Here is a 72,089-nt window from a genome sequence, read left to right as displayed (position 1 = left end):
GCAGAAGCAAACTTAAGTGCTAGCCCCGACGTGGGCCAGTTGGATGCATTTTTCCCTAAGAGAGGTAGCCGACAATGTTATTTTTAGTGTGTCCTTGTATTGCTTGGGGATTCTACAGTCATACAGGCAGAGACATGGCCAGCCCACCCAAACTGAATTTTATAGAGCGTGGCCTCCATACCGTTGAGCCGAGCAAAATGGAGAACCTTGCTTTTTATGTTTTTTTTTGTCCTGCTATCAAATTTTTATGCTGGATCCCCGTTGTCTGGCGGAAGCACATGCGATGAAGCACCAGATATAACCTCTAACGGCACCAGTGTCAAGGTGGTAGAACAATTTTCTTACCGTTAGTAGTGTCCTCTCTATGGATGACACTATTGAGGATATCAGTGCACAAATCCAGAAAAGAAGTTCTGCCAACGGCCCACTTCATGATCGTGTCTGGAAGCAGAGTGACATTAAACTGGAGACTAAAATCAACTCGACCGGACCATTATCCTTACCAACCTGCTGTATGGCACAGGATCCTGTCTCTGCTGTCAGCACCCCAGCAAAGCCCTGGAAGGCTAGGATGCAATCAATGGTTCAAGTAAATTCAGTCCCATCAGAATTAATTTTTCTCCTTTGGTACCAGATTAAAAGTGCATATTTTGATGTTGTCAGCTTTTGGATAATATATTCGTTCATTTCCGTCTTTCAATTATTTTACTAAATATGGTGTAATAATATCTGCACATTCCTACAGCAAAGTGGATTGTCCATCATAATCCATATGGTTTAAATATTGCAATAAGTTTTATCCGATCATTAGTGTCTAGATTGTATGTGTAGCAGAATGTGTTGTTTGAAGCCAATTATATTATTCACTCCACAATTGCCTGAGTGAAGAATTTGCCCTTCTTTTAATCTCCCCCTCCCCCACCAACCCTCGCTTTGTTAAAAGAGCAGACAATGGAATGCCCTACAGCCATGAAGCAGATTTTCCTTTTCAGCGCCAGAGTATCAGAGCTTGGCTCACAAAGCACCCAAGGGCAAATTCAAGCGCCTGTTGCCCATGACTCAATTCTAGTTAAGGGACAGAAAACGGTAGCAGCATCGCCTGGATTTATAATAGGTGCTCCCAGTGAGTGATGCCCTCACTTCTGGCTGCAATTCTGAATAATAAGCTATTAATCTGGTCGTCTCGGCAGCTGTAATTTCAGAAATTATATCTGTCACCGGAAGTCAAAATGCATTCATTAAAATGAATCGCTCATGGTGTTGCTCACAGTACATCAGGTGATGTGCTTTTTAAAAAAATATTCGTTCATGGGATGTGGGCATCACTGGCCAGGCTAGCATTTATTGCCCAACCCTAATTACCCTTGTAAAGGGGGTGGTGTGGTGCATTCTTGGACCGCTGCAGTACGTGTCAGAACATGCACAATGCTGTTAGGGAGTTCCAGGATTTTGACCCAGAGACAGTGAATGAACAACGTTTTGGTTCCAAGTCAGGATGGTTTTAGAAGGACAACATGTATTCTGTTGCTGAGATTAAGTTCTCAGACCACAAAATATTAATACCAAATGTCCTGGAAGTGATACAAGCAGCTAAAGTTGAGAACCAAAAATTTCTAGTGATTGTCACGTAAACAAGATGGCTCTAATGAGAATAAATTAATTTTCCTAATGATGTGTGTGTTGTAACAGAGTCAAAGAATATAAATTCTAACATGCATTTATTTTAATTGCCTTGAATATATTATAGTGAGTCTATCAACAAATGTGCAAATTAGAACTGCAGTTCATGTACTTAGATGATGATGATATTTATTGCAGGCAAAGAATGTGAACCAACCGAGCCAGTAGCCAGTCTACAAACAAATATAATTGTTGCTATGGTGGGGACATTCTTTCTCTTTGTTGTACTTTACATCACATGTAAGTATTGATGATGCAGTGATGGGTTGTTTCAAAACTGTTGTAATGGATACAAAGTGTTATGGGAAGGAATTGTGACTAACTAGAATTTTTCACTTCACTCACTACTTGGGACCACCGGGTGTGCATATTGGGATATTTTGTACTCTCGCCCATAACTATGCAACCATCATTTTTTACTGAGTTAAAAATCAATATGAGTTTGAAGTGTGGAATTTACTGTTGCCAGGTTTGTGTCAGGAGCACTGAAGTGGGAGGTCCTGGTCAAAATTCTTCATTCCAGTGCCTGTCATTGGGATTTTGCTAAATGAGTAAAAGGACTCTATTTTATAGCTTGACAGGGACATGCATATGAACATAAGAATTAGGAGGAGGAGTAGACCATTCGGCCCCTCAAGCCTATCTGCCATTCGATAAGATCATAGCTGATCTGATTGTGATCTCAGCTCCACTTCCTGGCTTCACTGATACCCTTTGACTCCCTTGTTAGTTAAGAACCTATGTATCTCTGCATTAAAAATATTCAATGACCCAGGCTCCACTGCTCTCTGGGGAAGAGAATTCCACAGACTCACAACCCTCACAGGAAAAATATTCTCCTCATTTTTTTCTCAAGTGGGAGACCCCCTTATTTTTAAACAGTATCCCCTAGATCTAGTCTCTCCCACAAGGGGAAACATCCTCTCAGCATCCACTCTGTCATTTCCCCCTCAAGATCTTTATGTTTCAGTAAGATCACCTCTCGTTCTTCTAAACTCCAATGGATACAGGCCCAACCTGTCCAACCTTTTTCATCTGAATAACATTGTTCCCCTTGTTCCAGGAATCAGTTGAGTGAATCTTCTCTGAACTGCTTCCAGTGCAATTGTGTCCTTTGTTAAATTAAGAAGACCAAAACTGTACACAGTACTCCAGATGTGATTTTACCAGAGCCCTGTACAACTGCAGCAAAACATTCCTACTTATATAATTCATTTGCCTTGCAATTAACGACAACATTCCAATTGCCTTCCTAATCATTTGCTGTACCTGCATACGAACTTTTTGTGATTCATGTACCAGGACTTTATACTGCAGGATCCTGCAGTCTCTTTCCAATTAAATTATATGTTGCTTTTCTATTCTGCCAAAGTGGACAAGTTCACATTTTCCCACATTATACTCCTGTTAATTGTTCTATTATTTTTAATGGCAAGGAAAACCTATCCATTTAAACTTATTGTTAGCTTAAAACCTCAACCAAGAGAAACTTCAGATCATTAAAGGAACTTAGCCTATGAGCTATAAACTGGGTCCTGAAATGAAATATCCTCCCTCCTAAGTGTTTTCAAACCAACAAAATTATCTCAGGGTAGAATATATCTACATTATAGCAGAATAAACTCTTATTAAGCTTACCAATATCAGCACTTCATATCCTAAAATTCTAAGTTAGGATTCTGTTATTTATATGTGGGCTTGTGATGATATCATTAAGAGACTACAAATCTTTTATACTTGTTTATGAATATTTATTGTAAGAGCCAATTATAGATTATAGTAATGAAGACTATATCACAGAATAAATGGTAATTAAAGCTACTTATAACATGACAGTTCTACTTAAAATAACATACAATTTTGAATCCTCCTTAATAATCAATTTGGATATGCAAACAAATATTAATTTAAGGAAAACTATATTTGCAGCCCAGTATAATATTTAATAGTTTGAAGTGTCTTTGCCTCAAACCTTTAGGGAAATTCTAATTTAGAACTCGACTCTTTGTGTCCTAAGATGGCTGACTTATGTCCCTCTAAGCTGTGATGGATTTTTTGAGAACATTTTAGCTGTTACTAGACAGAATTGAATGACAGGAAAACAATTTTTTAAATAATTCTTCCAAACTTAAAAATCTTTGAGGGCTCTTTCATTTGTTTACTTGTCTGAAGTTTGCTGGTGGCTGAATGGTTGGCTGGCCTCCAAGCAATCCAAGACCCTTGTCTGAATTCCTGCACTTTTGCCAAAAAGCTAGTCAATGCAATGAATCAACTGCTGTACAATGTACTTTAATTCCTTAATCCAATTAACCCCTCAATTTCTTCATTAAATGTGTGACATTACAATCCATCTGCCAAATATTTGACCACTCACTTAACCTATCCATTCCCCTTGCAGACTCTTTTCATGTCCTCCTCACAGGTTACTCTTGTACCTATCTATGTGTCACCAGCAAATTTAGCAACATTTGATCCCTTCATCCAGGTCATTGGTGTAGATTGTAAATAGTTGAGCCCCCAGCATTGATTCCTATGGCACTCCACTCATTACACCTTGCTAACCTGAAAATGACCCATTGTGCCCAGGGCTAGAATAGCCTTCTCTCTGGTTGGCTCTTAAATGTGCTGCTCTAAGAAATTGTCCAGAAAACACTATGAACTCACTTCCAGGCTACCTTTGCCAATCTGCTTCGTACAATCTATATGTAGATTGAAATTACCCATAGTTATCGCATTACCTTCCTCACAAGCTTCATTATTTCTTCTACATCCTGTCTTACAGTGTGGCTACTGTAGGAAGCATATACACCATTCCCACAAGTGACTTCTTAGCATTACTATTTCCTACCTCAAGGCAAACTGTTTCTACGTCTTGATCTTCATAATTAAAGTCACCTCTCTCTCTCTCTCATACCAATGTCATTCTTAATTAGCAGAGCTACCCCTCTACCTTTTCCTAGAATCTTGTCCTTCCAAAATGTCATGTGCTCTTGAATATTCAGGTCCCAGCCATTGTCATCTTGCAGCCATGCCTCTGTAATGGCCATCAGGTCATACATATTTATTTCTATTTAAGATATCAGTTCATCATTTTGTTATGAATGCTACGTGCATTCACATACAGAACCTTTTGTTCTGTATTTAAAAAATTTTTGCAACCTCTAGCCTTATCTACTGGCGCATGAAGTTTTTATGCTCTGTGGCAGGAAGGGACAATCTGGTTATCATTTCCCTTATTGCTACCTTGCTTTCTTGTCTTCACCTCTCTTTTTACCACATCTCTCCTCCCTTGATCCCTCACCCCATCTATTTTAAAGCCCTCTCTACTGTACTCTACTTATTAAACTCTAATTATATGACTCGGTAGAACACTGGTCCCAGCACGGTTCAGGTGAAGACCGTCCCAACGGTACAGCTCCCACTTTCCCCAGTACCGGTGTCAATGTCCATTGAATCCAAACCCATTTCTACACCAATTTGCTTGTGGTTCAAGTAATAATCCAGATGGTAAGATATTATTGTCTTTTTGAGTTTCTGTTTTCTAATTTAGCCCCTAGCTGCTCATACTCCCTTAGCAGAACTTCTTTGGTAGTCCATGTCGTTGCAGCTACGTGGACGACAATAACTGTTTCCTCCCCCTCTCACTGCAAGTTCCCCTCCAGCCCAGAACAGATGCCTGGAACCCTGGCACCGAGTGGGCAGCACAGCCTTCTGGACCCTCTCTTTTAGTTGTAGAGGACAATGCCTATCCGTTGGCTATATTGTTCTGTACTAACATAACATCCCTGTTAACCACCCCACCACCCCCACCCCCGTCACTTGAATGGCATCCTGTACCATGGTGTGCCGTGGCCTGTTCACTGATCCCCCTGCTATCATCCATACAGACTGCAAGAACCTGGAACCTGTTGGACAGTTGCAGAGGCTCCTCCACCTCGACCTTCTCAATCCTCAAACCTGCCTCACTAGCAATCACACCCTTTTGTCCCTGCCTACAGGCCAAATCTGATGTCCCGACCCTCCAACAGTGAGATTGTCTCCTGCAGCAAAGTGTCCGGATACCTTTCCCTGATGCATCACAGTGTCTGCAGCTCAGCCTCCAGCTCAATGATTCTGAGCTGAATTTCTTCCAGCTGCAGACGTGTTTGCCTTGGATCATGCTGGTCTCCAGGATCTGCCACATTCTGCAGCTGTCACACGTCACATGCCCTGCCATCTTTATAACATTTAAGTCTCTATTCGTGCCTGTGCTCATGTTACTTTTATTTCAATAAATGTTCTGCTTACCCTGATTGAAATTCCCTAGCTAAGAAAAATAGAAACTACTCAGAAGCCAATCTAATAAACTTTCCTATTATTAGTAAACTGTCTACTAACTGATAAAACCTTTACACTAAGTAAAATTACTGGAGCTTGAAAAGATAAATGAGAAAAAATACTCGCCAACCAATCAACTACCTGTTTTCCTGTGATGTCACATTTGATTTTCCCACAGCTTGGCTGGTCCCCTCTGGAGCCATGGATTGGCTCGGCTCGTTTAACCGGCCTGCCCCCGCTCTCTGTCTTGGCTCGTTTAACCGGCCTGCCCCCGCTCTCTGTCTCGGCTCGTTTAACCGGCCTGCCCCCACTCCCTGTCTCGGCTCGTTTAACCGGCCTGCCACCACTCTCTGGCTCGGCTCGTTTAACCGGCCTGCTCCCGCTCTCTGTCTCGGCTCGTTTAACCGGCCTGCCACCACTCTCTGGCTCGGCTCGTTTAACCGGCCTGCTCCCGCTCTCTGTCTCAGCTCGTTTAACCGGCCTGCCCCCACTCTCTGTATCGGCTCGTTTAACCGGCCTGCCCCCGCACTCTGTCTCGGCTCGTTTAACCAGCCTGCCCTCGCACTCTGGCTCGGCTCGTTTAACCGGCCTGCCCCCGCTTTCTGCAGGTGTTCCCTTTGCTGCTTTTGTATTTGTCTAGGAAAAACCATGTCAATAAACCTAGCCTGATCAAAATTATTTTATAAACACTATTATTCTTGGTGTGTGGACATCATTGGCGAGGCCAGCATTTATAGCCCATTCCCAGTGCCCTTGAAGATGGTGTTGAACTGCTGCATTCTATGTGGTGAAGGTGCTCCTACAATGAAGTACGTCAGGTGTAGGGACCCCCGGCATGTTTGCCCACTTGAGTTAGCGGCGAGTCTACCGGCTCTGTCATGTGAGCCAAATGGATGACAGCCACATCCCCAAAAACGTGCTTTATGGCGAGCTTGCTTTCAGCATGAGACACACTGATAGTCCACGACTGCTATGTCAGGATGTCTACAAGCGAGATCTCAGGTTGACTGGGATAAGAGTAGATACATGGGAAATCCTTGCTGTTGACTGGAGTGCCTGGAGATGAGCAGTCAGGAAAGGTGTAGAAAAAACCAAGGATGGAAATGATCAGAGTGTGGAAAAGAGAGATCACCGGAAGGAAAAAAAACAGCAGCCTGCCACGAGCCAATGCTATTCATCGGTGCAGAAGGAATTGCCACTCTCAAACTGGCCTCTACAGCCACAAGGGATTATGTTCAATCCTGAAGTGACCTATACCCATGGTGCAATCCATCATCTCTCAGGATGGATGGACACTAAGAATGCCAATGAAAGTCATTGCAAGATGGTTAGATATTCTCTTGTTGAAGGTACTCATTTTCTAGCCCTTGTGCAGAATGAATATCACTTGTCACTGATCAATCCAAACCTGAATATTGCCCAGGTCTTGCTGCATGCAGAATCGGACTGCTTTGTCATCTAAGGAGTTGCGATTCTGAACTGAACACTCTGCTATCATCGGCGATCAACCATACTTCTGACCTAATAATGGAGAGAAGGTCATTGATGAAGCAGATGAAAGTGATTGGGCCTGAAACACTGGTCTGCACCAATGGGATGCGATGATCGGCCTCTGACAACTGAAACCTCATTATGTATGCTCGGCTGAGAGCCCAGACATCTATTTGAATAACAGAACACATACTTCCCAGTGTAGGCATTGCTTGATAGGCATCCTCCTCTCTGCAGTGAATTTTCCAATGTTTATTGGCACAAATTAAGTGGATTCAAGAGCTTGTGGTTTGTCATTTTTGAAACTTCAAAGAGCCTGAATAATTGACACTTTTGATTAGCTTTCACTCCAGACCTTTTTTTCTGAATAGGAGAAATTTATCAATGGAGTTGATTTTTTTTTTACTCGAGGATTATTTTTACACATCCAATTTACACAGTGATGTTCATTGGTTCTAGAAAGTATACAGTGTCAGTGGTTCTGGAGGGGCCAGAGGGAGTGGATTGGAGAGCAGAGCCTGGCATAGGGGGCGGGAGTGGACATAGCAGGTGAAAGGTCAGAACCTAGCATAGGGGGGCCTGAGGCGGTTGTTGTGGGGCATGAGGTGGCATGCCTGGGCATGGGAGTGTTTGGGAGTTGGAGGGGTTTGAGGGGTGAGGGCTGGAGGGCTGGAGGGCCTTTGTGTTGTTTTTTGCCCAGTGGAACAAAGTTCCAAGGCAACAGGCCAGCCTTTTAAACAGCCCACCTCGACACCCGGTAGCCACTGTGGCTGCCTCCACACTTCTTCCCAGGTCAGGTGGCCTGACTTCATCTCGCAACCCTTGCCCCCAGCAATGAGGACCCCGCTTTTGAGGGCACTTCCACCCGATTCGGGTGGGCTGAGGTGGGAATTTTCCTGACTATCCAAGCATGTGTGTGTGTGTGTGCGTGTGCGTTTCTGGCTCACTCTCAGTTTCAGGGTGCTCACCCACCCTCAAGTTCATACCCTCTCAGGCAGTGGGTGAGGTTGACTGGGTGAGCAGCCTGAGACTGGGAATGAGTTGGACATACACACACTCAACCTCTCACTCACCCTTTCACACTCTAATGGCCGTCTTTATTCATGACCCATGTTTTAAAAATATATAACTTTGCTGCTTTGATATTTTTCCTCAATCAGCAAGTTTTTCTTGTCTTTTTTTTCACACCTCAACTTTATTTTTGAAATTCATGTTTAACTTTCCGAAATTTTCTCATCGGCCTCTTGAGTGAAGGACAAGAAATGAAATGTGGCCTGTCAGACAAAGGGACACTCGAGTCTAACAAAACTGAGAGATTCCTTTCTTTAGCAGAGGCAGTAAAATGAGCTGATCAATAATATAGATGGGGGAATTTCACATGAGCTGTTCAACTTTGGTAGACTGTACGGTAACATTTGATGGAGAAAATGTTTTTGGGAGAAAAACATTGCAGACTGATATTCTAATCACCTATTTAATGAAAACTTTAGTCAGTTCATTTTTGCATCAATGTAATTCATTGTAAGTTTACATCAACCAACGCAGATAAATGCAGTCAAACGCATAACAGGAACTATGTGCATAGTCCAGTGTAAAGGATCATGATGAAATTTAATGTATTGTAAGTATTGTGATCAAATACAACTGATAAGTTGGAAATACAGCTATTTTAGCCAGAATGGAAATTTTGCTTTATTTTGTTGTTTGAGAGTAATTACTGTAAGAATGGGAAGTGCTCCAATATCTACTGAGCAATGCATGCATATCATGATGGTGTACAGCAAGCTGAGGTGTTTGATCTTAGACAGTTAAAGGTGATTATTTCTCCTAAGCTCGGTTCAATACCTAAAAATGAAATTAAGTAAAACCAACTCTCGCCTTGTAAGCAAATCATATAGGATTAAATATTCAAGGGTTTAACACCAGAAAGTTGAAAATTTATAACTAAGTTTGTCCTTATCAAACTGCAATAAATCTCTTGAAAAGAGCCTAAGCTTAAGAAAATAGGGGAGATACTGAAAGTGCTGCATGTGTGGAGATAATTTAAGGCACTTTAAACACTAGTCCATGAAAAAGACACATGACTAGTTGGGGTGATAACACAGTTTACAAAAACACCTTGGCTATAAGCTTTTTCATTTCTGTAACGGGGGAAAAAAAACTTTATTTGAAAGCATAATTTAAAGAGACAAGTCAAATACACATCACAAATTTGTTTTTCCTCATCTTTGTTATATGGAGAAAAGAATCAACCTTTTTTCAGCTGTTTGCAGACATTTTAATTCCCTTTGTCTTTATCCTGTGTGAGCTGAAAGAACCATTTCCTAAATCCAGGAGCATTGTTCCCTTAAATGCCTTAATTTGGGAGTATGACCACAATTGAGGAACTACCTTAAATTGTGACTTTGAGTACCTGTGTTCGATGAGCTCCCAACATCTTTAGCCGTTAATTTTAAATGCTGAAGGACAGATCTATGTTGATCGATAGTTGCACAACATACAGATATACCTTCCAATTCTTCCTTCACTGTCACAATTGATGAAGCTGGCTGTCAGAGAGGTTATGACGCAGGATCATGCAGATGTTTCCAACCAGCTGTAAATGTGCTATGCTGTTGGTAAGTTTGTCTAGGCTATGAAAGCCGTGGTTGGAGAGAAAGCTACTACTGCTGATGACCTCCTGTTTCTGGAATGTCTCCCGGAATTTGAGAACTTAATTGCTCATGGAGTTTATGAAAACCCCGCTGTGTATGAGACTCTGAACAGCAGCTGTCAGTTATTGTGTAACTTTCCCAAAGAGATGTTAAAACAAACACCACTGAGTATTCTGGCCGAGTTCTATCCAAGGGTCTCTGGCACAGAGCGATAACTCGTCATTGTCTGCATTTATGTTTTCTTTATTTTGTCATTTGACCTATTTATTTATTTTGACCTATTTGTTTAAACTTTTGAAAATAACAGGGTGTAGATACGCAATTGGGTGTTCTCAAAGAAAGCAAGACGTGAATTACATTCCCCCCGACCCTGCCCCCAAGGGCTACTTTTTCATTCTCATCAACTCCGTTATAGTTGATGCAGTCACCCAGTAACATTACCTTCTGTTTGTGTTAATATTTTTAGGATTTCTTAAAGATAGAACAAATGCCATATATTTATGTATGAGATTTTAGGACTGAGGGCCATATATTTATATACTTAAATGTGAAATTTTAAATGTGAGAGATTTAGCTATCTGTGAGAAACCAAGTGAGGAGGAGTGAAATGATACCCCATTCTCCCACTCCGGATCTGACAGTAACAGGGTTTTTTTTTGTGAATTTAAGGAGGATGTGCTTTGCCAATCTTGCAGCAATCCAACGACTTACACTTTCAGATTGTAAAGAATTAGTCAGACAGGTTTTCTTGGGTTAAACCAAAAACAAGATAAGTTTATTTTTTCCTGAATGAAAAAGATTAGGTCAACCACAATGACCATTCATACATGACACATGTTTGCCTAGGCCCACACACACACACTAGTGCAAATGGGAGAATAGGAGGATAAGCGCAAGGATATTTTACAGATTGTAAGAAGATAAAACAAAGGAGTGTACAGTTAGCTGTGCTTTTGGCTGGTTTCAATACAGTGATTCCACATTACAGCCGTTTAGTTCATTTGTCTTCCTGGGTGTAGTTGTGCAGAGCAGGTTTCCACACTTTATTTCTAAAATTAACATTCAATGGGCAGTGGTTGGTACAACTTTAGCAGTTTTCAGGTGTGCAGAGCAGAGGTAATGTGAAATCAAAAGACAGCTGCAAGCCTCCAATTCTCTCCACAGGAACCAAAGTGAAAAGAACCTCATTTTGAATTTGTAAGGTGAAAATGCTTTGCCTGGAGTTTGGTTAAGTCTGTGGGTTGCTGTTGCCTTAATGGAGATTAGATTGGGAATTTGTTAAAAGTGATTATAGTAATTTGATTCCAAGTGTGTATATATATTTTAACCTGTGTAAATTAATAAAATGTTTCATTTCGTTTAATGTAAAGCCTTGAGAACTGGTGGTCTGATTCCTGAATTTAGAATCACATCTCAAACATAACACATAAAATTATAGGTTATGACAGTTGTTTAAAGTTTCCCTCTGGGGATTTTAAATAACTCAGCTTTTCCAATTGCATCGGTAATAACAACTGGGGGTTGTGATGGGATATATTATATTTCTAATTCCTTGATTGGTTAGGAATTGGTGAATCTTAAGCTTACAAGTAAGAGAGCCACTTTGAATTCGGGATTGGGTGAGGTATTTTAGAACTGGTGAGACTGCAAGATGGCTTTGGCAATTGCAAAGAGTTGCCTGGGGGTAGAAGAGATAACTCTGATTGGGTTGGAGAAAATAACCAAACGTAATTTAACAGAGTTGGCAGATAAGTTAAAATTGGGGTTACCTGAGGGTGCTAGGAAATCAGATACAGTTGAAAGTATAGCACAGCATGTACAGTTGGAAGTGAAACCTGACACTAGTGAGTCACAGCTGGACGTAGTGAGACTTTGGTTACAAATGAAGATGCTAGAATCTGAACAAGCAAAGGAACTGAAAAAGTTTGACTTTGAAGCAAAAGACAGAGAAATGGCTTTTAAAAGAGAATTAGAAATTGTGACGATAGAGAAGGAGGAAAGAGAAAAAGAGTGAGAGAGAATTCCGACTGCAAATGATGGCAGTTAAAAAAGAGCTGTCAGTAGGTGAGGAAGGATTTATCTCTAGAGTATAAGCCAGTGGGGATAAGTTTAAATTTGTACAAGCTCTTCCCAAGTTTGAGGAAAGATATTGAAGCATTCTTTATTTCATTTGAGAAGCTAGCTAAGCAGTTGAAATGGCCACAGGAGAACTGGACATGATTATTACAGTCTAAGTTGTTAGGTAGGGTACATGAGGTATATGCTTTGCTTTCAGAAGCAATGTTGGTGAATTATGATGTGATGAAAAAGCTATTTTGAGTCCATACGAGTTGGTTCCTGAAGCATACAGGAAGAAATTTAGGAATATGAGAAAACAGCCTGCGCAAACTTACATTGAGTTTGAAAGGGTAAAAGAAAACAATTTTGACCAGTGTATACAGGCGTTAAAAATAGAGACAACCAATGCAGCTCTTAGGGAAGTCATTCTTCTGGAACAATTTAAAGATTCAATCCCTTCAATAATAAGAACTCATGTGGAGGAACAGAGGGTTGCTTCTATAAGACAAGCAGCAGAGATAGCTGATGATTATGAGTTAGTTCATAAAGCTAAACCTTTTTTCTGTCACCCTTTCAAATTGGAAAAGGATAAAAAGTGGGATGGTAAAAGGAAGGCAGGTAGTCAGGGAAGAGAAGGGTTAGCTAGAAGTTCCCAGAAAGTTTTTTTCTCAGATCAAAAAGGAAGGTGCTGAAGGTAGAAGGGACATTCAAAAATTGAGGTGTTTTCATTGTAATAAAGTGGGGCATACAAGGTCAGTATGTTGGAGGTTGCAAGGAAAATCTGCAGGAATTATTGGGATACAGAAAAGCTCTGGAAGTAAAAGTACTGTGGGTTCTGAGGTTTCAGGCACAGGAGAAACCAGTGGCTTGTGTACAGGTGAAAGAGGGAGAATCAGTGAAAGGTAAAGAAGTAGAGGAGACCGCATTTGGAGCAGTGAATGCAGCAGACTAAATTGAGGGAACTGCAAGTGAAGTGCTGCTTCACTTGAAAGCAACGTTTAGGCTCTTGGACGGTGAGGAGGAAGGAAGTAAAGGGGCAGGCATTGCACCTTCTGCGGTTGCATGGGAAGGTGCCGTGGGAGCGGGTTGAGGTGTAGAGGGTGAAGGAGGAGTGGACCAGGGGTGAAAATTGGAAGCAAACCCCCCCCTCCCCACAACTCTTTCTCCGGTGCATCGATGATTACTTCAGTGCTGCTTCATGCTCTCGTCTGAACCTGGAAAAATTTATTAATTTTGCTTCCAATTTCCATCATTTTCACATGGTCCATCTTTGACACTTCCCTTCCCTTCCTTGACCTCTCTGTCTCAATTTCTGGTGATAGACTGTCCACCAATATCCATTACAAGCCTACCGACTCCCACAGCTACCTCGACTACAGCTCCTCACACCCCGCTTCCTGTAAGGACTTCATCCCATTCTCTCAGTTCCTTCGCCTCTGTTGCATCTGTTCTGATGATGCCACTTTCAAAAACAGTTCCTCTGACATGTCTTCCTTCTTCCTTAACTGAGCTTTTCCACCCACGGTGGTTGACAGGGCCCTCAACTGTGTCCGGCCCATCTCCCGTGCATCCGCGCTCACACCTTCCTCTCTCTCCCAGAAACATGATAGGGTCCCCCTTGTCCTCACTTATCACCCCACCAGCCTCCGCATTCAAAGGATCATCCTCCGCTATTTCCGCCAACTCCAGCATGATGCCACCACCAAACACATCTTCCCTTCAAACACCCCTGGCGGCATTCCACAGGGATTGTTCCCTCCGGGAAACCCTGGTCCACTCCTCCATCACCCCCTACACCTCAACCCCCTCCCACAGCACCTTCCCATGCAACCGCAGAAGGTGCAACACCTGCCCCTTTACTTCTCCACTCCTCACCGTCCAAGAGCCCAAACACTCCTTTCAAGTGAAGCAGCATTTCACTTGCACTTCCCTCAATTTAGTCTACTGCATTCGTTGCTCCCAATGCGGTTTCCTCTACATTGGAGAGACCAAACGCAGACTGGGTGACTGCTTTGCAGAACACCTTCGGTGTGTCTGCAAGTATTACCCAGAACTTGCCATTTCAACACTCCACCCTGCTCTCATGCCTACATGTCCGTCCTTGGCCTGCTGCATTGTTCCAGTGAAGCTCAACGCAAACTGCTGGAACAGCACCTCATCTTCCGACTAGGCACTTTACAGCCTTCCAGACTGAATATTGAGTTCAACAATTTTAGATCATGAACTCTCTCCTCCATCCCCACCCCCTTTCCGATCCCCCTTTTTTTTCCAATAATTTATATAGATTTTTCTTTTCCCACCTATTTCCATTATTTTAAAATGTATTTCCATCCATTGTTTTATCTCTACCTTTCAGCCTATTTCGATCCCTTACCTTCACCCCACCCCCACTAGGGCTATCTGTACCTTGCTCGTCCTGCTTTCTACCCTTAATTATCACATTCCTTAGATAATATCACCACCTTCAACACCTCTTTGCCCTTTTGTCAGTGACATCTTTTGGTTATCTCCACCTTTCACTGGCCCTCTATCCAGCTCTACCTGTCCCACCACCCCCTTAAACCAGCTTATATTTCACCTCTTTTCTATTTTTCCTTAGTTCTGTTGAAGGGTCAGACGGACTCGAAACGTTAACTGTGTTCCTCTCCGCAGATGCTGCCAGACCTGCTGAGTTTTTCCAGCTATTTTTGCTTCAGATACACGCTCCGCCCTTATCAGACGTGATGCCTTTTGCTGAACACGAGCCGCAAGTTATTTTTTGCCGCATTAGCCCCGCCCTTTATGCAAATCCGATTTTCCAGCTCCGGCGCTTCATGGTCGAAATGTTCGCCGGAGTCAAACACTTGCAGAAGGGGGGCAGATGGAGGGGAGCTCTCCGCCGCTGCTCCTCCACCTCCGTGAATGAACCGGGAGACGGGGGCTCGGAGCCGGGAGCCGGATTTGAAGAAGCTGAAAGCGTGTCCGCTTTGACTTTTGGGGGAACAAACGGATCAATTTGGATCCTGTCGACATGTTGCTCCCCGGCCCCCTCCTCCTTTTCCTCCTGCACCTCGGGATCGGTTCACTCGATACAGGAGGTAAGGACCTGGAATGGAGAAAGGGTTTAAAGAGATCGACAGCAGAGAGTCCGGGGCGGTTGTTTTTTTTTGCTGAAGGAGTTGGAGATATTGTTAAAAAAAAATGGCGCTTTGTCTGAGCTGAAGCTCCGAGTTTCCTTTCTACTCTTGTTCTGTTTATTGCCTTTTTGCCCCAGAGTCTGGGCGGTGGCCCAGAGTTTATTACATCCCCAGAGGGGCAACAGAGCAAATGGTGTTCAAACTGGAGGGGATTCCTGCAGCTTTTAGGTCTGATCATGTGCCATTTGAAAATGTTACTGTATTTACCTTGGGATTGGTTTTCCCCCCTCCCTCACTGTTCAGTATTTTTTTTATCTCTGGTCCCCCCCCTCCCTCATTGTTCAGTATTTTTAAAAAATATCTCTGGCTTCGTGTCAACATCTGTTTGTGGAGGAGCTTCCACCAAGTGGGGAAATCAAGGGTGGGGTAGAGAGGAATCCAAAGGCCGGGAGAGCAATTTATGGGATTCGGGATCAGGAGGAACTTCAATTCCACCAGTAACCTGTAATTCATTTGAAATGAGGCTGGTAAGGAATAGTATTCCTGCTAAACTGGTAACCCCAGAGGCGCAGGGTAATGCTATGGGGACCGGAGTTAGAATCCCACCACTGCAGATGGTGAAATTTGATTTTTTTAAAAAATCTGGAATTTAAAGTCTGATGATGATCATGAAACCATTGCCGATTTTGGTAAAAAACCACCTGGTTCACTAATGTCCTTCGGTGAAGGAAATCTGCTGTCCTTACCTGGCCTGGCCTACATGTGACTCCAGATCTACAGCAAAGCGGTTGACTCTTAAAAATGCCCTCTCAACAAGAGCCGTGAGACATCATGGGTTCCAGAGTCGATGTTCAGGACTCTAGGGCAACTCCCTCCTGACTGTATACCACTTCCCTCCCAACTGTATACCACTGTGCCACCATCTCTGCTGGGTCTGTGCGACCGGTGGGACAGGACATACCCAGGGATGGTGATGCTGGTGTCTGGGAGGTGTCTGTAAGTAATGATTCTCTGAGAGTGACTATGTTAGGCTGTTGCTTGACTAGTCTGTGAGGCAGTTCTCCCAAATTTGGCACAAGCCCCCAGATGTTAGTAAGGAGGACTTTGCAGGGCTGACAGGGCTGAGTTTGCAGTTTCCGGTGCTTAGGTTAATGCCGGGTGGTCCGTCTGGTTTCATTCCTTTGAGACTTATTAGTAATTCAATATAACTTGCTAGGCCATTTCAGAGGGCGTTTTAAGAGTCAGCCACATTACTGTGGGTCTGGAGTCACATAAGGATAGCAGATTTTCTTCCCTAAAGGCGCGTTAGTGAACCTGATGGGTTTATACCACCATCGGCAATGGTTTTGTGGTCATCACTAGAGAGTGTGGTGGTAGTAGATTCAATTGTCGTTTTCATATGGATAAGCATGTGAAGCGAGGGACAAAAACAATGAGAAAGGAAGAGGACAGAGGAGTGGGACTAGAGGAGTGGCACTTGCAGAGAGCAAAAGCCGACCAAGCAGCCTGAATGGCTTTCTCCTGTGCTGTAAACATTGAGGATCCTAGTCATTGAGCCTCAATGCTGTCCACCAGCTTCAATCAATCCACACAAACTGAGCTCCTTCAGCCATGGGACCATTCTTATAACTCATTCCTGCAAAGCCCTCTAAAGCCGTCAACTGAGGAGTGGAGCTCAAAAACGGGACACACTGCTCCGCTTGTGGTCGAACCAGCGGTTTATGAAAGTTGCCCGCGATGTGCGACTCAAGTCGACAGCACCCAGCATCATTATTGTACCGCCCCAGCTTTCCGTTTTGAATATAGTCACAGTCCAGGGACTGCCCTGTTTCTTACAGTCAGTGAATCCCGATCGCTTCAGCTGCGAAACAGGTCGGGGTGGGGGTGGTTTCTGTGTCGATGCTGCTGATTTGTAGATGAGCTGGGACCGAGAGTCAGATTTGAACAATCTCATGGGTGGGGGGTGGAGGGAGAGAGTTCATGATCTGAAGTTGTTGAACTCAATGTTAAGTCCAGAAGGCTGTAAAGTGCCTAATCGGAAGATGAGGTGCTGTTTCTCCAGTTTGCGTTAAGCTTCACTGGAACAATGCAGCAGGCCAAGGACGGAAATGTGGGCATGAGAGCAGGGTGATGCATTGAAATGGCAAGCGACAGGGAGTTCTGGGTCATGCTTGCGGACAGACCAAAGGTGTTCCGCTAAGCGGTCACCCAGTCTGCGTTTGGGCTCTCCAAGAATAGACGTGGGAAAAAGCCTAAGAATTGTGGAAATGTAAGAATAATGCGCCAAATCTTCCGATCCCCTCACCCCAGGGACAAAATTTAGAGAATCTTCGCTTGTCCTGTCTCCAATGTAGTATATCCTTCCAGAAATGTGGAGACCAAAAATCAAATCATTGCACTGATGTTAATTAGTGTCACTTTTTTTTTGATAAAATTGGAATCTGATGTGGCCAAATAACATTTGAGTTTTCCCGAGGGTAGAATGTGAGAGAGCAGCCTGGATTGCATTGGAATTGTGAAGTCTCAAGGTAATGAAGGTCTGAATGAGGGTTTCGGCAGCAGAGGAGGTGGTGAGACTGGGGTGAAGAGTGATATGATGGAGGTGGAGATAGGCAGTCTTCATGATGGCACAAATGTGAGGTTGGAAGCTCCTCTCGGGGCCAAATGTGACGTCAAGGCTGCACATTAACTGGCTTAATCTTGGAGACTTTTGCCAGGAGAGGGATAGGGTCAGTATTTAAGGAATGGGATTTGAATCATGGCTCAAAAACAAGCTTCAGTTTTCTCTATTTAATTGAATTTAATACAATTTCATTGCACTTCCAATTCACCCATTCAGGGTAGCAGTGCAACATCAGGGGAGGTCGATGGCCTACGCTCAGTGAAGTGCATCTGTGTGGAGTTGTGTTCGAATACTTATCCCGTTGTTCCAATTCCAAATTCAGTCCACAATACAAATGGGATGAATGCAAAACAAGGGCACCTCTATCATATTGCAAAAGTAATGTATGTAGAGTTGTAAAGGTAGAGGCAGGACATCATTTTGCTTCTGATTAATTTATTTTACAAAGGAGAATAACCAAAAAGCTAAACCCAATATGGGCAGAATTTTGATGCCAGCTTTCTGTGGAAATGAGACAGTAGCACCCTAAACATCAGGCTGGATCCTTTGCGACTCCTTTTTATGATTGGTGTATCTATTGTTTCCTTTCATCTTTTTTTTCATCCAGCCCTGACCATGCATTACAATAAAACTCTAATTGTTGATGATCTGGGTATATCTCAGGCTATTTCTATTCAAGTTCCTCCATCTCCTTTGAGGGAGTTGTTGCCCATCTCATTGAGAATAACTGCCAAACACAACCCCAAAACCCCCAACCGTCACTGGGGTTGATTACAAATTATATAGGGACTCATTTCAGCTCAGTTCATCCTGTCCACCAGCATTCCTTCATCACCGCTCTCTTTCTCTTTCTCACTCCCTTTCCCTTTCATTCCCTTTCCCATGCTTCCTTCCTCCTGTTCCAACTCTCACTCTGTCTCGGGAAAGATGGTGGCGTCGTGGTAATGTCACTGGATTAGTAATCCAGAGATCCAGGCGAATGGTCTGGGGACATGGGTTCAAATGGAATTTAAACTGAATAAATAAAAATCTGGAATATAAAGCTGCTCTCAGTAATGGTTACCATAGAACTATCATTGATTGCCATAGAAACCTATCTGGTTCACTAAATGCCCTTTCGGGAAGGAAACCTGCCGTCTTTACCTGGTCTCTGTATTCATGTGACTCCAGACCTGCAATAATGTGTGAGTCATATGAATTAGCTTAGCACGCCGCTCAGTTCAAGGGTAATTAAGGATGTGCAGCAAATGCTGACCTTGCCAGCGACTTCCACATCCCATGAAAAAATAAGTGTCTCAACCTTTCAACCTCTCACTCTTCTGCCCATCACCCCTTTCCAACTCTCTCACTGTCCTCCCTTTCCCACTGTCTGTATCACTTCCCCCATTTCCCACCCTGTCTACTCATCCTCCCCCTTTTTGCACTCTGTCCTCGCTCTCTCTCCCCTTTCCCACTCTTGTTTCTCTCTCAGTCTTTCCCCCCCCCCCCCCTCCTTTCTCTCTCTGCCTCCCTCTCCTTTTCCCACTCTCTCACTACAATTTCCCCGCAAAGTGTTCAAATATTACACTTTGTGTATGCTGAACTGCGTTGAAACTGCCTTCACACCAGCACATCCATGTAGGTTCCTGGTTAGTCACTCGGCACATGCTGACAGAATGGGTAATCAGGGCACTGAAAGGTGTAAAGCTGTCCCATTGAGCAAATTTGCGAGTGCAGAGGCTCCTTAATCATATTGTGCAGGCCACAAACCCTGAATAAAAATCTATGGGTCCCTTGTTTGTACCAACTGGGTGGGGTGGGTTCATCCAGTGACGAGCCATGTTCACTGCTGCCATCTTGATAGGGATTATGTAAAGCAGGGCGCAGGCAACAAGTGCAACAGGGTCCATACGCACCCATCTTTATAAGGGGCAATGTGCAGCAGGGTGTAATTAATCTGGGCCATGAGGTAGGAGGAGAGAGGACTCCTCTAAGACTGCTATCACGTCAGACATGCAAAGACAATTAGTACTGGGCACACCACCGTAGTGATGCAGCAAATCCTCGAACTCTTCTGAGCTGGGCTGGGTGGGGTCCAGGTTCACTATGCCGCATGGAGTGTGGGGGAATATTGTCCAGTTTTTAGGTAGTTGGATTTGAGATACTCTACCGGTAACAACACATTTCCAACGTACTCTTAAGACACAGATATTTATGTCTGATTTATAACATGTGAATTTTAATGATGTTCTGAATGCTGCTTTATTGCTGTTTTGTTTTTAATGCCACCTGGGGTCATGTTAAGTTTCAAGTGTTAAACTTGGTTCACATGGGAAAATAGTTTGAGAAGTACTGTGCTCACAGTAAGGATGGAAAGGGGTAATTGTTGGAGGCTTCATGCATGATTAGGTGCCATTTGTTGCCTTGGGTTGACTACTCTGTAGCTAAGTATCTTTGTTGCTGGCTTAGAGCCAGCATCTGTTATGGACGAATGTTTTAGAAAAAGGGGAAGGCAAAGCCACCTGTCACAGGTTGAAGAGGAGAAACCAAAGGCAGAGTATGGGCTAGATGGAAAACCAAAGGCCAGGAGTGATTTGTATTCGTTTGCAAAGAGCAGTCACAAGCTGAGAGGAACTTCAATTCCACCAATAACCAGTGTTAATTAATTGAAATGTTGCTGGGAATGAATAATAATGCTGTTAATATGCTGATTCTCCAGTGAGGCAACAGTAACATAATAACTTGGTGTTGGTCTATGTGCAACGAATAGTAATAAGTAATGATGAAAGCAAAATAGCAGATGCTGGAAATCTGAAATAAAGACAGAAAATGCTGGAAAAACTCATTAGGTAAAACCATGGAAATGTAACGGTGCAGAAAGAGACCATTGTGCCTGCATGAGTCAAAAAAGAGAAAAAGAAACTCGCAACTCATTTTAATTCCATTTTCCAGCACCTGGTCCGTAGCCTTGTAGGTTACAGCACTTCAGATGCAAATCCTATTTTTAAATGAGTTGAATGTCTCAACTTGAACCGCCAACTTAGGCATTGAATTCCAGTTGCCCACCACCCCCTGGGTGAAATAGTTTTTCCTCATGTCCCCTCTAATCCTTATGTCAATCACCTGAAATTTATGCTCCCTGATAATGGATCCCTCAGCTAGGGAAATAAGTCTTTTCTGTCTCCCCTGTCTAGGCCCCTCATAATTTTGTACACCTCAATTAGGTCATCCCTTATCCTCTTTTGTTGTAAGGAAAATAACTCTAGCCTATCCAATCTCTCCTCATAACTGCATTTTTCAAGCCCTGGCAACATTCTTGTAAATATCCTCTGCACTCTCTCCAGAGCAATGATGTCCTTCCTGTAATGTGGTGACCAGAACTGTAGACAAAATTCCTACTGTGACATGGCAGCATCCGTGGAGAGAGAAACAGAGTTAGCATTTCAAGTGCGTATGTCTCTTCCTCCGATCTAAAGAGAAGTAATAAGTAATGCCCTGGTATGCAAACTATAACTGTTAGTAACCTAGTTGATGTAATTTATCTGGATTTTCAAAAGACTTTCAATCAGGTTCCCCATAACAGAATAATGAATAAGGTCAGCATGTGGAGTCAGGGGACCCAAGTGGTAGAATGGGTTGCTATAGCTTCAAGACCGAAAACAGCGATTGGGAATAAAGGGTAATCACTAAGTGGTAGAAAGTGGGAAGTGGTGTTCCACAGGAATCGGGGCTGGGAACTGCTGTTCACAATTTACATTAAAGATTTGAACTTTGGAACCAAAAGCAGAATTTGTACTTAAGCCGAATTTGTGGGGATAGTCAATACTGAGGAAGACTGCAGTATAGGAGGATATGAGTATACTTGCAGAATGGGTAAATAATTGCCAAATGAAGTTCAACACGGATAAATGTGAGTCAGTACAGTGTTATAGGAAAAATAGGAAAGTCACTTGTTACCTTGAAGTTTCAAATCTAGGGGGGTAGAGGGACAAAGGGATCTCAGAGCTACAAATATACCAAGCGTTCAATACCCTTCAGCTATTAAAAATTGCCCATTGCTCTAGTGTGAACACGGACGCCTTTTAAACACAACAAGCAAACATGTAGCTCTTTGTAAATCCTCCTCCCCTCTCATCCTATACCCTGCCCTTCTGCCACATTGCCTGCCCCTTATCATTAGGCTTTATTTATCACTTGTGCTTAAGCAATTTAGTGAAAAATATGCAGGATTGGAAAAAGAATTCTCAGAATCACAGAATTTTAATGGCACAGAAGGGGGCCATTTGGCCTATCATGTCTGCACCAGCTCTTCAAGCCAACATTATGACCTGGTGCCATTGCCCTGCCTTTTCCCCATACCCCTGCGCATTGTTTCTATTCAAATAAACATCTAGTGCCCTCTTGGGTGCCTTGATTGGGCCTGCCTCCGTCATGCTTTCAGGCGGTGGGTTCCAGACCTGGACCGCTCGTTGTGTGGAGGGGTTTTTCCACGCTTCACGTTTGCGTCTTTTGCAAATTGCTTTGAATCTGTGCCCTCTCGTTCTTGATTCTTTTACGGGCAGTTGCAGCTTCTCCCTATCTACTCTGTCCAGCCCCCTCATGACTTTGAACATCTCTATCAAATCTCCTCTTAGCCTTCTCTCCAAGGAGAACAGACCCAACCTCTCCAATCTATCTTCGTAACTGAAGTTTCTCATCCCTGGAACCATTCTTGTAAACCTCTTCTACACTTTCTCCAATGTGTTCACATCCTTCCTATAATGTGGAGCCCAGAACTGCATACAATACTCCAGCTGAGGTCTAACGAGTGTCTTATATAAATTCAGCATAACCTCCTTGCTTCTGTACTCTATGCCCCTATTAATAAATCCCAGAATACTATATGCTTTATTAATTGCTCTTTCCACCTGTCCTGCCACCTCTTGAAGTTCTAAACTGTCCTCGTCGCAGTTTACAACACTCCCAAGCTTCGTATTGCTGCAAACTTTGAAATTGTCCCTTGTGCACCTAGATCTAGATCATTAATATATATCAGGAAAAGCAAGGGTCCCAATACTGACCCCTGGGGAACTCCACTACAAACCTTCCTCCAGCCCGAAAAATATCCATTGACCATTACGCTCGGCTTCCTATTTCTCAGCCAATTTTGTATCCATGTTGCTACTGTCCCTTTTATTCCATGAGCAATAACTTGTCTCAAGTCTGTTGTGTGACACTATATGAAATGACTTTTGAAAGTCCATGCATGCCACATTAACAGCATTACCCTCATCAACCCTTTCTATTACCTCTACAAAAAATTCCAGCAAGTTAGTTAAACACAATTTCTTCTTTAGAAATCCATGCTGGCTCTCCCTAATCAACCCATATTTTTCCATCTGACTACTATTCTAGGCCAAATAATTGTTTCTAGAATCTTGCCTACCACTGAAGTTAAACTAGCTAGTCTGTAATTGCTGGGCTTAACCTTACAACCTTTTTTGGACAAGGCCGCAATGTTTGCAATTCTCCAGTCCTCTGGCACCAATCCTGAGTCTAGGGAAGACTGAAAAATTATGGCCAGTGCCCCTGCAATTTCTACTCTCACTTCTCTCAATATCCTTGGATGCATCTCATCCGGTCCAGGAGCCTTGTCAACTTTAAGTACCGACAGTCTATTCAACACTTCCTTCTTATCAATTTTGAACCCTTCTAGTGACAGAGTTTACTCGTCTGTCACCATGGCCTCAGTAGCATCTAGCTCCTTGGTAGAGACAGATGCAAAGTGCCTGACCCTCAGACAGGGAGAAACTGTACGCACACATGAAGGGATCGAGAACGAGAGCGCATAGATTTGGATTGATTAGCAGAAGAGGCAATAGTGATATGGAGTGAAACTTTTCCACACGGCGAGTGGTTGGGATCTGGAGTGCTCTGCCTGGGAGTGTGGTGGAGGCGGGTTCGATTGAAGCATTCAAGGGGGAATTGGACTATGGTCTGAGGGGGAAGAATGTGTGGGGTTGCGGGCAGAAGGAAGGGAAATGGAACTAGGTGAATTGCTCATTCGGAGAGCTGGTGCACACAGGATGGACCAAATGGCACTGTAACAATTCTGTGATTCTGTGACACTCCCAGAGCAGTACTGAGGAAGTGCTGCACTGTCAGAACTTCTTTCAGATGAGATGTTAAACAGAGACCCCATCTGCCCTCTCAGGTGGATATAAAAGATTCCATTGCTTTACTTTGAAGAGGAGCTGGGCACATTGTCGCTGGTGTCTTGGGCTTGATTTACTCTCAATCAGCATCATGAGAAACAGATGAAAGGTCATTGACCTGAAACATTAACTCTGTTTCTTTCTCCACAGATGCTGCCAGACCTATTGAGTATTCCAGCATTTTCTGTTTTATTTCAGTTTTCCTCCAGCGTCTGCAGTGTTTTGCTTTTGTAAAATGCAATTATCTAGTCATTATCACATTGCTTTCTGTGCTAGTGGTCGTGGGTTTGGAAGGTGCTGTCTAAGGAGGCTTGGAGAGTTTCTGCAGTGCATCTTGTAGATGGTGCACACTGCTGCCTCTGTGCGTCAATGGTTGGGGGAGTGAATGTTTGTGGATAGGGTGCCAATCAAGCGGGCTGCTTTGCCCTGAATGGTGTTGAGCTTCTTGAGTGTTGTTGGAGCTGCATTCATCCAGGCAAGACTTGTGCCTGGTAGATGGTAGACAGCTTTGGTGAGTCAGGAGGTGAGTTACTCGCCATAGGACTCCTAGCCTCTGACCTGGTCTTATAGCCACAGTATTTATATGGCTCGTCCCAGTTCAGTTTCTGGTTAATGGTAACCCCCAGGATGTTGGAATGATTAAAATTGCAGATGCACAAGTGGGTGGATTTGAAGAGTGCAGGGATCCAGGAAAGCTGTAGGGCTGGAGGAGATTAAAGAGATAGTACCTTCTAGCAGGAGAGTGTAAATTGAGCCCCTCCACTAAGGGCAGAGTGTGCAGTTCCTCTTTCTGGATAAGGTGGGTGTTGGGAGGTGCAAAAGAAGAAAAATTGGGTGAGGGGTGGGGTGGTGTTCTGATTGGAATGGTACCTAATGCCCTCTGGCACGCTGCCATTGGGGCATCAATGGGAATGAATGATCTGTCTGCTGTCAGTACCAGAATCCAGGGACACAGGAGCAGAATATTCCTTAAATGGTGAGAATCACAGAATTGTTACGGTGCAGAAGGAGGCCATTCAGCCCATCATGTCTGCGCCAGGTCTCTGAATGAACATGAGAGACTGGAAAATATTGGTGGTCAGAGACCTCAGTGTCCTTGTATGTAAATCACAGAAGGTTAACAAGTCAGTAAAGCAAGCAATTAGGAAAGCAAGTGATATGTGAGCCTTTATTGCAGAGGCTAGAATATAGAATCATAGAAAGTTTGCAGCACAGAAAGAGGCCACTTGATCCATTGTGTCTGTGCTAACCGAAAAACGTGCCACCCGGCCTAATCCCACTTTCCAACATTTGGTCCATAGCCCTGCAGGTTTCGGCACTTGAGGTGCATATCCAGACACCTTTTAAATGAGCTAAGGGTTTCTGCCTCTGCTACCCTTTCAGGCAGTAAGTTCTAGACCCCTCCCACCCTCTGGGTAAAAAAAAAATTCCTTATCTCCCCTCTAATCTTTCTACCAATCACTTTAGATCTATGCCCCCTAGTCACTGACCTCTCTGCTAAAGAAAATAGGCCCTTCCCACCCAATCTATCCAGGACCCGGCCTCACAATTTTGTACACCTCAATCAAATCTCCCCTCAGCCTCCTCTGTTCCAAGGAGAACAACGCCAGCCTATCCAATCTTTCCTCATAGCTGCAATTTTCCAGTCCTGGCAACATCCTTGTAAATCTCTGTGCCCTCTCTAGTATAACTTCATCCTTTCTGTAACGAGGTGACCAGAACGGAGCACTGTATAACAATATAAATTTACAATATAAAAGTAAAAAAAGCCTTACTACAATGATGGAGGTGAGGCTGCACCTGAAGTACTGTACAGCGTTTTGGTCTCCTTACCTTAGGAAGGATATATCTTCCTTAGAGGGAGTGCAACAAAGGTTCACTAGACTGATTCCTGAGGATAGGATTGTCTTTTGAGGAGAGATTGAGTAAATTAGGCCTGTATTTCCTGGAGTTTAGAAGAATGAGAGGTGATCTCATTGGAATGTAGAAAATTATGAAGAGGTTGGACAGGGTTGATGCTGAGAAAGTATTTTCCCCAGTTGGAGAATCGAGAATTAGGGGGAATCGTCTCGAAATGTAAGGACTGAGATAAGAAATTTTTTCACTCAAGTGATTGTGAATCTTTGGAATTTTCTAACCTCGGAGAGCTGTGGACGCTCAGTCATTGGCTATACTCAAGACAGGGGCCGATAGATTTCTGTGCACTGAGAGTTAAGGGATATAGGGATAGTGCGGGAAGGTGGATTTGAGGTAAAAGATCAGTGTTGAGTGGTGGAGCAGGCTCGAACGGCTGAATGGCCTACTTCTGCTTCAGGGTAGTTTACATTGAAAAAGTTATGCCGAACCTGCATGGAACCTTAGTAAATCCATGCTTAGTACCATGTGTGGTTCTGATTGCCGTATTATAAAAAGGATAAAGAAGCAGAGGAGGAGGTGCAGTGAAGATTTTCAACATTGTACAGACCTGAAATACATGGGTCTCACTATTAGGAAGGAGACAATAAACCCAGCCAGTAAATGTTGATGAAAGGAGGCTGAAGGGTGACCTAATAGAGTTTTTAAAAATATGAAAAATTTTATTGAGTGGATACACAGAGAACTTGTGGGGAGATGCATAACTAGAAGCCATCAATATAAGATAATCACCTAGAAATCCAATAGGGAATTCATAGGAAACCTCTTTACCCAAAGAGCAAAGAAAATGTGGAACTCGGTGCCACAGAAGTGGCTGAAGCAAATATTATGGATCCATTTTGAGAAGGGAAAAGAGGGTTATAACAATATCTTTAGATGAAGAAAGATGGGAGGAGACTCGAGTAGAACATAAATACCAGCATGGACTGGATGGGTGGAACAGCCTGTTTCTGTGCCGTACATCCTATGTAATCCTATAAACTGTAGATCGTCACTTTGAAACAATTATCCAAGCACTCAGTTATTCTGTCCTCAATAACAAGTTTGCAGTTGCTTCCCCATAACTAGCCAGACCTGGCCAGACCACAAGGAAGAATTGAGTCCTGCTCTCCATTTCTAAATTATCTCTTGAATGGTATTGAGCCTGGTGTCAGGGATATGAATGACATGTTCTGCCAGTGGAGCTGATTTTGAGTTACTAGTGTCTCAATTCTGGTCCAATTGGCAGAGGAGAGGCAACTGCTTTTGGCCTTTCTTGCTACCTGATTTGGAGGATCTTGCTAAGGAGATGCCTGCTACAGCTTGTCCAAGTCTCCAAAGCTCATATGACACAGGGATCACTGTTACCTGGGAAATCATGGCCTTACTCTCGGATTTGAGATCCTGCTTCTCGAATACTCTTTTTCCCAGCTGACACATTGGAGATGATTAGGAATTTTGTCCTCTATCTGCCTTTGTCGTGAGGATGCTCCCAAGGTACAGAAAATTATTCACATTTTCCAGGATCCCGCTATCCATCTTAATGAATGTCGGGATATGTTTTGCTGTGGGAGCTGGTTGTAATAGGAACTTAGTTTCCTGGGTGATTAGTGAAAGCTCTATTTACTCGAATGCATCAGGGAAGGAGTGAGCAATGACCTGGAGCTCAGTTTCTGATTAAGCGTACACACAAGCATCATCTATGTACTGAAGCTGTGTGTATGAAGTTCAAGGGGGGCTTCGTTTTCGATTGAAGGTGTTGTAAGTTGAATAGATTCTTGTCTAGTCTGTAGATTATCTCCATGTTTGAGTAAACTGCTTGAGGTGAGGCATAGTATTGCAGCGAGGAAAATGGAGAAGAGAGTTCATGTAATGGCACAACCTTGTTCGACCCAAGTTTTCACTGAGATAAGGATTGTGGTGGCTCTGTTGGTGAAGATCATGGCTTCCATGTCATCCTGGAGTAGGCAGAGGTGGTAGCAAATTGCTGAGCACAGCCTAATTTGAGGAGGACAATACTGCATAAGCCTTCATGGTCAACAGAGTCAAAGGCATTTGTGAGGTCAGAAAAGGCCAAATGCAGCGGTTGGTGCTGTTCCTTACACTTGTTGAATTTGCCCCACAGTGATGATTATCTGTGGGCGAATGCCACACTGCAACCCTGGAAAGAGTTACTTAGCCACTGGGAGGAGGCGGTTGAGAAGGGTTCTTGCAATGATTTTCTCTGTGGCAGACAGCAGGGAGACTTCACTGTAGTTATTGCAATTATGCTTGTCTCCTTTCTTGAATCGAGCCGTGATCACACTGTCCCTTCGATCCCTGGCATCTGCTCTTCGTGCCTGACGAGGGATGTGAGGTTATACAACTGTGCCAGGAAGGTATCTCTGCTGTTTTGAGAATTTCAGCAGGGATTCTATCTGCTCCAAGGACTTTATTTTTAGCTGTCAAATGGCTTTTTCAACTTTACTCCGAAGCAGGGTAGCACCGACACTTCCATGTCAGCATTCCCTCTGTGACACTCTGGGCCGCTCTGTCACTCCCAACACCTCATCCCCTTCCCACAGCACCTTCACATGAAATCGCAGGAGGTGTAACATCTGCCCCTTCACCACCACTCTCCTCAGACACCTCTTCCAGGTGAAGCAGCAATTCTCTGGATTTGATTCACTTTAGTCTATTGCATTCGCTGCTGGGGACCAAAAACAATGAATGACTGGTGTGCGGAACACCTTTTCTCAGTGCACAGGCATAATCCTAACCTTCCTGTCGCTTGCCGTATTAATTCACCATCTTGCTATCATGCTCACGTTTCTGTCCTCGGCCTGTACAACGTTCCAGTGAAGGTCAAGCAAACTGGAGGAACAGCACCTCATCTTCCGATTTAGGCACTTCACAGCCTTCTGGACTGAACATTGAGTTCAACAACTTCAGACCATGAACTCTGTCCTCCATTTGGATTTTTTTTTCAATGCCCCTCCCCCACCTGGCCCCAAATGCCAGTCTGTATCTTTTTGTTAAGTTTTGCTTTCAGAAAGTGTTGACTGTTGTTCTGATACTAATGCACTGTTATCTTGCTTCAGACAGGGCTGATCATTCTGCTGCTTTAACATCTGCTTTGGTCTCTAATACTATCATTACTACTCTCTTTGTCATTTAATCTCTCCTGACCTCCAACCTATCCCTGATCTCCTACTTTGCTCCACCTGCTGCACACCATCTTCCCCCACACCTTTCCAACATCATAAAACCCATCACATTTTTACCTCTCCAGCTCTGAAGAAGTCCCTTGGACTCAAAACGTTAACTCTGTTTCCCTCTTGTTGCTGCCAGACCGGCTGTGTATTTCCAGCATTTTCTGTTTTGATTTCAGATTTCTAGCATGTGCAGTTTTTTGTTTTTATATTAGTCTGGTGAACCTCTGTTGCCTCCATCTATGGCAAGTATATCCTTCCTTCGATAAGGAGACCAAAACTGTGCACAATATTCCAGATGCAGTCTTGCCAAGGCTCTCTACAGTTGCAGCAAGACATCTTTCCTACATGTAGATTACATGATTATTGCAGTCCTTTTCTTACACACGCCATTTATTTTTTTACCATGTACTCTGTCCTACAGTGTAACAACTGTTAGTGGGCCTATAAACTACTCCCACAAGCGGCCTCTTAGTTCTCCTATTTCTTATCCTACCCAAATTGATTTTGCATCATATTTATTGAGCTAAGGTCGTGTCTCTCTCTATTGCAGGAATGTCATCCTTATTTAACAGAGCTACCTCCTCACCACCTGTTCCCAACTTCCTGTCTTTCTGAAATGTCCAATCCCCTGTCACATTCAGTTCCAGGCCTTGGTCACCCTGCAGCCAAGTACTGGCCATCAGGTCATACACATTGACTTCTGTTTGTGCTCACAATTCCTCAATTTTGTTCTGAATCTTGTGCACATTCAGATGCAGAGCCTTTAATTTGTCTTTTTTTTTAACCATTTTTGTAATCTCTGGCCTCATCTGCCGGTACACACTTATCTCTTCCTGTCACACTGGTTACCAATACTCAAATTGTTACCCTGCTCTATTACCTTGTTGTTTCCCTTTAATTTACCACATCTCCTCTCACATGATCCCTCCCCCCGCCCACTATATAGTGTAGAGCCCTCTCTACTGCCCTAATTATACGACTTGCCAGAATACTGGGCTTAGCATGGTTCAGTTGAACCCAGTTGGATACATATCGTTAGATTTCCACTTACAAATCCTCGGATTTGAAGAAGCTGAAACCGTGTGCACTTTTCATTTCTGAATAAATATAATAATTTCAGTTTTTTTGAACCTGTTGACATGTTGTCCCTCGGCCTCCTTTAAGCTTCACCCAGGATTGGGCTGAATGATACAGGAGGTATGAACCTGAATAGGGAAGGGGCTTAAGAGATCGTCAGCAGAGAATCCAGCTGCTGGAGGAAATGTAATCAAAATAGCGGCAATAGCGGGCTGGGATGCCTATTTCCAGAAGGCCGGTCAGTTATTGTGTTGTGTACACTCCTGAGTTGGATTGGAGTAAGGCCAGCCTGCACTTTATCAGGAGACTGGTGCTAACAGTCAGAATGAGCAGTTCTTATTTGCGGAATTCCTACAGGTTTCATCGTGTGCTATTTGAAAATGTTATTGCCTTTATTTTGTGTTTGGTTCCCTTCAAAGTTCAGTTTATTCTTAGTTTATTACCAGTATCTGTTGTGGAGGAATTTCTGTGGAAGATGTGAAAGGCAGGTTGGTTTGTAGGGGAGCCGAAAGGCAGAGGGTGAACGGGGTGTGGTAAGAGGGAACCAACGGAAGTTCATGTGGGTGCAAGACACGAGAGATGAAGTATAAATGCTGCCTCGATCTCCTACCTTTCCATTAATAAGTATTCCTTGACATGTTTGAGAGTGGTAGAATTAATAGCAAGCTGGCTAACAGGAAACATTGTAGGAGTTAAAGGTAGTTACTCTGGCAAAAGATGGGATTGGTGTTGTTACCGTTACATTTTGGGTTGGGAATTAAAAGTAATGCATTCCGCAAATTTTGAAATTGTAAGGGATGCAGTTCATACAGTGCAGCACCTCAACAAAACACAGGAAGACATTAATAAACTTTCAAGATGCGCATATAAGTACCAGATAATAGATGAGTGTGAAGCGTACATTTTAGTGGGAAGAATAAGAAGGCCATAAGTTCGTTGGAAAGTCAGTGTCTAAGTGGAGTTCCGCAACAGAAGATCTGGGAGAAGAGATAAATCACAGAATTGTTACAGCACAAAAGGAGGCTATTTGGCCTGTTGTGTCTGCACCAGCTCTGTGAATGAGCATTTCACCTAGTGCCATTCTCCGACTTTCTCCCTGTAATCATGCACATTTTTTTTTCAAATAATCAATAATCCCTTTTGAATGCCTTGATTGAACCTGCCTCCACCACACTCTCAGGCAGTGCATTCCAGACCCTAACCACTCGCTGTGTGAATTTTTTTTTCTCATATCGCTTTTGCTTCTTTTCCCAGTCACCTTAAATCTGTGCCCCCTCATTCTCGATCCTTCCACCATTGGGAATAGTTTCTCCCTATCTGCTCTGTCCAGGCCCCCCTTGATTAAATCAGATCCCCCCTCAGCTACCTTTTCTCCAAAAGAGAGAAGAGTCCCAACTTCTCCAATCTACCTTCATAACTAAAGCTTCTCATCCCTGGAATAATTCTCGTAAACCTCTTCTGCACTCTCTCCAATGCCTTCACCTCCTTGCTCTTGTAATCTATGCCTCTATTAAGAAAGCATAGGGTACTGTATGCTTTATTAACTGCTCTCTCAACTTGTCCTGCCACCTTTAATGACTTGTGTACATGTACACCCAGGTATCTGTGCTCCTGCATCGCCTTTAGAGTCACTGACTACAAGTCCTGCAAGTAATGATCACAGGGTTAACGAGAGCATAAGAAAAAACAAACCCCACACTGGGACTTATTTCTAGAAGGATAGAATTGAACAACAGAAACTCTAGTAAACTTGTAAAATCTTGGGTAGTCCACGCTTAAGCATTTCTGATCTCCACAATATTATAAAGATTATCAAGAGGAAGGTGTGAAAAACATTTACAAGGACAAATGAAAAGGACATTAAGTATGGTGGAGATATGCACCCAGTGTTAAACTATATCATAACATTTATTCAATTATTCATTATAACATTTTATTCAATTGAATTTTGAAATCAGCTGTTCACTATTCCAGAGATATTACAAATTTTGTTTATTTGTGATGGCAATGATCTGGATCTTTATGGACTTCATAACAAAGACTGTTGTGAGATAGGACAGAATTAAAAATTCATGGATGGTAAAGTTCGTATACTGTTCTCAGTCAAAAACTGATCAATGTTTCTTGGACCATGGCTTATCTGTGTACAAATGTTTGTCCAAATCCATCTATTTTAAGTGCTGCAGCTAGCAAGACAGCAACTGCATGAAAAAAACAAAAATTTCTATCCTCGGGAATATCAATTTTGTTATAATTATGGCTCCTTGCTAAAGTCCACAAACTGTGATAATCATTTGGCACAGTTAATGAAGATGGTAAATAACATGTCAGTGGTATTTAGTGGTCCATCTGTGCATTGTACATCATCTGGTTGAATTGTAGCCATAATTTCGGATGGTCAATGAGTTATTGCTTTCTATGTGTCAGCATTTTCCCATTGGCTCTCCCAATCCTTACAGAAGATTTTATCCTTGTACAATGTGTTGTTTTGTTTGAGCCATCTGAGAGCCTCCATGACTCTGGTCTCATGTACTGGTGCATACGCTGTCCTTTTTAAAAACAAGCTTGCGTTTCAATTTGAGTGGTACAACATTAGCATTTTGTGGCAGTTTCAGTAAACAGATTTCATTCACTGTTGATGGTACATTGACAGTACTACAGTAAATTGCCTTCTGACCTTTTTGTAAAGAGTATCATAAAAGGGGATGCATTGGCTAATCAATCTGATTTGAGGGGGTCTGAGATTTTCTAACTCGGGAGGCACCACGTCCAGTGACGATTCATTTGCCCATATGTAGTTGTGTAGGTATCTATTGTGTCTTAAGAGCAGTGTGACATGCGTTACAGATCCTTGATGTTCCATGTGTTTGCAGGTTCACAGTTTGAGGTTATTTTCAATGGACACTTTGCATGTCTACTTATGCTCCTTCATCTCATTGTTCAGCAAATGCTGTCCAATCGCAGAATCACATCTAACGTTATGTTCTCAGTTATTGTTAGCAAAACTACAGATTGTGTAAGGAAAAAGTGTTTGACTTTCTATTTAAAAAAAAAGACTGTGCAAAGAATAGCAGAATGTTTCAGTCATTGATGAGTGAGTTAGATACTGAAGCAGTCCATGTCCAGATGCAGCAAGACCTGGGCAACATGCAGGCTTGGGTTGACAGGTGGCAAATAACAAATCGCACCGCACAAGTGCTAGGCCATGACCATCTCCAACAAGAGAGAATCTAACCATCGCCCCATGACATTCAATGGCATTACCATCAGTGAATGCCCATATTATTAACGTGCTGGGGGTTACCATTTACCTGAAACTCAACTGGACTAGCCATATAAATACTGTGGCTATAAGAGCAGGTCAGAGGCTAGGAATTATGCAACGAGTGACTCAACTCCTGACTCCCCAACTCACCAAAGCCGCTCCGACAGCACCTTCCAAACCCACAACCACTACCATCTAGAAGGACAAGGGCAGCAAACACATGGGAACATCACCTGCAAGTTCCCCTCCAAGCCACCCACCATCCTGACTTGGAAATATATTGCCGTTCCTTCACTGTCGCTGGGTCAAAATCCTGGAACTCCCTTCCTGACAGGACTGTGGGTGTACTTGCACCACAGGGACTGCAGCGGTTCAGGATGGAAGCTCACTACTACCTTCTCGAGGACCGTTCGGGTTAGGCAATAAATGATGGCCCAGCCTGTGACTCCCACATCCCAAGAATGAATAAAAGAATTTGCCTGTGTTTGTATATACACTGTATAACTCCTGCCAACGCAAGGTGGGTTCCAATCGCGCTTCACTGCACCCATACTTGTCCAGGTGCAGAAATCCACCCTCATAAATAGTGATAGCTTAATTTCCGTGTATCCGCAAAATGGCAACAAATTACTTGGGTTTGTGAGGTCCAGGGCTTTACCTCTAAACCTACTTGGTTTTGACTTCAACCTTTTTTGGTTTATCAGGATATGATTTTTAGCAAAGTTTAGTGTTCGCTAGTAAAGCAGAGGTGCAATTGTAAGGAGCATTTTAGATTTGTGAAAGAAATTATGATTCAATGTGGGGTGAGCTGTGGGTGGACGGCGTGGTAGAATGAGCATTGATGCTGTAAAATTTCAGGTTGCGGGGCGGGCTGAACGCGCATCCGCTCTACTGAGCATTGCTCCCTATTGGCGGCCGAGCGGAGGCGGGGAGACAAAAGTAAAATCCTGCGGATGCTGGAAACTGGGGGAGAGGCGGGGTGTTGCTGACAAACGGGAAGCCTCCTCGGCGACGTCTCATTCGCGCTGAGCTGCTGCCCCGGTGACTGTTCAGTGGCAGCAGATTGTGTTTAGCTTCGAAGTGGATCAGACTGAAGCCTCTGGTCTGCAGCCAGTCCGAGAGCCGCTCCGACTGGAAGGTGTCTCTATGTATGAGCGCTGCAGATTTGTGGATAAACTGGGAGCGGGATTTACTGTCATGTTGCTCCTCCGCCTCCTTTACCTCAGCCTCTCCATTAGGCTGATGGACGCAGGAGGTAAGGATGTAAAATGTGGATGGGAAGCCGAGGATCCCCGGTAACCGGGAGTTGGAAATGTTGCTGGAGTTGGTTGAGTTTGTGTGTGTGTGTGTGTAAACTGTCGGAGCCGAGTCAGGACTGAGTCGGAGTCAATCCGGTTACACAGTTTCCCACTGGATGTGTTTGTGAGCCCCTCTCCCCGTCCTCCTCAGAATCAAACCGGCACCGCTACCAAGGCCCAGCCGGTGTCCGGTTCGGCTCATCCCTTTACCTGCTCGAAGGGAGCGATAAACCTGGCGGTGGACGGGGAGGTTTTGTGAACATCTCGTGTAACCGCAGAACCGACATGTCGGTGCCTCATTAGCACCGAGTTTGGGGGGAGGGAGGGTGTTCGTCCTCACTCGGCCGGGGTGATACATCACTGCGATTGGTTGTTCGCTCGGTGGACTGTGCATTCATTGGTCAACCGGGCTGCTACATCCACTGGGATTGGTTGTTCGCTCGCCGGACTGTGCATTCATTGGTCAACCGGGCTGCTACATCCACTGGGATTGGTTGTTCGCTCGCCGGACTGTGCATTCATTCAAAACAAAAACAGAATTACCTGGAAAAACTCAGCAGGTCTGGCAGCATCGGCGGAGAAGAAAAGAGTTGACGTTTCGAGTCCTCGTGACCCTTCGGCAGAACTAAGTAAAGTTAGGAGAGAGGTGAAATATAAGCTGGTTTAAGGTTGAGGGGGTGGGGTGGGGGGAGAGAAGTTGAGGGGGGGTGTGGGGTTGTAGGGACAAGCAAGCAGTGATAGGAGCAGATAATCAAAAGATGTCACAGACAAAAGGAACAAAGAGGTGTTGAAGGTGGTGATATTATCTAAGAAAATGTGCTAATTAAGAATGGATGGCAGGACACTCAAGGTACAGCTCTAGTGGGGGTGGGGTGGAAAGACTGAGGGTATTACAGTTATAGTTTTAAAAATAATGGAAATAGGTGGGAAAAGAAAAATCTATATAAATTATTGGAAAAAACAAAAGGGAGGGGGAAGAAACGGGAAGGGGATGGGGATGGGGGAGGGAGTTTAAGATCTAAAGTTGTTGAATTCATTATTCAGCCCGGAAGGCTGTAAAGTGCGTAGTCGGAAGATGAGGTGCTGTTCCTCCAGTTTGCATTGGGCTTCACTGGAACAATGCAGCAAGCCAAGGACAGACATGTGGGCAAGAGAGCAGATGCAACACCTGCCCCTTCACTTCCTTTCTCCTCACTGTCCAAGGGCCCAAACACTCCTTTCAAGTGAAGCAGCATTTCACTTGCATTTCCCCTAACTTAGTCTACTGCATTCGTTGCTCCCAATGTGGTCTCCTCTACATTGGAGAGACCAAACACAAACTGGGCGACCGCTTTGCAGAACACCTGCGGTATGTCCGCAAGAAAGACCCAAACCTCCCTGCCGCTTGCCATTTTAACACGCCACCCTGCTCTCTTGCCCACATGTCTGTCCTTGGCTTGCTGCATTGTTCCAGTGAAGCCCAACGCAAACTGGAGGAACAGCACCTCATCTTCCGACTAGGCACTTTACAGCCTTCCGGGCTGAATATTGAATTCAACAACTTTAGATCTTAAACTCCCTCCCCCATCCCCACCCCCTTCCCGTTTCTTCCCCCTCCTTTTTGTTTTTTCCAATAATTTATATAGATTTTTATTTTCCCACCCATTTCCATTATTTTTAAATCTATAACTGTAATACCCTGTCATCAGTCTTTCCACCCCACCCCCACTAGAGCTGTACCTTGAGTGTCCTGCCATCCATTCTTAATTAGCACATTTTCTTAGATAATATCACCACCTTTAACACCCCTTTGTTCCTTCTGTCTGTGACATCTTTTGATTATCTGCTCCTTTCACTGCTTGCTTGTCCCTACAACCACCACCCCCCCAACTTCTCTCCCCCCACCCCACCCCCCCAACCTTAAACCAGCTTATATTTCACCCCTCTCCTAACTTTACTTAGTTCTGCCGAAGGGTCATGAGGACTTGAAACGTCAACTCTTTTCTTCTCCGCCGATGCTGCCAGACCTGCTGAGTTTTTCCAGGTAATTCTGTTTTTGTTTTGGATTTCCAGCATCCGCAGTAGTTTTTTGTTTTTATCTCTGCATTCATTCTTCGGCCGTGCTGCTACATCCACTGTGATTGGTTGTTCGCTCGTGGACTGTGCATTCATTGGTCGGCTGAGCTGCGACATCCACTGGGATTGGTTGATCTCTCGGCCGCGGTGATACATCTCTATTTTAAAAGGGGCATTGGGCGTGATTTAACCTGGGCCAGGAGGAGTGGGGGCTTCACTGAGACCTCTATCACCGTCTATTATGGAGAACTTAGCTGAAACCTTCATCACTGCATGACATAGTTTATAATACATTTTCATATATGATCTATAACATTGTAAATGTAATACTGAACGCTCAGAATCTTCCTTTGTTTCTTTATTGCTGTTGTGTCTTTTTTTTGTTGGTGCCTGGGTCCATGTCAGTTTTCCAAGTGTTGAACTTGGCTCACATGGGAAAGTAATTTGGGAAGTACAGTGTTAACATTCGGGATTGAGAGGTTTCTTTGGGGTCGTTCCTGCAGTGTTTATGTTTGAATAGATGCCATTTGTAAATGTTGTTGCATTTACCTTGCGTTGGGTTGGATTAGCCCACAATTAAATACCTTTATTCCTGGCTTAGTGCCAGCATGTGTTATGGATGAAGAGATGAATTGAAATGATGCTGATAACGAATAGTAACACTAACATGCTGAATCGCCTCCAAGGCAACAGCACTATTCTAACTCAATATTGGCCTGTATGTAACTGATGCTACTAAACTGATGGGGAGGCATTGGTGTCGTGGTATTGTCACTGGACTAGTAATCCAGAGACCCAGAGGACCTTGGGGACCTGGGTTCAATAAAAATCTGGAATTAAAAGTCCAATGATGACCATGGAACCAATGTCGATTGTTGTAAAACCCATCTGGTTCACTAATGTCCTTTTAGGGAAGGAAATCTGTTGTCCTTACCTGGTCTGGCCTCCGTGACTCCAGACCCACAGCAATGTGGCTGACTCTGAGTGCCCTCTGAAATGGCCCAGCCATTCAGTTGTATCAAACTGCTTGTCATGACACAGCATTTGGGAAAGCTGAGTTTAAAAATCACAGAGGGAAACTTTAAATAACTGTCATAACCTCTATTTTCATTTGGTATGTTTGAGATGCAACTCTGAATTTGGGCATAAAACCACCAGCTCTCAAGAGGTTTTTATATCAAATTACATGAGGCATTTATTAATTAACACAAGTTAAACATATACATGCGGCTACAAATTACTACTATCATAACTTCTAACAAATTCCCAGCTAATCTCCACTAAGGCAACCTATTGACTTTAAGCAGAAACCAGGCAAAGCATTTTCACCATACAAATTCAAAATGAGGTTCCTTTCACTTTGGTTCCTTTGCAAACACAGTGGTAGGCTTACAGGCTTTGATGATGTATGCCTGTGCTCTGGATGCACACAACTGCCGTCTGTTATACCCAGCACATCTCTTTGAACGTAAATACTCATAGTATCACCAGCCCCTTTGAATGCCACCTCTTCTAACAATAAAACCCCTTTCAGAGTACCAATTTTATTAGTAATATGAACATTGCTTGGTCTTTGCTAGCTAGGTGCCAGATTTCACTCCCTTGAATGCTGTATTCAACAAAATGCCAATGCACTCTACTGCTCTTAGATCTCAAAACTAGTATACATCAAAGCACTCAGACTAGCTGGCTTTAATCCAGTTAAGACACACTCAGACTAAACCTCTATTTTAAAAGAAAAATAATTTCCAACAATATCGTATACATTAATAGCTTCATGACATGGCTACAAAGTCTCAAAAAAGGAATCAAACCGGACAGACCACCTGGCATCGACCTAGACACCAGAAACGACAATGGCAATCTTGAACCTGCAAAGTCCTCTGGTAACATCTGGGGAATAGTACCAAAATTGGGAGAGCTGTCTCACAGACTAGTCAAGCAACTGCCTGACATAGTCATCCTCACAGAATCGTATCTTACAGATAATGTGCCAGACACCACCATCACCATCCCTGGGTATGTCCTGTCTCACCGGCAGGACAGACCCAGCAGATGTGGCGGCACAGTTGTCTACAGTCAGGAGGGAGTTGCCCTGGGATTTCTGAACATCGAATCTGGACCCCATGAAGTCTCATGACATCAGATATAACAACAAAAAACTGTGGATGCTGGAAATTAAAAACTAAAACAGAATTACCAGGAAAAACTCAGCAGGTCCGGCAGCATCGGCGGAGAAGAAAAGAGTTGACGTTTCGAGTTCTCATGACCCTTCAACAGAACTGAGTAAAATTAGGAGAGGGGTGAAATATAAGCTGGTTTAAGGTGGAGGGGGGTGAGGGGAGGGAAGTGGTGTGGGGGGGGGTGTTGGTTGTAGGGACAAGCAAGCAGTGATAGGAGCAGATAATCAAAAGATGTCACAGACAAAAGTACAAAGAGGTGTTGAAGGCCATATGAACACACTCGACCTCTCCCTCCAGCAGCACCGCCACTCCCTTTTTCAAAGCTGCGCGTGCCCCCAGTTTCATTTTATTCTTCGTCTCATCCGACATTTTAACAAGAAACTTTTTCTTTTTCTCTCAAATGCTAAGGAACGTAAGCTCCAACAACTCATCGACACCAACACCCATCTAGGACCCTCCACCCCTGCCTGTCCCTCCGTCCCCACCCCATCTTCCAATCCCAGCCCCGGCCGTGTATTCACTATACCCCCTGACCTTCCCCTCTCCGACGCTGAACGTTCAGTGCTCAGCAAAGGACTTAGTTTCATACCCTTGCACCCTCATCTCAATGAATTTCGGGCTCGGCACGATGCTGAACTCTTCTTCCGCCGCCTTCGGCTCCGTGCTCACTTCTTTGGGCAGTAGTCCTCTCTCCGGTCAATGGATCCTTTTACCCACCTCCAATATTCTCCCTCCACCTGGACCCCTCCCTCTGGGTTCTTACTGCTCTTGATCTTTTCATTGAGAACTGTCGGCGTGACATTAGTCGTCTCAATTTCTCTGCTCCTCTCACCCATTCTAATCTGTCTCTCTCTGAACTTACTGCACTCCGTTCTCTCAGGTCCAACCCTAACATTGTCATCAAACCCGCTGACAAGGGTGGTGCTGTTGTTGTCTGGCGCACTGACCTCTACCTCGCAGAGGCTGAGCGTCAATTCGCAGACACTTCCTCCGACCTCTCCCTGGACCATGACCCCACCACTGAACATCAAGCCATTGTTTCCAGGACTGTCACTGATCTCATCTCCTCTGGAGATCTTCCTCCCACAGCCTCCAACCTGATAGTCGCCCAACCTCAGATGGCCCGCTTCTACCTCCTACCAAAAATCCACAAACAGGACTGTCCCGGCAGACCGATCAGCCTGTTCCTGCCCCACGGAACTCATTTCTCGTTATCTTGACTCCCTTCTGTCTTCCCTTGTCCAGTCCCTTCCCACCTACATCCGTGATTCCTCTGACACCTTACGTCACATCAACAATTTCCAGTTCACTGGCCCCAACCGCCGCCTCTTCACCATGGACGTCCAATCCCTCTACACCTTCATCCCCCACCGTGATGGTGTGAGGGCCCTTAGCTTCTTCCTCGAACAAAGGCCCGAACAATCGCCATCCACCACTACTCTCCTCTGGCTGAACTTGTTCTTACACTGAACAATTTCTCCTTTAACTCCTCTCACTTCCTCCAAATAAAAGGTGTGGCTATGGTTACCCGCATGGGCCCCAGCTATGCCTGTCTCTTTATGGGGTATGTGGAACATTCCTTGTTCCAGTCCTACTCCGGCCCCCTCCCACAACTCTTTCTCCGCTACATCGATGATTACTTCGGTGCTGCTTCATGCTCTCGTCGGGACCTGGAAAAATTTATTAATTTGGCTCCTCACACCACGCTTCCTGTGAGGACTCCATCCCATTCTCTCAGTTCCTTCAACTCCGTCGCATCTGTTCTGATGATGCCACCTTCAAAAACAGTTCCTCTGACATGTCCTCCTTCTTCCTTAACCGAGGTTTTCCACCCACGGTTGTTGACAGGGCCCTCAACCGTGCCTGGCCCATCTCCCGTGCATCCACCCTCACGCCTTCTCCTCCCTCCCAGAAACATAATAGGGTCCCCCTAGTCCTCACTTATCACCCCACCAACCTCCGCATTCAAAGGATCATCCTCCGCCATTTCCGCCAACTCCAGCATGATGCCACCACCAAACACTTCTTCCCTTCACCCCCCCGGCGGCATTCTGTAGGAATCGTTCTCTCCGGGACACCATGGTCCACTCCTCCATCACCCCCTACTCCTCAACCCCCACCTACAGCACCTCCCCATGCATACGCAAAAGATGCAATACCTGCCCCTTCACTTCCTGTCTCCTCACCGTCCAAGGGCCCAAACACTCCTTTCAAGTGAAGCAGCATTTCACTTGCATTTCCCCCAACTTAGTCTACTGCATTCGTTGCTCCCAAAGAGGTCTTCTCTACATTGGAAAGACCAAATGCAAACTGGGCGACCGCTTTGCAGAACACCTGCGGTCTGTACGCAAGAATGACCCAAACCTTCCTGTCGCTTGCCATTTTAACACTCCACTCTGCTCTCTTGCCCACACGCCTGTCCTTGGCTTGCTGCATTGTTCCAGTGAAGCTCAACGCAAACTGGAGGAACAGCACCTCATCTTCCAACTAGGCACTTTACAGCCTTCCGGACTGAATATTGAGTTCAACAACTTTAGATCTTGAACTCCCTCCTCCATACTCACCCCCTTTCCGTTTCTTCCCCCCCCCCCCCGCCTTTTGTTTTTTCCAATAATTTATATAGATTTTTCTTTTCCCACCTATTTCCATTATTTTTAAATTTATACCTTTTATGCCCTGTTAGTCTTATGTCACCCCACCCCACTAGAGCTGTACCTTGTGTGTCCTGCCATCCATTCTTAATTAGCACATTCTCTTAGATAATATCACCACCTTCAACACCTCTTTGTTCTTTTGTCTGTGACATCTTTTGATTATCTGCTCCTATCACTGCTTGCTTATCCCAACAACCACACCCCCCCCCCCCCACCTTAAACCAGCTTATATTTCACCCCTCTCCTAATTTTACTCAGTTCTGTTGAGTCATGAGGACTCGAAATGTCAACTTTATTCTTCTCTGCCGATGCTGCCGGACCTGCTGAGTTTTTCCAGGTAATTCTGTTTTTGTCTCATGACATCAGGCCTATCCTGTATATGCCCTCATTAAGTTCTTCTTCTGAAGGTTCACTTTATGTGTAATGCCCCTGTTCAAATTTTCCTGATACTTTGAACTGATTTGGTTGATTTTTCCCAGATTACACCGGTATTGCTAACGTAAATGAGTGGAAACTCTACACCCAGAAATCCAGGTCCTGAACTCCCAATCAATAACTGAATATTTACTGATATACCATGTGCTGTCATTTACTGTAGTTTTTCTTGGCATTTCACTGTTTCATTGCCAGGGTTTAACTTACATTTTTTTGTCGATCAGTTGGACAGGAAGAAGTATTTGGTGTCAGTGGTTCATCACCTTTACTGGATCCTAAAATTGGAGCTGATCTGAGCAAAAGTGATGTTGTATGGGAGTTCACTGGCAGTGATAGAAGGCTTCTTACTATCTTGGATTATGTTCCTAATTACTCTAAACTGGAGCCAAATGAACAGTTCAAATTACGTTTATGTTTTAATGTGTCCACTGGCTCTCTGAGAATAATTAATGCAACATCTAGAGACCAAGGAGTTTATAAAATCACTGTAGATGGAAAACTGAGAGGAAGTCGAGTTTTGAAACTCATTGGTAAGTAATTCCATGACTTTGAAAGTGATGCAGCTTGTGAATTATTGACTACCAAACTTAAGAAATGTGACACAGGATTTGTGGTTGTTGCTTTTGTTGAAGACAAAACTAGATTCCTTATCTGTAAAGAAAGACAAAAATGAAATGCGAAAAAATTGATTGTAGCCTTTCAGACCCTGTCCATTGCTGCGATATGTCTCTTATCCTGTGGAGTAGGGGGAATAGATGAAGTAAGGATTGAGGTTAAGGTGGGAAGAGGAGAGATAGGATGGAAGATGAAGGGGAGAGTAGCATGGAGGGGATAAGGTTGGTGTGAGGATGGTGCAGAGAGAGGCTGGCAGCATCAGGAGCTTGGTATAGAGTAATATCTTCAGTTCAATCCACAACTGTCAAATTGCCCCCCAAAGCATTTGCATTTGACATAATTTTTTTGGACTGCTCGCATTGCCTTGTCTTAAGCATTATTTTTTTTTCTCTTGGTTGCTCAGTGCTGACAGGCAGCTAGAAACCTGGGAGGCAACTGAGGAGGATGGGGTACAACTGGTACTTCTACATTTTTTTGGAAGTCCACAGCCTCTGACAACTGAATAAACTCAATTCATGAATCCTTCCCCAGAGCTTTAACATCTATATGTGGACTTTAAGAACTTTTGTCCACACAGCTCTCATCGGTATTCTGCCTGTTGTAACTTCCCCGCTCTCATCTGATCCCATTCACCTCTTTTATGGTGAACACTTCAGATGCCACCAAACATTTTGAAACTTCTTAAATAATCATAGGTGAGGCTCAGGGTGATCTCGGCAATAATATGAGCAGAGATACATTTAAAAGACTGAGGCATCAAGGCCCTATGACCCGAGGCTAAAAGCTCACATGGACTCCTGTAGAACAGAACCACAGATGGAGCAAAGATATGAAGGCTTAAATGATCATTTTAATAATATACCCAACCACTTCTCAGGTCTGTACTTAACTGCCTCCAATGCAGTTCCTAACTCGATCAGATCTCAATGAAAGGAACGCAGTCATACTGCACGTTTCCACCTCTGTTACCACATCAATAAACTGAATTAGTTAACTCAATTTACCTTCTAACCAATCCGTGCTCACTTTCAATTATTTTTCAAGCGCCAACCGATTTTGTCCTGGATTATTGTTTCTAAAAGCTTTCCCACCACTGCCCTTAGGCTGCCTGACCTGTAGTTGCTAGGTTTCTCCCTCTCCTTTTTAAAGAAGCAATTGAATGGTTCAGTCTACATGCAATGGGGAAGTGTCTCAGCACATGAGGCACAGCAAACATCTCGGAGGAAATGCAGAAGACCCACTCGGAGCATGTTGCTCCCAGAGCCAAGCTGCTCCAGTGTAGTGATGACAATGTCATTTACACAGAAAGAAAGATAATCCTAATGTGGCCATGTACAGTCCACCAGTCGAGCAAAGCATAAAATGCTGGACAAGCTCAGCAAGTTGAGCTGCTTCTGTGAAGGAAGAAGCAGAGAAAACATTTCAGGCCGATGACCTGTTGAAATGTGGAAAGATAACTGTTTCTCTCTCCATAAATGCTGCCTGATTAATTAAGGGTTTTGAGCATTTTGTATCCGGTGTCCAGCATATGCAGGATTTTGTGTTTTAAAGAAGTGGAGTGATAGTGGGAATCGGCAGCAGTGCCATCGCGCAGCACCTAGACGATGCTGACAGTTTTTGTGATAAGGTTATGGCATTGGAAGTTCAATTCCGGATTGATGTAGTGAGGCACGTGTGAAGGGCAGAGCTCTTTTTAGTTAAGTACACTAACTTAATGTGAAGCGGCGATGTCCTTATGCTCAGTCCTATTTAGCTGTTCATTCATTGTCTCCGGCAGAACCACTTTCTGAACCTTCGATCAACGATTCCTATGTGAATACCACCATTGAACTGACTTGTCAAGTTTCTTCGGGGAACGCGAGTTCCATTCAGTGGTGGAAGGATGGTGAAATGATAGTGAATGGCCAACATTATCAGTTGGTGCAAAGCAACAGCACATTGATAAATCAACCTGTGGAAACTACACTTGCAGCGTGGAGAACCCTATTAGCCGGAGTTCACACTCTCTTTCTGTGAATGGTGAGTCAAGCCAGTCAGTCAATTCCATTTAATAGTTGAAATCAATATTCCACTGATGTGCATTGAACTCTGTCTTGCTAAAGATGTGTTAATGTAAGAATATTGTATCTTTCCATGACAAGGGAAAGGACTAGGATGGGAAATCACAGATTGGTAGTGTAAAATGTCCTGTTGCACACCCAGCACCAGAATAAAAAAATCTCGCCGTTTTCTTCAGAGTAAACAGGCTCCCAATGCAGGAAATGGAATATTGCTGCGGTGTCGTGCACCCTTCTGATCAGAGAAGCCCTGATAGATTGTTGGGCAGAATGAAGAGGACTTGGAACCATAGAAAAGTTATGGTGCCGAAAGAGGCAATTCAGCCTATTGTGTCTGCGCCAGTCAAAAAAGTGAAAAAGGAAAACTAGCCGCTCATTTTAAGCCCACTTTCCAGTACCTGGTCTGAAGCCTTGCGGGTAACAGCATTTCGAATGCCGATCTAGGTGCCTTTTCAAATGAGTTGAGCGTTTCAGCTTCAACCACCAACATAGGCAGTGAATTCCAGATACCACCACCCTCTGGGTGCTCCCCTCTAATCCTTTTACCAATCACCTTAAATCTATGCCCCCGGTAATTCACCTCTCAGCTAGGGAAAACGAGTCTTTCCTGTCTACCCTATCTAGGCCCTTCATAATGTTGTACACCTCAATTTGGTCACCCCTTAGCCTCCTGTTCGAAGGAAAACAACTCTTGCGTATCCATAATATCAAAGCAAAATACTGCGGATTCTGGAAATCTGAAATAAAAATTGCTGGAAAAGCTCAGCAGGTCTGACGGCATCCGTGGAGAGGAAGACAGAGTTAACCTTTTGAGTCCGTATGACTCTTCATCAGTCATGAAGAGTCTAGACTATCCAATCACTCACAGCTGCAACTTTGAAGTCCTGGCAACGTTTTTGTAAGTCTCCTCTGCACTCAATCCACAGCAATTATGTCCTTCCTTAATATTGTGACCAGAGCCGTGTACACAATTCTAGCTGTGGCCTAACTAGCATTTTGCACGGTTCCATCATTACATCCCTGCTTTTGTATTCAATACCTCGTCCAATAAAGGAAAGCATTCTATATGCTTTCTTGACCACCATGTCCAACTGTTTTCATGCTGGACCTCAGGTGTCTGGTGGAAGCCCCAAGCACACTCTTATGAAGCACCAGACCTAAACATTGACGGCATCAGTCTCGAGGTTGTATAAAAATTCTCACACCTTAGTGAGCTCTTTAAGGATGATTATATTGAAAAATATAAGTGGACGCATCCAGAAAGCAAGTTCTGCCTACAGCTGACTCCAGGATCATGTCTGGAAGCAGAATGGTATTAAGCTGAAAATTAAGTCAAACTCTACCTCACCTTTATCCTCACCGGCCTGCTGTATGGCACAGAATCCTGGCTCTGCCATAGGCACTGATCAAAGCTCTGGAAGGCTAGGATGCAATCAATGGTTCAAGAAAATTCAGTTGCACCAGAATTAACTTTTCTGCTTTGGCACCAGATTAAAAGTGCATACTTTGGTGCTGTGAGCTTTGGACAATATTACCCTCTAAATGAATAGATTATAACTATCAACCTTTCCATTATGGTTACTTCAATTATTTAATTATCTAATAATCCCACATGAATGTAAATTGAGCAATTTAGACAATCTGATCAGTAGTGCCTGGATTGTGTGAATTATATTATTCACTCCACAGTCTCCTTTGTGGAAAAGCAGTGTTTCTTTTCATCTCCCCCACTGCCCCCTGCCAACCCTCGCTGCATTAAGTCAGCGAACAATGGAATGCTCTACAACCGTGATGTAGATTTTCCTTTTCAGCGCCAGAGTATCGGAGCTTGGCTCACAAAGAACCCAGGGCAAATTCAAGTGCCTGTTGCCCGTGACTCAATTCTAATTCATGGACAGAAAATGGTGCCCAGATGTATAACAGACGCTCCCAGTGAATGAAGCTCTCTTAGTTGGCTGCAATTTTGACTCATTCTGTTTTGTATAAGCAGCTGTAGTTTCAGAAATTACATTATGGTCACCAGGAGTCAAAATGTATTCTTTAAAACAGATCTGTCACAATGTTGCTCACAGTGCATCAGATGATGTGCTGTTTTACAAGGACAATGTGTATTCTGCTGGTGAGATTAAGTTTTAAACCACAAGATCTTCATAACAAATATACTGGGGATGGAGCAGACAGTACAAGTTGGGAACCAAAAATTTCTAGTGGTTGTGACGTAATAGAGCTGCCCTTAATGAGGGTCAAGTTAATTTTTCTAATGGTTTGTGTGTTGTAACTTGAGTCAAAGAATATATATTATATCACTTATTTATTGTAACTGTCTTGAATATATAAAAGTGAGCCTTTAAACTAATGTGCCCATTAGGACTGCAGCTCATGTACTTCTATGATATCCATTGCAGGTCAAGAGTGTGAGCCATCAGAGCCAGCAGCCAGTGTACAAATGATTGTAATTCCTGTTGTGGTGGTGGTGCTGCTGCTGGCAGTGGTGATATTTTTCTTGATAATTTGTGCACATTACAGCAAATGTAAGTATTGATGCAGTTACAGGTTGCTTCAAAAGTGTTGTAATGGATACCAGGTGTTGTGGGAAGGAATTGTGTCTGGGATTTTTTCACTTCACTCACTCCTTGAGCCCACCAGGAGTACACATTAGGAATTCTGTACCTCTAGCGGCTAGCACATAACTAATTATCCACTAATTTTTAGTGATTAGAGAAACATTCTGAGCTGATAGTGTGCACTATACTGATATTATTGCCTGGTTTGTGTCAGGGCTGCTGAAATGGGAAACCCTGGCAAAGTTCTTCCTTCTAACATTTGTCTTTGGAGTTTTGTTAAATGAATGAAAGGACTCCATTTAGTAACCTGGCTGTTTGACACATTGGAACTCTGATATAATATGCTTGGTTATGGGTTGGCTGGATGAGCATTTAAGGTCCGCAGTGTATATTCTCATTTTGATTCAGTGCCACCTGGCTCATGTGCAAGTAGACTCCACACTCCTTATGATCAGGAGTCTACCTTTACTGGACAATATCTAGTCACATTATAGTGTGACCTGGGAGTGATAACAATGAAATCCATTTATTGAATGAACTGTGTATTTAATTTTACACATGCCACCCACATCTCTTTCTTCAAACTTCTGAAAGACCAAATGATGAACACTCATGAGCAATGAAGCCAATTATAAACAAATGGGCTGGCTTGTCTTCCAAAGGAAATGTCGGCCAGAGCATTCTAAACTATTTTCAAATGCTCCTTATAACATAGAAAATAAAGCATTTGCACTCTCCCTGTTATCAGGCTAAATACACTTTTCTTCGCAGTAATTTCTCTGAAGCTAGTTAACTGGAAAGTTCCCTGACTTTCCTGCTTGGTGTTTAGTTGTTCCTGGGACCTGCCTTTGTCTTGTTGATTGCAGCATTGACTTTAGATTGTAAAGTCAGTTTTTGTTTATATTTTTTGTGCGACTGGTTGATCTGCTGTGCTTTTTCTCCTTCCTACACTCACCTTCTTTTGACTGGCTCAACCCTGTTTGCTGATTTATAAAACGGACCTGAGACTACAAGACACTGTCTAATGTTTGGAAGGGGCACTCGAATGTAACATTCCTTTCTTTAGTGGGGGCAGTAAAATAAGCAGATTAGTAACATGGACAAGGTAGTTTCACACGAGCTGTTCAACTTTGGCATGCTGCATGGTAAAATTTGATGGAGAAAATGTTTTGGGAGGGGGGAAGAATTGCAGACTCATATTCTAATCATCTATTGAACGAAAACTTTTGTCAGTTCATTTTTTTTTTTGCATCAATATAATTCATTGCATGTTCACATCAACAGATAGAAAAAGCAAAAAAAATTGGACAACTGGATCCCAGGCAGTACATTCCAGTGCATAAGATCATGAACTTTAATGTACTGTAAGTATTGTGATCAAATATAAGTGGCAAGTTAAATATGCAGCTGTTTTGCTCTGAACCTCTCTGTAAATAAATGTCCCTTTAGTTTTTGCATATGGTAGTAAGAAATTGGAATTCTGTTTCATTTTGCTGTTCGAGAGTAATTAGTGTAAGTATGCGAACTGCTCCAGTATCTGCTGTGCTGAGCAAAATGCATGCATGTCACTGTGTGTTTGTTCCTAGAGATAGACAGATGAAAGGGATTATTTCTCAAAAGTTCTGCTCAATATCTAAAATGGAAATGAAATAAAACCATTGCTTTCGAACGGAAAGGATTAAATATTCAAAGGTAGGAAGGGCAAGTGGGTGAAGTGGCAGTTGGCGACCATATCAGGGACAGTGATCACAATTCAGTTAGATTTAGCATTCCCATGGATAAGGACAGAGGTAAGGTGGGAGTAAAAGTCTTAAACTGGGGGAAGGCAAATTTTTCAGAAATGAGGAGGGACTTGGCTGAGGTGGACTGGACAGCACTGCTGGAGGATAAAACAGTGGAAAACCAGTGTAAAGCACTAAAAAGCGAGATCCTAATTGTATAAAGTAGGCATGTCCCCTACAAAAATAAGAGTGGTACTGCCAAATATAGTCCCCCCCTAGTTGTCTAGAGGAATACAGGGACAGATCAAACATAAAAAGAAAGCATACGATAGGCACAAAGAACTAAGCACTGCAGATAGCCTAGACGAATATAGGAAGTGCAAGGACGATGTAAAAAAAAAAAAATAAGGAAATCAAAGAGAGGCATGAAAAAACATTAGCAAGTAAAGTTAAAGATAACCCAAAGATGTTTTACCAATATATTAATGCTAAAAGGTTAGTTAAGGAAAAAGTGGGACCTATCAGAGATGAATATAGAAACTTGTGTGTAGATGCAGAGGCTGTGGGAAGGGTTTTGAATGAATATTTTGTCTCCGTGTTTACAAAGGAAAGGGAGAATGTAGATATAGTAGTCCAGGAGGAACGCTGCGAGATATTGGACGGGATAGTCATAAAGAGAGAGGAAGTACTCGAAGGGTTGAAATCCTTGAAAGTTGATAAGTCACCAGGGCCAGATGGATTGTTTCTGAGGCTGCTGAAGGAAGTCAGGGAGGAGATAGCAGATGCTCCGAGGATTATTTTCCAATCTTCACTAGATACAGGGGAGGTACCAGAGGACTCAAGAAATGCAAACGTAGTTCCATTGTTTAAAAAGGGATCAAAGGAAATACCAAACAATTAGAGGGCAGTTAGTCTTACATCAGTGGTGAGCAAATTAGTAGAATCAATCCTGAGAGATAGGATTAACTGTCATGTGGAAAGGCATGGACTAGTCAGGGATGGTCAGCATGGATTTGTTAAAGGAAGGTCTTGCCTCACAAATTTGATTGAATTCTTTGAGGAAGTGACAAGAAGGGTTGATGAAGGTAGTGCAGTGGATGTTGTGTACGTGGATTTTAGCAAGGCATTTGACAAGATCCCACATGGCAGATTGGTCAGGAAAGTAAAAGCTTATGGTAAGCTCAGGATAATGTGGCAAACTGGATAAAATGTTGCCTTTGTAACAGGAAACAAAGGGTAATGGTCGATGGATGCCCTTGCGAATGGAAAGTTGTCTCAAGTGGTGTTCCACAGGCCTCGGTGTTGGGACCTTTGCTGTTTGTGTTATAACGATTTGGACGTGAACATAGGGGGCACGATTGGGAAATTTGCAGATGACACAAAGATTGGCCGAGTAGTGGATAGTGTAGAGGATAGCCATAATCTCCAAAATGATATAGATCGGTTGGTGGAGTGGGCGGTAAAGTGGCAGATGGATTTTAACATAGAGAAGTGTGAGGTCATACATTTAGGGAGGTCAAACAGTTACAGGGATTACAAAATAAATGGGAATATACTAAGAGGGGTAGATGAAGTGAGAGATCTTGGCGTACAAATACACAGGTCCCTGAAGGCAGCAGTTCAAGTCGACAAGGTTGTAAAGAAGGCACATGGAATGCTCTCCTTCATTGGCAGAGGTATAGAATATAAAAGTAAGGGTATAATGTTGGAATTGTATAAAACACTGGTGAGGCCACAACTGGAGTATTGTGTGCAGTTGTGGTCACCACATTACAAGAAGGACGTAATAGCCCTGGAGACAGTGCAGAGGAGGTTTACAAGAATGTTGCCAGGGTTAGAAAAGTGTAGGTACGAGGAGAGATTGGATAGGTTGGGGTTATTTTCCTTAGAACAAAGAAGGCCGAGAGGTGACTTGATTGAGGTGTATAAAATTATGATGGGAATAGATAGAGTGGACAGGATACAATTGTTTCCCTTGATGGAGAATTCTCGAACCGGGGACATAGATTCAAGATAAGTTGCAGAATGTGTAGGGGGGACATGAAGAACTTTTTTAATGCAGAGGGTAGTGGGTGTCTGGAATTCGCTGCCCGATTTGGTGGTAGAGGCAGAAACTTTAAACTCTTTCAAGAAGTGCCTGGATCTGCACCTAAAAGTGCTGTAAGCTGCAGGGCTATGGGCCGGGTGCAGGAAGGTGGGATTAGAAAGGGCACCTGGGTGTCCTCAGGCTGGCATGGACAAGATGGGCCAAATGGCCTCCTTCTGTGCTGTAACTTTTCTATGGTTCTATGGTTTAACACCAGAAAGTTGAAAATTTATAACCAATTTGTCTTCATCAAATTGCAATAAATGATCTTTTGAAAAAAGCCTAAGCTTTAGGAAATTGGGGAAATACTGAGTGTTGCATGTATAGAGATAATTTAATGTGTATTAAATACCATATATTTGGTGATTCTAATAAAATACATATTCGACAGGGTGATAACATGGTTCAGAAAATGAAAAACTTGGCCATAAGCTTTTTCATATTTGAAAGAAAAAACTTGTGAAAAACATAATGTGAAGAGAAAAATCAAATGTACATCACCCAAGCGTTAAATTGTTTTTAATTTTTGTCAGAAAAATAATCAAACTTTTCTTCAGCTGTTTGCAAACTTTTTGATTCCCTTTTCTCTTTTTTTCTGTAGGAGCTGAATGTCCCATCCTTTAAATCCAGGAGCACTGTGCCATTGAATGCCTTAAACCTGGGAGTATGACTGCCATTGAGGAGCCATCTTATATTTGACTTTGAATACGGGTGAACAATGAGCTTCCAATACAATTTTCCCTCGTTCTCAATGAGTGCAGAACATGGATCAAAATCTTTTTTAATGCTATTTTTTGATTTTCAGGGGCTATGTTTTCCACCTCACTAACCTGTTTACTATGTAATTGTGTCACTTAATGTTGTCTTCTGTATTTGTGTAGTTTTTTATAGCTTCCTTCTTTAGCTAGATAAGAGCAGCGATATTACATTTATATTGTATATTTTTTGTATATGACATTGGTAAATTAAAACTTTTAACTTATCTATAAATAGGATGTGTTAATTTATTTTAAATAAACCTCCCATATTCCATTTGCAAAATGCAAATTCTACTTGGCCACAGGTAACTTATTGGAAACGTCTTTCGTCTGCAGCTGCTTTTAAAAATTAATCGCAAACAATAGCGTTCCAGCATTCTTTGGTTTTATGCTAATTTCAGTTTTCTTTCCCCTCGACACTCCAGTTTATAGTGAGTGCCGACAAGTACATCAGTCTACTGCCTTCCAAAAGCCCAACTGTGCAGAAATGGAAATACACACACATTAATTCTGCAGCAGCAAACTAACCATCGGATAACGAATTGTTTAATTCACATTTTTGATTACTTTTCCCCCAGGCCATTGCACCTTCTTTTATATTCACCTGTGGTTTAATAAACATAGATTGGAGCCCCTTGGCACAGAAACACCCTAGTTACATTAAAGACATTTACCACTTCATAGAGGCCCTAACTCACTAACCGTACCCTGCAATGCTGTGCTTTTTTTACAATCGGCATTGAAAGTCTAAACAAAAATGTAGAAACAGACAGGTATATATGCTGGATGGCCGAAACATCTTTAATAAATTTCCCCAGCCTGACAGATCAAATGAAACTATCATCTGGCTCCTATGCTTAAATTTAACAAAAAATAACTTTGAATTCATTCTGGAATTCAATCTTCAACTCCAAGGTACTGCACGGGTAAGAAATTTGTCCCAGCTGATGCAAACATAAACCTGGCAGAGTGGGAAGATAGTGTATTTAAAAATATCCCAGGTTTCCTGTGTGTTACTCCAGATATTTGGATGACATAGAATGGGGTATTTGGACTCAACTACCTGCCTCATGTTGGGCCCTCCTGCATGACTGACTATAACAAAAACAAAAATAGCTGGAAAAACTCAGCAGGTCTGACAGCATCTGCGGCGAGGAATACAGTTAACGTTTCGAGTCCATATGACTCTTCATTAGAACAAAAAAATATAGAAATGAGGTGGAATATAAGCTGGTTGAGGGGAGTGGGACAGGTAGAGCTGAATAGAGGGCCAGTGATAGGTGGAGGTAAAGGCTGACTGTGTCTGTGTGACATTCCATTTTCACTGTCTATAGGTAAATTGTTGTTGTCAACTGCCTATCTGTGTTCCTTCCTCTTTGGTAAGCTGTTTGGAAATGTAGCATTTGACAGGGTTCTTAGCAAATCCACTCCTAGTTAACTTAAGCCCACCATAAAATAAATACGCTTATTGCATTGGGTGGGATCCTCTTGGGAGTGTTGTGATAGATCATCCAGTCAGTGGCCATGTTTCGGAGGCAGTTAGTTTCGGGGAGTCAGCCTACAAGGGTCAGAGAGACAGGACAGGAGCAGGTCCCAGTTAAGTTAAAAAGCATGAAAAGTGCTGCCCGTTAGCAGACTTTGAGAGAAGCGCAAAAGATCTAAGAAGCAGAACGCAGCCAAAGTGCTGCTGTTAGCTCTGAGGAGCTGAGTCGGGGACTAGTGAAGCCCTGGGAGCCATTTGGTAGCCCGTGCAGTTGGGGCTAAAAATTAGCCCTAACATGGCTGAGTGGTGTTGGTGTGTGTTTGTGGCTGAGGCAGAATTCGGGTTTGGAAGGCGACTCTGGAGTTTGTGGTAGCTTGGGGCAGCCACAAGTTGGGGCGCAAGAAAGCCCATGTGACTGGGTGTGTGGGATGTGAATGAAAGGCTGCGAGCAAGAGAAGGGCTGCTGTTGCAGACTTCAGGCAGATAGGGCTCAGAAGGTTGGGCAAGCTGAGGAGGTAGCAGAACTTCACTGGCTCTCTTGTGAAAAAGGTTCAGCAGCAGAAGCAGCCCTGGGAGCCATATACAGCTGGTACTGCCACGAGACAGGAGTTCGGAGAATCTGATCCCTAACCGGATCCTACCAACAACTGAGGGGGGTGCAGGGGTTCTGACCAAGGATCGTAACAACTCCTAAATGAAGATCAGCATCATGAGTTTTCTCTTGCTCTACCATCCCATGCAATAAACTATGAATAAAGTAATTTATCTATAGACTATGAAAATGGAATGTTAGATAGTCAGTGATGCAGGAAGACTCAACATGAGGCAAATAGTTTTTAAGGCACCTTCCCATTCAATTGCAGGAGATGCAACAAATGAAAAATAAATGAACTGAATCCACCAAATGGATTAATATTTCCAAGACTGAGACCAACAGATTTTTCTGAGATTATCAAAGGATATGGAGCAAAGGTGGGTTAAATAGAATTGAGGTACAGCCAGGAGTCTGATTGCCTCAGCAAGCTGCCTTCCATCCAGCTGCAGTAGAGCAGGGACCATTGCCCACTTCCACCTTAATGTGCCTTTACCATGCATGTCTGTGAAGAGATGCAGTGGTTTTAGGTTCATTTCAAGTAGCTCTGTAATGTAGGACTCAGTGCTCAAAATGCAGTTCCTATGGGCTCAGATTGAGATAAACATCAGCTGCTGCATGGAGGACCATCAATTTGAGGAAAGACACACTTTGGTCTTCCCAAAACTGGCTGCGCTCCGACTACAAAGAGCTCCCTGTGACCGAGTGTTGTGACTGACACATTGCATGGTCCTGGACTACATCTTGAGGGATGCACTAAAGCTTGAGGCAGCTGCCACAAAGCCTCAATGGCGGAAAGGCACTGTCTAAGGCCTTCTACCACAGTCTGCTGAGGGTCTGGAACCAATGTAAACCCTCTCAGATGTATGCAGAGAATGGCATGAAATGTGAATTTGTCAGGTGATGATCCCATTGCACAAAACTGTAGGACTCATCTCACTTAGTTTAACAGCCCCAGCTTCTTTAATCTATCCATGTAACTGAAGTTCCTCAGCTCTGGAACCATTCTCATAAATCTTTTCTGTATCTTCTCTAAAGCATTTGTCATCATTGGCATCCTTCCATCAGTGTAAGATGATGGGCATGCAGCAGATCAGTTGGAGATGGGATAGTGCACTTTTGCTGATGGCTGAACAGACCACTCCGTGAGAGGCAGATTCTGCCACAAGTGTCCAACATGAAGTGCTCATTGTGGGATATTGTTTTTGGTGTTGGGACTTGTTGCCAAGCCACTGTGGCCACTCATCATGGTAGCGCACACTGGTCCACAAATGATGTTGTATAACTAACCTGCAGTGTGTAACATGTCAAATGTAGCAAAATGCTGGGAGTCTGGAATTAAAAACAGGAAAATCTTGGACACTCATCAGGTTAGCATCTGTGGGGAAACGAGCAGTTCAGGCCAATGACCATTGGTCAGAACACAGATGTAACTTGGTGAGAACAGAAGTAAAATATATTTGAGTGTGTAAATTGTGAGAGCTGTAAGTGGAGACTATAATTGCTATTACCTCATTGTAAACGAGAGCAGAGAGAAGACTAAAGAGAGTTAGAGCCAGAAAACAGCTAGAAGGGACACGAGCGTGTGTGGTTTATAAACCAATAAATTTCTCTATCTTCTTTAATCTTCTATTTTTTCAACTTCTATTTCTGACTCTTTCCACATTCTGTTCACACCAGTTCTCAGAATCTCAGAATAATATTTGAGGATTGCTGTGCAGCACATTGTTCAGAGGTGGTGTGACATCTGTGCTGCATGCTTCCACCATACCTTCTGTTCTTCTTTCCCCCTTTCCATGTCGAGGTATGCTTTACATACCTGTGAAGTGGTTTGGTTAGTTATTTTCCTGGGGAAGTTATTCCAGTCTTTTATGGTATTTGAAATGAAGCTGTTCAGATATGGTTGTGTGTAACATTGGAGAGGCTGGTGTTGGTGTTTTTACTCTTCCAGTGAATTACTTGTTTAACACATGGTGAAATATCAATAGCAACTTCATGGTGAGCTGCTTTGTAGAACAGTGTAAGCCTACTCAGCTGCCTTCATTGTCATGTAGGCCTCTCCAGAGAGTTCATCATAGACATAACACTGGATATCCTAGCACAGCACTGAAGACAAAACCGTTCTGTCAAACTATTTCCAGTTTGTTTCCAAGGTGGGTTTGGTAGGGGTCCCAGACTGTTGCTGCATACTCCAGTTTGATACGGTACCAAAGCCCTGACTTATGTTACATTTGGTTAGATTTCTCCTTATAAATCCTAGGATTGTGTTTGCATCATTTACAGCATGTTTTGTGTGGTAACTTGAGGAATAGCACCTCATCTTTCAACTTGGTGCTTTCCAGCATCTTGACTCAACATTGACTTCAGCACCTTTAGATCATCATATTCTGTTTTGTTTCGCTGGGTTGGTCTTGCCTCTTTCTTTATCCCTTCATGTTGCACTCAGATGGTTGCTGTGTAGCCATTCATGCTTTATTCGTTTCATTACTATATTATAATATATATATTATATTTGTTTCTTTATGGTAACACTCTCTTTGCATCATGAAATTTTCTGATACTTAATCTCTCCTGCCCTCCACCCAATCACAGACCTTCCTTTTTGTTCTTCCTGCCCCTTTTCAGTTTTCACTGGCTTAAAAATTCCTACATGTCTATCTTTCTAAAGTTCTGACGAAAACTCATCTCTACCTGAAACCTTAACTCAGCCTGACCTGCTGAGTATTTCCAGATTTTTTTGTTTTTCACTTCAGACCTCCAGAATTTGCTGTATTTTGGCTTTTTTTTAATTTAACCGTTAAAGAAATGGTTTATGTGGTGATGTCCTGCCATCTGTCACCAAAATACAGCTCATTTTTTTGGATGTAAGATCTCATTAGATTATCTTTAATATTGCCACCCCTCTTCCTTTTCTACCTTTTCTGAACATCTCGTATCCAGGAATATTTAATCACCAAGCCTGCCTTTCTTTGAGCCAGGTCTCTGTTATAGTCAAAACATCATATTTCCACATGGCAATCTGTGACTATAGCTCACCAATCTTATTAACCACAGGCTGTGCATTTACGTACATGCACAGCAACCCTAATTTAGACTTTATTACTTTCTCCCATACTCTGAACCCACCTAATCTCCAACTATTTCCCCTTAGTCCACTCATAACCAATATGGAGCTATTCCCTTCTCTAGAACTCGCCTAATATTCTAACTTTATGCAACTCATTCCTCTTTTCTTCCCTTATGTGCTGGTGCCTATCCCCTGCAAATTTAGTTTAACCATCACCAGCCACACTAGGGAAGCGATTGTATTTGACATGAAGGATTAACTTGAAGAGTTCACCTGACATGCATCATAAACTCTCCTTTTTTTGTTTCATCATATTCTTTGTCTCCAACCACATCCGCTAATTGGCCACTTAAGGAGCTCAAGAAGCCTGAAGGTGCCTGGGCCATCCAACGCTATCCCCACCGGCTCTGTAAAATTTCAGACAGGTTGGGTGTGGGCGGGTAAGTGGCGCGAAACCAGCCCCGCTGGATATTACCCCAGCCTATAAACCAACTTATGGGGGAGAATAAAATCCAGCCAATGAGGTTCTACAAGAGGTATCCTACAAGAGGCAGCCAATCTGCAACCGTAATTTCACATCTGGGTGGCAAATTGAAAATCAACCCCATAGGCCGGGATTTTCCAGCGCCGTCGTGGTGGATTCAGCGGCCCAGCCAAAAATCCGTTGACTTTTGGCAGATCCGGACGATCCCAGTGGTGGGTGGGGCCAGTAAATCTCACCCATCATCTTTCACATTTGGCCGAACAAAACCTTTAATCACCTTCCAAAGACTCCAAGCGAAGCCAAATTCTGACCATCTCCCATCTAGATAAGCTTCTTTTCATTTATTCTTTGGATATGGGCACCACTGGCTCGGGCAATGCTTATTGCCCATTCTGAATTGCCCTTGAGAAGGTGGTGGTGGTGACTTAATTTTTTGAACCACTGCAGTCCATGTGGTGTAGGTACACCCACAGTGCTCTTAGGGAGGGAGTTCCAGGAATTTGAACCATCAACGGTTAAGGAACAGCGATATAGTTCCAAGACAGGATGGTGCGTGAGTTGGAAGGGAATTTGCAGTTTCCCATGCATCTGCTGCCCATGTTCTTCTGGGTGGTAGGGGTCGTGGGTTTGGAAGGTGCTTTTGGTGAGTTGCTGCAGTGCATCTTGTAGATGGTACACACTACTGCACTAGTGTGTCGGTGGTGGATGGGGTGCCAATCAAATGGGCAACTTTGTCCTTGATGGTGTTGAGCTTCTTGAGTGTTGTTGGAGCTCATCCAGGCAAATGGAGAGTATTCCATCACACTCCTGACTTGTGGCTTGTAGATGGTGGACAGGCTTTGCGGAGTCAGGAATTGAGTTACTCGCTGCAAGATTCCCAGCCTCTGTCCTGCTCTTGTAGCTGCTAGTCCAGTTCAGTTTCTGGTCAATGCTAATCCACAGGATGTTGATAGTGAGGGATTCAGTAATGATAATGCCATTGAATGTCAAGAGGAGATGTTTAGATTGTGTCTTGTTGGAGATTGTCATGATACTTGTGTGGCATGAGTATTATCTGTCACTCATCAAGCCAAGCCTGAATGTTGTCCAGTCTTGCTGCAAGTGGACTTGTACTGCCTCAGTATCTGAGGAATCACAAATGGTGCTGAACATTGTACAATCATCAGTGAACAACCCCACTTCTGACCTTATGATGGAAGGAAAGTCATTGAAGAAGAAGCTGAAGATGGTTGGGCTGAGGACACTACCCTGAAGAACTTCTGCAGTGATGTCCTGGAGCTGAGATGACTGACCACCAACAACCATGACCATCTTCCTTTGTCCTAGGTATGACTCCAACCAGCAGAGAGTTTTCCCCCGATTCTCAATGACTCCAGTTTTTCTCAGGCTCCTTGGTGCCACTCTCGGTCAAATAATGCCTTGATATCAAGGGCAGCCACTCTCACCTAACCTCGCTAGTTCAGCTCTTTTGTCCGTGTTTGAACCAAGGCTGTAACAAGGTCAGGAGCTAAATGGTCCTTGCAGAACCCAAACTGGGCATCAGTGAGCAGGTTATTGCTGAGTAAGTGCTACTTGATAGCACTGTTGATAACCCCTTCCACTACTTTGCTGATGATGGAGAGTAGACTGATGGGGCATTAATCGGTCAGGTTGGATTTATCCTGCTTTGTCTGCAGGATTGTCGTAATTATGGTTTCATTTAGTGTGTAATGTACTTTTTAATAATAATGCTTGTTAGGAAAGATCATATGATCTGTAGTAACCAATAGGAGAGTAGCATGGGCTTGCTCAGCAGACAGTGCAGAGATGGAGTTGGAGTTGAAAGCACATGTGTAGTTGCTGCTGAGTATGTTGCAAATAAACTTAATGTTTCCACCCAAGAAGTGTCTGCAGATCAACTCTATCATTAATAGTACAACTCGGCCACCCGACACCAAGGACGTACCTGTGCAATTTTTCCACATTGTCAGGTAGATGCCAGTGTTGTAGCTGTACTGGAACAGCTTGGCTAGGGGTGCGGCAAGTTCTGGAACGCAATTCTTCTGTACATTTCCGGAATATTGACAGGACCCATAGCCTTTGCTGTATTCAGTGCCTTCTGCCATTTCTTGATATCATGTGGAGTGAATCAAATTGGCTAAAAACTGGCTCCCAAAGGCTGCCTGGCAACCCCTGTCATGTTTGTCAGTGGCCTAACAGGAGGGGGCCCCCGGTGACAGGCACACGGTGCCCGATCGAGGGACCCGACATCAGGAGGTGAAGGGACGCTGAAAGCTACTCCCCTGGCCTTGCTTTCAAACTCCCTGCTCCCCCTCGGCGACAAACCCTTCACTACACCTGACATCCCACCCTACTCGCCTGTGTCCAGGGATCCAGCATCAGTCCAACTGGAGGGCAGGATTTTCACCCTACGAGGTCCTTGATCCCATGGGAGGCCCTACGCTTATGATTGCCTGAGTGTACTTGAAAAGCTACTGTGTATAAACATACAGATTAGAAGAAGGCCATTTGACCCCTCGAGCCTCCTCTTTCATTCGATAAGATCATGGCTGATCTGATTGTGACCTCAACTTCACATTCCAGCTACTCCTGATAACCTTTGACTCCCTTGTTGCTCAAGAATCTATCTACTTCTGCCTTAAAAATATTCAATGCTCCTGTCCCTACCGCTCTCTGGGGAAGGGAATTCCACAGACTCAGGACCCTTTTGAGAGAAAAAAATTTCTCATCTCCATCTTAAATGGGAAACCCCTTTAGTATTAAACTGTGTCCTCGAGTTCTAGTCTCTCTCAAAAGGGGAAAAATGCTCTCAGCATCCACTCTGTGAAGGCCCCTCAGGACCTTATATCAGGTGATCAACAAGATCACATCTCATTCTTCTAAATTCCAGTAAATATAGACCCAATCTGTCCAACCTTTCCTCATAAGATAACCCCTTGATCCCATAAATCAGTCGAGTGAACCTTCTCTGAACAGCTAATGCAATGATGTCCTTGCTTAAATAAGGAGACCAAAACTACACAGTACTCTAGGTGTGGTCTCACTGACAGTCTGTACAACTGTAGCAAAACATTTGTCTATTTCCCTTGCAATAAATACCAACATTCCATTTGCCTTCCTATTCATTTGCTGTACCTCCACAACAACCTTTTGTGATTCATGTACCAGACACCCCGCTTCCTTTGTACATCACAGCTCTGTAATCTCTCTCTCTTTCATTAATTTGCTGCTTTTGTATTCTTCCTACCAAAGTTGTCAAGTTCACATTTTCCCACACTATACTCTATCTGCCATTTTTTTTGCCCACTCACTTAACCTATTTATATCCCTTTTCAGAATCATTATGTTCTCTTCGCAACTTACTTTCTGATCTATCTTTGTGTCATCAGCAAAATTGGCAACCGTACATTTGGTCCCTCTATTAAAGTCATTGATGTAGATTGCAAATGGTTGACTCCCCAGCACTGATCCCTGTGACATTCCACTAGTTACATCTTGCTAACCCAAAGATGACCAATTTATGCCTGCTCTCTGCATCCTGTAAACTAACCAGTCCTCTATCAATGCTGATGCATTACCCTGTACACCATGACCTCTTGTATGGTAAACTTTTGATGTGGTGTGAGGCTCCCATTGGTTCTCCAACCTGTAGTGAAATCTGTGGCCCTTGAACTTAATTCTGCCCATGATCTCCACATTCACAAGCAACCCCAGTTTCCACAGGGCCTGTTTTTTCAGGTATGGTCACTTTTATACTTTTGCTTTGAAGGATTTTTTTTAATGATCTAGTTTCAGATTTTTTGGATGGATAATCCTGGTGCACTCCGGGCAAGGTGACCAATCATGCCACCTTTTCCAGGGCTGTGCTGAAAGAGTTGTCTGCACTGAGAATTGGTGGGTGAGAGAGTTTTAAGGGTTAATTTCTATCTAAAGCCTAGTTATTTCTTTAGCAATGAACTAAAAATTACTCTTTAAATTAAGAGAAGTTAAGCTTTATTCCATCCTTAAAACTGTGATATAGAAGCTCTCTGAGAGCAGTTGCAGCTAGTTAATTAGATAGCTGGCCTAAACTGGTTATCAGAAGCTTGAATCAGTAATCAGGGAGCATAAAAAGAGGCCTTCCTCAGCGCTGCCTTGTCAGCACTTCTTTTGCCCCCGATTTCTTCTTTTGCTGTTCCCGGCATGAACTTCCTTCGCTTCCGTGTGTCTGCCCTGCATGTAAGTAGTTTTGATCCTGGAACGCACTCCGGCTGAATTGACGAACTGGAAGCGATAATCCCTCACTCCCCACTCTTTCGGGTCCGCACCCCGTCTCCTCTTTCGGGTCCGCACCCCCTCTCCTCTTTTGGTTCCGCACCCGCCGTTCTTCCCTCTTTCGGGTCCGCACCCGCCGTTCTTCCCTCTTTTGGGTCCGCATATCCCCTCTTTCGGGTCCGCATATGCCCCTCTCCTCTTTCGGGTCTGGATCCCCCCCTCCCCCTCTAACCGTAAAGCTCCGTATCCCTGGGCCAAGGTGTCCTTAACTTTTTTTTCGGTACTTCATCACCGTGACTCTGGGTGACCGAGATGGAGATTTATCCGGGGCAGGTTGGGCGGTGGGAAAGTAATTCGAACTCTTGACTTTGAGACAAAGGAAAACCGGGTGCGGCGATCAACCGGCAGCTAATTCAATATCACTCGTTTACACTTAACCAAAGTTAAAATTGCCGAAGGGCCATGAAGGCTCGAAACGTTAACTGATTTCTTCTCCGCCGATGCTGCCAAACCTGCTGAGTTTTTCCAGGTAATTCTGTTTTTGTTTTAAAATTACACCTGCTCTGCAAGAAATACAGTTTTTGTTTGTTCTGTTTTAATGTATAAATGTAGTGCAATTGCAGTTGTTTTAATCATCACAAAATATGATATTTCAAAGCGTAAGAGTTAATTTGTGATGCATGCTGTACCTGACAACTTGCCCTTAAATATGGTTACAATATTTCTTCAGCAACTACCTCATGAGGAATAACAAGCTGATGTTTATCTCTGCTTGGTGGAGAGAGCCATCAGTTTTCCCAAGAGGCGCTTCCGTTGCCTGGAACGCTCAGGGGGTGCATTCCAGTACCCCCCAGATCGGGTCTCTGTGAATGTGGTAGCATGCTGCGCTCTGCACAATCTTGCGCTGGAAAGGGGGGATGCAATTTACGATGAAGACCTTGACGCAGTGGATGAGGCTGCACATGCTGAATCCAGCAGTGGCTCAGAGGATGAGGAAGCACGGGACAATGAGGGGCAGGACGCCAACACGCTGCTACACCAAGGAGGCAGGGACACCCGGGACGCTTTAATCCAATGAACCTTCAGCTAGCGCCACACACGTGGGTCTGCAGGACCAGCATTGCCTGGCGCTTCCACACATAGCACTTAGGTGCTAGATCTTCCACCTCATCAGCTGCAACTAAGGGCTTAGTATAGAAACATCAGTGTCCACTCAAACACTCATAATATATCTGTGAAACATACAAATGCAGCACAAAGGAATGGTCAGAAAAGTGGACTTTATTGCCACCAAAATAAATAACAAGCGTCGCTCTGACGCAGATAATGATATATTCACTAATCTAGGGCCAACACAAAATCACCAGTGACAAACCTGTGGAGTGCCTAACGTTCCTTAGGCTTACATTTGCGGGTTGCTATGTCTTGGTGCCGCCCCATTGCTCTGAGTGGCTTGTGAGACAGTCTGCTGACTCTGCTGTCCTGTTGGCCTCGATGACCTTGGCGGGCGTCCTCTGACCCATGGAGCCTGTGCTGGCCCTGCCCGGGAGGGAGTGGCCAGTTCCGGAACTCCCCAGTTGTCACAGCCTCAAAGGATGCAATGGTCACTGCAGAGGGGCGGAGGAGCTGCTGCCCTCATCTGGAGCGCCCTGAGAGGAGCTCGCAGCGATGACAGGCAGCTGCTGTGTCGACATGAGGTCACATTGGACATCCCTACTCACCGCAGATGGATGGGCACCGAGCTGCGACACTTGGTGCCCAGAACATCTCCCACATTGCCAATGACCACCTGTGGCCATTAGTGCTGTGAGGGCTTGCAGGTCAGAGCGTAACCCAATCAGAAGATTCTCAATCTGCTGGAAGCCCCTCTCCATGATAGTCGCCAATCTCTCAATGGAGGAAGCCTGCAGCTCTGTCCTGAGGTTCATGCCATCGCTGACACTCTGCCTGGATTCCTCCACCACAGAGACCAAGTGAAGCACACCCTCATGCAACCTTGCCAGATGCTCCCGCGCACCCTGCAGCTTGACCTGCAGCTGCTGCATGGCTGACACCTCCAGAGGCAAATCATCACTGCCGTACTCAGCATGTGCCTGGTCCCCTGCAGTCCCCCAGCTGCTGGCGCCATAGGCACTCTCTGTCCATGCCATCTCCTCCAGCGATTGTGAAGTGCCCTCTCCACTGTGCCCCGGGACACTAGCCGACATCATAATCCCCACCGATGTGTTTGTCACTGCGCTGGTGCCTGGCTCGCTGAAATGATGTGACGCAAGTTGCAAGTCTTGGCCCTCAGGTGTGGAGGGGGGCTCTGGACGTGTTGGTGGCGGCCATGCTGAAATTAACAACAAGGACAGTGCATCAGTTAGCGTTCATTCAGTAACACCTTTCATCTCTTTCCCCCCCCCCCCCCCCCCCCCCCCCCCCCCGCCCAGCCTCATAATGCACTCAGCCTTCAAGAACCTAAGGAGATGAACATTGGTGGGGTGGTAAATAGTCAAGAGGAGGCCCAAACATTACACGCACATACAGACAGGCTGGTCAGATGGCCTAAGGAATGCCACATGGAATGTTATGTGGATAAGTGTGCAGTTAAGCACTTGGGCAAGACAAACAAGGTACAGGAATACTTGAGTAATGGTAGGACCGTGGGAAGTCACGACGATTACAGGGACCTTGTTGGGCAGAACCGTTCAGGTAGCAGAAGAGCAACATAAGGCGTTTAACAAGGTCAAAGCCAGACTTGCCTTTATTAGCCGAGGAGTAGAATGTAGGAAAAGGGAGGCCATGTTGCAAGTGCAGAAAATGCTGTCGAGGCCACATCTACACTTCTGCATTCACTTGTGATCTGCGCTTCATGGGAGGGATGGTAATTGAGTGGGGAGAGTGCAGAGGTTCCTGACCTGGATGCATGCTGGCCTAGAGAGTTGGAGTTATGAGGAAACATTTCATACACTTGCGACATTTGCTGTGGAGCACAGGAGATTGACAGGTCACATTATTGACCTTCATACTGTTATGAGGGGCATAGACCAGGTGGACAGAAGGCAACATTTCACTTTGGTGCAGGGATGAATAACGTGGTGGCATTTATTTAAGTTGAGTGCCATGAGGTTGACAGGTGAGGTGCTGAGGACCTTTTGGACAGAGTAATGTGGGACGCACTGACTGAAAGGGTGGTGGAGGTACAAACCCTTCTAAGATGCATTAAGTCTTTGGATGTGCAGCAGCGATGCGATAGTGGTCAGAGGTGGAATAAGGCGACATTGGAAAGTGCTAGAGATGCGCATCCTCAAGGGGCCGAGGGACTTTTGTGTATGACCCACATGTCTGACTGTATCAGTCTGTGAATGAGCAGTGTTGCTGCATTAACGATTGCAACAAGCATCAGTGCTTTGGATGGTGGGAAGACAGAGTGGATGGGACTGTGGCCCTCAAATACCTGGCCGCTGCACCCCACCCTCGCCGACACCTGCCGACCTGGCCACCTGCCTCTTCCCCAGCTCCATGGCCTGCTCCTCACAAGTGGTGATGTGCTGCAGCACGGCGTGCCCACCACCAGTTCGCTGATGCTTCTGGCTATTGTTCTCGGTTTTTGCCTGCAGAACAGAGAAGAGCATTTAATGGGGCTCATGTACTCTGCACGCACACGCTGCACCCCAACCACAGTGGCCCATCTGTGGCCTCCAGCGGCTCCTGTCCAGATTACTGGGGATGAGTCACCAGAAGATAGTATGGCTGCTCCCAACCCCCTCCCCTAATGGCCAGCTTGGACACATTCAGCGTCCTTAACTTTGAATAACACATGGGTCTTAGCGCCAATGGCAAGGAGGCGCAACTAGGTGCGGCGCCGAGGCCAACAGATGGCCCTTGGCCACGACACCTTGAGGCTCCCCTTGCACCATCTCATCACCATCAATAAGACATGTGTTGGAGTTCTGAGTATGTGTCTAGTTGCATCCCCTACAGGTTGCCCCCAGACTACTCAAGTGCGACAAACACCAACATATGCTGCGGGGAGAGCCCATTTCTCCTCAACCACTAAGGCTGGTGTAAGCATGGTCAATATCTGTTTGCCCAGCCAGCATGCGCCAAATGCCCATTACAGTAACGACACTAAGACATGGGTGGGAGGGCCTCAAAGGGCTGAGGCTACCTGCTGGGTAAAATGGCCAAGGCCGACATAGTACTCACCCTTCCAGAGCGCAACAAATCATTGAAGCGCTAGCGGCACTGTGTTCCTATGTGCCACACAGCATCTTGATAGCTAACAGCCTCTGCCACCTCCTGCCATGCCTGCCTGGTCACGTGGGGGGCTCTCCTCCTCCCATCCTCCAGAAACAAAACCTCCCGATGGATTGACACCTCTTCTAGGAGGGCAGCAAGGCAGGCATCGGAGAACCGAGTGGCACATTAACCCCCCCACCCCACCCTGCCCGCTGGCCTACCCTGCAGCCTGCCCCCCTGCTCCTCTGCTCTCACCTCTTCTGGTGCCCGGTCGCTGGCCATGGTGAACAGCCTAAAGGAGGCTGCCTGGCCTTTCTTTATACAGACTGTCGATTCCCCATTGGAACCGGCGGTCTGAACACGCCCGCTGCAGATTAGAATTTCCAGCTGGACACAGGAGTCTGAAACGTGTTGGGTGGGCCTTAATTGCCCCACCTGTGCAAAATGGCAGCGCAGCCCGTTTCGCCGGCGGCGATCATCTCCGTGCCCGCTGCCGATTGTGTCGGGCCCACCCGCTCGACAAACAGAAAATTCAGCCCCCAGTGAAGAGAATGAAATGGAATATCAGACTGACATAGAACAGAGAGTTGATTTAATAACGCCCATTAAATCTGTGTTTCTTCGTCAACTTGTGCAATTCCAGACATTTACAATTATCTAAAATTATGAATTCGCTCACACCACATGAGTCTGGGTGCTCCATAATCACCCAACAAATTCTTCTCTCATTCCCAAAGAGCCCTGGAACAATTTTCATACATAAGGACATTTGGAAAATTGGAGGCAGAGCCTCTGTTAGCTCCTCTCTGACTTCCTTTCATAGTCCAGGTTACATGACATCGGATCTGGTGACTTAGTCACCTTGAGCTCTGCTATGATTTTCTTATAAAATCTGTATTTTTCCACAGTTGTCACCATTATTTCTTTTTCCATATTCTTCTCGACCATGCCTAAACATTTATTTCCGCACCACTTGTATGAAAAAGGTGCCAAATATTTATGTAGTGGCTCCACCATATTCCATCACCCTCCACAATTAAAGGGCTAGTAAGAGAAAGAGGGTTCCTTTTCATGGCATGTTGGCACCAGATCTGGGACAGGGAAGATTCTCTATTGGACCGAGTAATGGGAATGAACCAGTGCAGATAAGAAAAGGAAAAGAAAGGGAACACACCAAGGCAATAGTGGCCATAAGATGATGATAGAGAAGGACATAATCACAGACTCAGAATTTTAACGGCGCAGAAGGAGGCCATTCGGTCCATCAAGTCTGCACCGGCTCTCCAAATGAGCATTATGACCTAGTGCCATTGCCCTGCCTTTTCCCCATACCCCTGCACATTGTTTGAATAGAAACAATCATCGAACGCACTCTCCAATGCATCAATTGAACCTGCATCCACCACACTTCCAGGCAGTGCATTCCAAACCCAAACCACTTGCTGTGTGAAAAAGCTTTTCTCAAGTCAGATTTGCTTCTTTTGCAAATCACTTTTAATCTGTGCCCCTTCATTCTTGATCCTTTTACGAGTGAGAACAGCTTCTCCCTATCTACTCTGTCCAGCCCCCTCGTGATTTTGAACATCTCCATCAAATCTCCTCTCAGCCTTCTTTTCTCCAAGGAGAATAGTGCCAACCTCTCAAATCTATCCTCATAGCTGAAGTTTCTCATCCCTGGAAACATTCCTGTGAACCTCTTCTGCACTCTCGCCAATGCAATCACATTATTCCTATAGTGTGGCACCCAGAACTGTGCACAATATCCCAGATGAGGTTTAATGGGTGTCTCATATAAATTCAGCACAAACTCCTTTCTCATTTACAATATGCCCCTATTAATAAAACCCAGCATACTATATACTTTATTAACTCTCTCCACCTATCCTGCCTCCTTCAATGATCTCTGCACATATACACCCAGGTCTTTCTGCTCCTGCATGCCCTTCAAAGCTTCACCCCTTATTTTATATTGTCTGTCCATGTCCTTCCTAACAAAGTGCATCACCTCATACTTCTCAACACTGAACTTTATCTGCTACATCCATGGACCATTACTCTCTGTTTCCTATTTTTCAGCCAATTTTGTATCACAATTATGATGAAAGCCAGATTAATCAATGTGAAAAAAGCTGATTTTGAGGGGCTGAGAATTGAACTTGGGGATAATAAAATGGGCAACAGAATTGGCAAACAACAATGGAAAACATTTCGAACAGTGTTCAACAGAATACAGGAAAAATACATTCTGCTCGACCCGAAAGTACTAAATCAGCACTAGAGAGACTCCATGGATCCATGAAGACATAAGGGGGCAAATGTGCATTAGGAAAGAGGCATATGTTAAGTACATGGGCAGCAGAGGGTGCATGACAGAAGGAAATATAAAGTGATTAGGAGAGAAATCAAAAAAAAATTAGAAAAGCAAAGAGGAGCCCTATAAAAGTAAATTATCAAAGAAGGTAAAAAATAAAATATTTTACAGGCACATAAATAAAAATAGGAAGGCTGGAATGGAAATAGGACCATTAAGGGATAGATAGGATAATGCCACAGATAAAGACAGAGACAGAGCAGAAATATTAAATGATTACTCGACACCCCGGGCTTTATAGCTCATAATGAATGCATGTAGTGAATACTAAATGTATCATTATTGTATTGAAGCACCTCAGAGTGCAACAGGATGTATGTCGATAACTCCAATACCATTGCACTGTCTGACTGTCTGTAATGACCATATTGAAATGACTGTGATATTCATTGATTGTTTTGAAACACCTCATGATCCATGTGTAAAAGTTGAATCTAATTGCACTTTTTGTGATGGCGATTTAGAAATGTTTTGTAATGTCCTTTCAGATATTGTATGAATAAAGTATACTTTTCTGAAAAAAATTAAATGATTACTTAATTTCAGTGTTTAACAGGTAGATATGATATTGATTGATGATCTAAGTCTTCAGGTAGGTGCAATTAAAATAAGAGAAAAGGGATCTAATCAAACACAAAGAGGATAAAACCCCGTCCCAGAAGATTCACACCCACACATTTAAAATAAAGCTAGGGAATAGATAGCAGAGGTATTACTGCAGATTTAAAATATTTTGTTTAGGAAAAGGTGTAGTGCTAGAGGACTGGCGGATAGCGAATATAATTCCTATGCTTAAAAAGGCAGGACAGAATGTACCCAGGAAATAGTAGATCAGTCAACTTAATGTTGGTGCTAGAAGAAATAATGAAATCCCTACTAGGGAGAGGAAGAACTTCTAACAAAAAAAATAAATCATTAGCAAGGATTTCAAAAGGGAAAATCTTTCTTGACCAAAGTCATGAATTTTTTGGAGGAGGTAACAGAGACAGTAGACAATGGTAATGTAGTAGATGCAATTTATCTGGATTTTTCAAAGGGCATCTGTGTTAGGTGGGGGATGGGGTGAGGAGGAGGAGGTATGAGGGTGGGGAGAGGGGGGAGTGGTGGTGAGGAAGAGTGGGATGAGTTTGAGAAGGTGGGAGATGGGGTTAAGGATGAGGGTGAATGAGGGGTAGGGGAATGGGTGGGTGAGGAGGCGGGGGAATGGGTGTTTGAGGAGGAGGGGGAATGGGCAGGTGAGGAGGATGGGGATGGGTGGGTGAGAAGGAGGCATATGGGGTAAGAAGGAAGGGAATGGGAGATGAAGAGGAAGGGGCATGGTGAGGGTAAGGAGGAGGGTGCGATGGGGAGCGGAGGGGGAGGGGGAATCTGGAGGCTGAGGAGGGGGAGATGGGAAAAAGGGGGATGTGGTGAGGAGGAGGGAGGAGGGGGATGGTGAAAAGGGGGATGGGTTGAAGTGGAGGGAGGATGGGGAAAGGAGGAGGGGCGAATGGTGGCTTAGGAGGAGGGATATGGGGCTGAGGATGGGGTGTTGAGGAGACAAATTCAGGAAAATCAGCGTGAAATACAAGGCAAAAACAAAGATAAAAACAAAAAAGGGTCATGAGGACTCGAAACGTCAACTTTTTTTTTTCTCCGCCGATGCTGCCAGACCTGCTGAGTTTTTCCAGGTAATTCTGTTTTTGTTTTGAGAAATACAAGGCAATTGACAAGAAACTATTTTATATATAATAAGTTAGACTTGGTTATAAAAATTACACTTTTAAAATTTGCAGATGATACTAAACTTGGTAGCGAGCTGAATAGTGAAGAGAAGAGTAGCTGACTTCAGGAGCATATGGACTGGTGAAATGGACAGGCTCAAGGCAAATGAGATTTAATGTGGATAAGTGTGAAGTGATGCATATCCATAGTGGAAAGATGTAGAGACATCAGAACCTAAATGGACTTATTTAGACAGGGCCGGTCTTAATGTTGGTTGACTGCCTGGGGAGAGCCTGATAATACTGAAAACAACCTCTGCAAAGAATTTGGCGAACTCCAAAATCTGTTTCTAACTAACACTAGTGCTAGTTAAATAGAACAAATTTCTGGTTTCTGAACACATGGATAACACTCAAGACCCTGTTAACTCACATCAGTGGTGAGCAGTCAACAGTTGTAGCTTAGAACATCACATTAGTGATCGAATATGGGTGAGGACAGACTATCTTCACTTGTGACCCTGTCTATCGAAAATGATGTGAATCAAAATGTCTTGGTGAATAAGGTTTTTTTAAAATCGGCATTATTATTTATTAGTTCAGTGTTTAATGTGTAGATTATTTGCCACTTAAATGCAATGTTATTCTTATAACTTAAATAATAGACAATCGAAGAAAAACTTCCAAGATTGCAGTTTTCTTTCTGAGACTTTCACTAAATACCACTACATACAACTCAAAGGACATCAAAATACACATTTGTCCAGGCCATCATTTTCATAAAGGAACATAGGAACAGCAGAGGGGGTATTTAGCCCCTTGAAGCTGTACTGTCATTCAGTGAGATCATAGCTGAGCTTCGATCTAACTCCATATACCTGCCTTTTCCCTTATCCCTTGGCTGACAAATATCTATCTATAACAAAAACAGAATTACCTGGAAAAGCTCAGCAAGTCTGGCAGCATCGGCGGAGAAGAAATCAGTTAACGTTTCGAGCCTTCATGGCCCTTCGGCAGAACTGCAGCATAGTTTCAACAAGGGAGAAATATAAATTGGTTTAAGGTGGGTGGCGGGGGGGGGAGGAGACACATTGAGGGTGTGGTGTGAACAGATAATCAAAAGATGTCACAGACAAAAGGGTCAAAGAGGTGTTGAAGGTGGTGGTCTTTGTCTGAGAAAAGTGCTAATTAAGAATGGAAAACAGGATATTCAAGTACAGCTCTAGTGGGGGTGGGGTGGAAAGACTAAAGGTTTTAGTTTTAGATTTAAAAATAATGGAAATAGGTGGGGAAAGAAGAATCTATATAAATTATTGAAAAAAAAAGCGGGTGGGGGGGGAAAAAGAAACGGGGTGGGGATGGGGGGAGGGGGCGTTTAAGATCTAAAGTTGTTGAATTCAATATTCAGCCCAGAGGGCTGTAAAGTGCCTAGTCGGAAGATGAGGTGCTGTTCCTCCAGTTTGCGTTGGGCTTCACTGGAACAATGCAGCAAGCCAAGGACAGACATGTTGGCAAGAGAACAGGGTGGAGTGTTAAAATGGCAAGCGACAGGGAGGTTTGGGTCTTTCTTGCGGACAGACCGCAGGTGTTCCGCAAAGCCGTCGCCCAGTTTGCGTTTGGTCTCTCCAATGTAGAGGAGACCGCATTGGGAGCAACGAATGCAGTAGACTAAGTTAGGGGAAATGCAAGTGAAATGCTGCTTCACTTGAAAGGAGTGTTTGGGCCCTTGGACGGTGAGGAGAGAGGAAGTGAAGGGGCAGGTGTTGCATCTTCTGCGTGGGCATGGGGAGGTGCCATAAGTGGGGGTTGAGGAGTAGGGGGTGATGGAGGAGTGGACCAGGGTGTCCTGGAGGGAACGATCCCTACGGAATGCCGTCAAGGGGGGTGAAGGGAAGATGTGTTTTGTGGTGGCATCATGCTGGAGTTGGCGGAAATGGTGGAGGA

At 44.0% G+C, this 72,089-nt stretch overlaps 1 protein-coding gene across 2 annotated transcripts; it reads left to right on the top strand.

The window, feature by feature from the left end:
• The first annotated feature begins 14,930 nt into the window (after window positions 1–14,930).
• On the top strand, window positions 14,931–52,196 carry LOC144695353 (uncharacterized). 2 transcript variants are annotated; one of them, XR_013579940.1, is made up of 6 exons: window positions 14,931–15,277; window positions 42,391–42,696; window positions 44,559–44,800; window positions 47,244–47,369; window positions 48,687–48,766; window positions 51,811–52,196. XR_013579940.1 is itself a non-coding variant. In XM_078566251.1 (5 exons), exons 1-4 carry the CDS (start codon window positions 34,688–34,690, stop codon window positions 48,743–48,745), a joined length of 600 nt encoding a protein of 199 aa, XP_078422377.1. In that variant the 5' UTR covers window positions 34,495–34,687; the 3' UTR covers window positions 48,746–48,766; window positions 51,811–52,196. The 2 variants fall into 2 exon arrangements, 1 of the variants encoding a protein (XP_078422377.1); XM_078566251.1 differs by lacking the exons at window positions 14,931–15,277; window positions 44,559–44,800 and adding an exon at window positions 34,495–34,796.
• Window positions 52,197–72,089: the final 19,893 nt, after the last annotated feature.

Source organism: Cetorhinus maximus, chromosome 21, assembly GCF_964194155.1.
Source record: "Cetorhinus maximus chromosome 21, sCetMax3.hap1.1, whole genome shotgun sequence".
In the NCBI taxonomy this organism is placed as follows: Eukaryota; Metazoa; Chordata; class Chondrichthyes; order Lamniformes; family Cetorhinidae; genus Cetorhinus; species Cetorhinus maximus.
The sequence above is the reverse complement of the archived record's forward strand: the minus strand, read 5'-3'. Positions and strand labels throughout refer to the sequence as shown.

Excerpts from the sequence above, each read along its gene's own strand:
- LOC144695353 (XM_078566251.1), top strand. The coding sequence starts at position 34,688 with ATGTATGAGCGCTGCAGATTTGTGGATAAACTGGGAGCGGGATTTACT. Across the intron at positions 42,697-47,243 it reads TCGAGTTTTGAAACTCATTG|GTCAAGAGTGTGAGCCATCA; the intron begins GTAAGTAATTCC and ends TATCCATTGCAG. Across the intron at positions 47,370-48,686 it reads TTGTGCACATTACAGCAAAT|ATAGAAAAAGCAAAAAAAAT; the intron begins GTAAGTATTGAT and ends TCACATCAACAG.